Source organism: Rhea pennata, chromosome 2 (genome assembly GCF_028389875.1).
Source record: "Rhea pennata isolate bPtePen1 chromosome 2, bPtePen1.pri, whole genome shotgun sequence".
NCBI lineage: Eukaryota > Metazoa > Chordata > Aves > Rheiformes > Rheidae > Rhea > Rhea pennata.
The window spans coordinates 78,696,483-78,768,571 of NC_084664.1; positions in this window are offsets into that span (position 1 = coordinate 78,696,483).

The following is a 72,089-nucleotide window of genomic DNA, read 5'->3' on the forward strand; positions in this document are numbered from 1 at the left end:
CCTTTCCCTTCCTACCTAGTTTAAAGCCCTCTTTACAAGGCTGGCCAACCTGTTGACAAAGGCAAATGTGCCCTGCTTGGTGAGGTGAATCCCATCTCTCCCCACCAGTTGTTGGCCTTCAAACCATGTTCCATGGTCATAGAATCCAAAACCCTGTGGCCAACACCAGCGGCGTAGCCAGTTGTTGATTTGGAAAATCTTCCTACTGCTCCTCCCATGCCTCCCCCTAATGGGCAGGACCTATAAGAAGACCACCTGGGCTCCCGGACCCTTGACCACCATGCCCAAGGCCTTGAAGTCTTCTTTGATTGTTTCTAGTTTGTTCTGTATCACTAGCACCCACAAGAAAGAGCAGCAGAGGGTAGTAGTCTGATGAGCGGACAAGCCTTGGCAGCCTTTCAGACGCACCTCGTATCCTTGCCCCCGGCAGGCAGCAAACCTCTCTAGAGGAGGGGTCAGGTCAGCAGATAGGCACCGCTGACCCCCTCAGCATGGAATCACCCACTACAACCACTCATTGCCTCTTCCAAGTGGTCACTCAAGGCACAGGCTCAGACAGCCCAGTTGCTTCCCTTGAGGTCAGGTCTGGGTTCTCCTCATCCTGGCGTGCACTAAACCTGTTCTTCAACCTGTAACTCCAGGTCTACAGGAGGATTAGGGACCTTTCTTCTTTTTGTTCGAGAAGCAACTAGCTTCCAGCCTTCTTCAACAGTGCTGTGTTGTACTATTTCACTCTTCACAGAGCCTTCCAGCAACTCCGCTGCTGCAAGGGACTGGGACTTCGGGAGCAGTACGGTCTCTGAGAATGCCCTGTCTATATCCTGCTCACAAAAATTTTCTCGCATGTTTCGCAGTCTACTGACTTCATCCTGCAACTCTTTGACTTGATGACACAAACCATAAACAACAGCGCACCTCTTGCAGGACAGCAGACCATCAGTCCAAGCCTTCTGGAGAGGCTCCAAGCACTCCCTGCAGCCTGAGACCTGTAGGGCAGCATCTGCTGCAAGAGGCTCTGTCTGAGTTGAAGCTTCTGACACAGCTGATGCAGCAATTCCCACAGCCACTGGCAAATATGCTTTACGGCGAGTTACAACCATGTTAGCAAGAGTGGGCACTGCTAGCACTGGAAGAAGAAAGATGTCCTCTTGCACCTAACTGCGCTCTTCCTGCGCAAACTGCTGCATCTGTTCGCTGCCTCTGTTTGCTGCGCTCCAGAATATTTAAGTATAGTACATTAGTGATAACACACATATATATGTTTATGTATATATATCAGCATAGAAATGCAAATTATTTAAATGTTTTTTTCATTTCAAATGTGTTGAAAGAACTTAGTGCTCAGTTGCACTTTGTCTTCTGAATTCAGTGAAGTCATAGGGTAGATGCAGAGCAATTTTCTTCTTGAAGTTATCTTTGCAGGGTGTATTAAAAGGTGGGAGAATCTTCTCTTCATTAAAAGTAAATGTTTACTTATGCACTGTGTGCATTTTCCTTTTACATCAACCATAGAAATGGAGATGGACATCAGCAAAAAGCTATTTTGATTAAAAATAAATAAATAAATGAATGAACTAGTAGCCATAAGTCCAAAACAGGGTCAGAAGCATGTGATTTCAAGGCTGGAACAATGTTAAAAATGGGATAATTCTGAGTTTTCCTTTTCCAATACTCGTACCCATAGCATTACAAAATTACATTCTTGATCATAGATAATGACAGACTGCAGATGCAGACTGCATGAACATCTGTATAAAAGTCCTACATTTGCTGCAGCAAATGGACTTGATACCTGTGTCAGAATTGCAAATATTCAAATTCAACAAATTGTAAGTGTCTTTGCAAGATTGAATTTTTTTTCATTTCTGTATGTGTGCACATTATCCATTTGAATCATATGACTTGATCTGTGCTTTAAAAGTCACATGAGAGGAAAAGAAAAAGCACCCAGCCTATGGGATATGTTTAAAACTCCAGCAATGGAAATCATCATTCTTCTTATGTGAAAAGGATAGGACTTTGTGCAAAAATGCCAAAGCTGAAGATCAGTTATTCACGAGAACACAGTTGGAAAAAAATCAGAGGAAGAAAATTCAGTCTCTACTAGCCTCCTAGATGTAGGTATGATGAGAAAAATTGGAATAACCAAGCTGCAGCAGATAAAGATATTTACTGGCTAACTCAAGCATCTTGCTGTTATGGTGATTACTAAACCCTGTAATACTGCATCTGCTGAGTGTTTATCCACTCCTTCAAACAACCTTAAAACCTGAGAACAGCATAGAAGTAATTTTCAGCTGCTATCTTTAGTGTTAAAACTTTAAATCAGAAAACTGCCACATGCATGTAGAGATGCTTAAATTTTTATTGTCAAGTAGCTGAATGCTGAACTGAATTACTGAACTACATGAGGCAACCACAGCAACTTAATTTGTTGCTTATTGATTTTTAACTCCTACATTTTCTTAGTTCTGGTATTGCTGATGCATAAAAAAACAATTAAGTACAGTAGATGAATGACTGCAACAAGAACTTTAGTAACAGAAAGATAGATTACTATTGAAAGGAAAATGTGTACATCACAACCTTGGCATGTAATAGAATTTTATGTAGCAGACATACAAATGTCTAGCTACACTACGAGAAACTTGCTTTATTGCCACATTTAAAACTTGGAGGAAGAGAAATCCTGAGTTGCTATTTCACTTATACTATGTAATAAATATGTTTCTAGTAAGACATAAAAGGCTAAAATGAAGCTAAAGTTTTAAAGCAAAACTGATTATCAAGTGATGCACTCTGCACCTGAAAGAAAACTAATAGAAAAGTCACTGCAATTAAGGGGAAAGACAAAAAAGAAGAAATCAGGAGCTTTGTCCTCAGAGTTTAAACCATTGTAAAGGAATATAAGAGTACAGTTCATCAGTTTAATGAGAATCTGCCAGTTCCTATCCAATAAGTATCTGATACATAAAAATAAGTGCCAACTTATCAGAGGAAAAAAGAAAAATGCTTGTCTGTTTCTGAGGCTTACTTTTACAAGAAAGGCAATGCTGATACTGAGCTCTATTTGAAGTGCAAGTGAAGCAGTTTAATCAGCTCCTTTCAAAGAAAGTGAATAGATAAAAATTACTAATCCTTTGGAGCTGCCTGCTTTGTGCAGTATGTTTCCTGAACGCAACAACTTTAGCGTGCCTTCTTGTTTGAAGGACAGCAGTAAGAGTAAAGACACTGAGCAACTGGGTCAGGCTTCAATAACCAGGTTTTAGAGGGCACTATACTAGCCATTTTTTTATAAGATACAGTGCCTCTTTTCTTAGTGGTTACAACAGAGCAGAATACATAATTTTATTGAATCACAAATAAGGGTTGCTGAGAATAAAAGCTTGGCCAGATCAACACTGTCTAGTATATGCTGTCTATATGCCCTCCTGAAAGCACAATACTTGTGACAGAATAGCAAAAGGAAGCAGAAGCATTATCTACTACCCTTATTGTTTTTTTTTCTTTTTTTCCTTTGTTCCTTTTTTTAAATAGAGAGCTACTAGTTTTACTTTTGTTCTTCTGTGTCCCAGTAAAAGTCCAGCCGCATGAAACCATCTGACACTAAGTTCTCTTACTGTTTGATAAATGAAAACTTTCCTTCTAATCTGATAAAAACATACCATTAAATCTGTTAATTTTTAGTGACAATGATATTCTTTTTTAAAAAAAATCTCAGTAGAGAGATTTCAAACCTGTGTTTTTTGTAGACCTGAAGTCAATAAATCCTTGTCGCATGTGTAGGGATTACCTTCAGATAGCTGAGAAACATTTTCCAATGAGAGAAGAGTATATTGCCATTTTATTAAATAGCATTACTCTTTTTCCCAAATGAGTAGGAAAAATAGTAGAAGCCATGACATTCCATACATTTGGAAATATCAGAGAACCTGAAATGATGATAAAAATATTGTATGAGCAATTTGTAATCAATGCCATGACTTTTTAAGATGATATAAAAGATAATTTTAAGATAATTATATAAAATCAAGTTTCAACATTCCTGCATTTGACCAAAAGCAAATCTATAGAGTAATTTCAACTGATACTTAGAAAGCTTTGTTTTGACACCATCACACTCTCCTAGTTAATTAAGGTTCAGCATGTTGGCTGTCAGCTTTACACTTATGTAGCCAATTTTGAAGAGAAAATGTCTTCTCAGGATACTTAGAATAGCATATTTTTCCTTAGTCAGCAAACGAGGATATGAATCTGATACTTTTAATCTGCCTGGTCTTTGCAAAGAGTATTGCCACTTGTCTTGATAATTCCACTTTCAGACACAGTAGCCCTTAAACTCTCATGTACCTAAAGGGTAATACATTTAGCTTCAGAAACTGACTGCTTTTTTTTTTTTTTTTTTTTTTTTTTTTTTTTTTTTTTGGCAATAGGTAAACCTAATGCTTTAATGAGGCAAGCAAATAATTTAAGATGTATACAAATAATAAAGCACTATTTGTAATACTACAATGACGAACTAAATAAATTAATCCTTGCAGGAAAATGAATATCTATTTTCATATTAAAATGCACTTCAGCTGGCAAGTTTAAACCCACTACAAGATCTCAAAAAAAGATTTTCTTCTGTTGTCCTTTAACAATAAATTGCCAAGAACCTAATTAGATTTTTCCAAAATATTATTCTAGTTATTACGAAAGGTGATCATACTTGCTCCTGTTTTCTTTATAGGGTCAGTATACTGCTCTTTATTAAAAGACTGAAGAAGCTTTCGTGGACTCTTCAACCTAAAAGATATATTTCATAGTGCTGATTGATAGTTTGCAATTTGACTCCTATTTTTCATTCCAGAGTGTATATATATATATATATATATATATATACATATATATATATATATATATATATATATATCCTCTGTCACAATCTCAGCTTGACTATTTTCACCCTTTAAAAAATAAGTCATTTCTTCCTTTGACTGTTTATCCTATAGAGTGGCATTGAGGGATTTGTAAAATCTTTTCTCAGTGCATCAGCTGTGACATAAAATATGTATATAATTCTCATGCTTATGAGTGTGTTCTCAATTTCAATGCAGTAGTTTAAAAACTTTCTCTACCATGAGATACAACTATAAAAGGAATATTCAAAATGCTTGAAATTGGAATGTGGTCTTGTTATTAAATAGTCTATTAGAAAGTAAGCAGGTTAAAATTGAGCGCTTTTTAAGTCTTTTTTTCTGTCTTTTTATGTGAAAGCTGTCATTGCTTTCTAAAGTAGTGCATGTAATGAAGGCAAGTAATGCAGAAAGAACACTAAATGACACTGTGAAACCAGAGTCTAACATCTCCGGATATAATCCATGTCTCATAACAATATTTCTTACTGTAAGACAGAAAGATTTTCAACCAGATTTTTCAAGGCAATCTAGGATTTTACTGTAGGAATAACTGGGTAAACATGAACCATTAGCAAAAATATATTATTTTCTAGAAGCAACAATTTTCATAACTCTGATTATAACGTAAAACTATTATTTTCTTGATCACTATGAGAACCACTTTTATGAGAGGTGTGGAGTACAAGTATATTAAATCAGGAATGCAGAATTTGCATGGGTGTATATCAGAAGTTAAGTATATAAGCACATTTATAAGACAACATTATCACCATCCAGATGAAGAAAAGGGAAACATTTTTCTCTGTTTGGAAACAGGAGTCAAAGTTAACAGAAGAGAATAATAAGGGAATTTCATACTGAGGGGACAGCTGTGTTTCAGAAAAATGCAGAAATGGTAATGGCATGATCTTAAAGGCCCCAGTTTCACAGGATAGTTTGCTGTCGAAACAGATGAGAATAAGCTATTTTAGGTTTAAAGGCACCTCAAGTGTGTACAGCCTGCACTGGCATCAGAGCAGTAAAGCTACATATCCATGATGAGTGAGAACCCCTAGGGCCCATCGGTCAGCTCCTTCTGAATCCTTCCTTGTAACATGTATCAATCAATTGGCTTAAAAAGAAACACTTTGTTTTTCTTAAATTTTGCAAGTACAGAAAAATATGTCCTGAATCATTCTGTCTGCTGAGATTTACTTTGGAATCTTTTTATTTCCTAACCTCCTAAAAAAGTGTGATCACAGGAGGGCAGTGTTTTTTTCAAGGAAACTACTCCAGGCAACTTCCCTGAAATTTCTCTGAATTGCTATTTATAATTCACATTGTATAGCAATTTAGCTTTCAAACTAATAAATCTGTTTAAGAGCAAGCTGCTCTTTTACTAATCAACAATGAAAAGAGGAAGAAAATTCTTATTCTGTGTAATTATACTCTGAAAAAATAAGAATAAAAAATAGGAAGCCTATGAAATGAGCTTAATCCTGCAACCAGAGTGCCTCTACAGTGTGAATAAGAAGATAATAGTTTTAGTATCAACAGAATGCTTAAATGCTTACTTGGAATTAGGAAACCTTTTGATATGAAATTATGTATTTTGCGATGAGACGAGTTAGAGTCAGGGGAGCTGAAAAGCAAACTCTTTCTGTTGCTCTTTAACCTATGTGGGAAAAAAACCACAAATTTATGATTATTGGTGATGAACATTATAAAAGTTGAAATTTATATTTGCTTTATATAGGATTACAGCCATTCAGATAAAATATCCTTGTCTATAGAGACTGAAGGAACTTTTGAGATATTTTATTTCCATCTGTTTCTATGTATACTGCAGCAGCATCTGCAACAGTACTAAAACTGATTCTTGTATTTTAAAAAATGCTATCAAAAGCAAGAGATTGAGAAAGGCTACATTGGTAACAAAAATGAGCCTAACCCTGTCTTCATTTAAAATCCTAAAATATCTTCCTTCTTTTAAGGAATATCTTATAAGCAAAATAAATTTGTGAACATCTATTCACTACAGGATGAGTAGTCCTGACTACAGGATGATTTTTGGTCAAAATATGTTTCATTTTGAATTTTACTATGTTTTTCTTACTACAGACTGTCTCTTTATGAAATGATTTGTGCTACTGCATTATATTTAAGCCAAAATATTTTACTTCTTTAAACTGTGTTATGTGAACAAATGAAAACTATGATCTCATTCCAAATTGGTAGAGTTGGAAATGTTGTGATGTGCTTTTCAAAGGCATCTGGCATTTAAAATGTTAAGTACTCTTTTAAATTCAGTTTCTCCTCAAAGCACTCAAGGTGCACAAAAATGTCTGAAAAGTGTTTAGGAGATGCATCCTTGCCCTAGGCCTGTTATTCTGCAGGATTTACTGATGAAGAGAAATATAGCTTACCTAATTGTCACAGATGCACAAAGATTTAAATGGCAGAGAGCTTTGCTATACTACTACTAAAACTCAATTAGCTTTACAAAATGATACTAGAGCCAGTGTTAGAACAAGGATTCAGGAGACATTTTGTCTGGTTTGTCAGTGTGAACTAAGAAGTTTCTGCTACAGCTTCGATTACCCCATCTGTTCTAGTTAGATTCCCGGGGGCCAAACATCCGGTTTGGCCAGCCAGCACAAACTCACACGCACACGCACAAACATTCTTCAGTAGCAAGCAGTTTATTAGTAGATACTTACAAACAGACCGACCCGATGGTAATCTCGAGAAGAACCACCTCTATGCTTGTCCCGATCGTCTGCATGGCGAGAGGGAGAGTCGGCAGGCACAACCTTTTCGGGCATCCCCGAGGAGGCAACATGATCCTCTGTTGTGTAGCAGCCTCTCCCCCCTTTGGAAAACTCCGGCATTTATGATTTCTTGCGGTAGGCGGGAGTACCGGCACCTGGGGCCAGCAAGTGCCGGGAGTCTAGCCCAACTCCGCCCCGGTTGCATAACCGGGCTGTGATACTGCGCACACGTGCAGACCTATTTCGGGGGCCACATTTGACTTTGGGGGTCGCTATTTCACTACTCTTCAGCTTCTGACCTTCATGTTGACTGCTTCTCATGGTGATTCTGTGGCTTCCAGCCACAGAATCTATATGTGACCAACCGCTGCTCTTTCTCACAGATTTCCATGACCTTGTTAGTTACTTGTTTGTATCCCGCTTAACACAGCGGTATTGTTCTAGGCACTAAAAAGTTACAGAACTAGACTATTCTCACCAAGTAGCAGGTGGTACAGATACAAAAGTTGCAACACGGACCATTCCCATCAAGTATCACGTAGCACGGATACACCATCAGAAAAAGCCGGATAACTTAATAGTGCATGGAAACAAATGAATTGATAAAAAGTTTCACCAGAAATACAGTATTAATTCATTTGTGGCTAAGCAGTGTCAACAGATTCTTTCAAACCTGAGTCAGTACAGCTATGAATGAAATCTGATTCACCTATGTAAACCAATTTCACTACTTTCTGAACATGCCAGCATGGAATGAACCAAATGATTAACACATTTAGCACTTTACAGAATCATGGAGATTCCTAAGAGGATCTCTTAGTGCCTTTGTCCAATTGCTAGTACCTTCTTTACAAAATCAGGATACTAACATGATTATACCAGAAACACAGCTTCCTTAGTCCCCTCAGGGAATTAATTAACCTGTTCTATCTGGGATCCCGTAATAATCCTCTTAAATAATGAATTGCTGTATTTAATGTTGCTATGGAGGTCCAACAAGTATAATGAAAAATCATGTTTTGGAAAACCCAGTAACAACACATTTATTTCCTATCTGAATGAAAGGACAGACTGCAGGAGATGAAAAAAGAGAAAAAAGACTTTTCTCTCCCTTCAGACGGTGAGGCGTATGAATGCACAGTTTCCTTCCCGCAGGTTATCAAGCGTTCCACAGAATTGTATTACTTAACTCCAACGTTTCTATCATCACCTCCATAAATCAGTGATCGGAATTCATGAAAACATCCCTGATTTAGCTATGGCTTAAAAGCTCCAGAGTGCAGTTGGAAAGCTAATCATTTTGCAACATCAATTTTGTACTGTCCCTACAATATTTGCCCTCACCGAGGGCATAACGAAGGTAGGAAACAATGTACAAACAAGCCCATCCCTGCACGACTGTACTCTGGCTGGTACAGTGCAGTGTGACACCCCTCTCCTCTTCTGGACCACATGAACTATGATAGGGTTGTCCCTTATTCCATAAAATAAGGGTAAGCTTCTCAGAGCATAAGGGTCCTCTGAGGAAGGGTCTGTTCACAGCTCAGTAACTAAGCTTCAGCCAAAAGCTTATTGCACCAGAGAGGTCTATTGAGCTGTTGTCACTTGATGGTGATGGGAGTACTATTAAATCCGTTGGTAGGTATACATTTCCAGCAGCTTTTGCTGATTTTATCAGTAACAGGTCTGTGCTGCAGAGAGCTCTTACTTTCTTCTTTATATCAGTTTTATGAAATAACTAATTAAATCAGTTTATTTTTGATGCTTTCCAAGCAATTTATGGTGGGTCACTTCTAAAGAAATATAAAGAAGCAATAGGACATAATTTTCCTATGAGTAAATTCAAAGACAACTGAAAATTCAAACTCTTGGCTGAAGATTAGGGCATCTGCTATATCACATTTACGAGCACTTAATGTTCACACATCAAAAAGTTCATCTTTTGTTCCAGATGCACTTGTGTGGCATCATAGGGATATGACTGTAAAACAAGTTGTGTGATACTTCATCTGACAGTTTGGAAATGCTCTTAGTAATTTGTATCAATTAAAGCAAGTGTCATGTAAAATGCTGCCATGCAAAGGCTTTCTTTTTGGAATCACATGGCCCAAGTAAGTTATTAAATGAATACAAGAAACAAAATACTCTAAGAACCACTTCTATGCTACTGCTACAGCTCAGTGGTTCTTCTATCTGTTAGCTAGAAAAATAATACAGACTGATCTGTATTATTATCAAACTGCATTCAAATCCTGCTGGAACTTATATGAATTAAAAAGGCTTCTGAGTTTATTTATATCTGAAGTCGGTATCCACAAAGTTCAGACCTCTTTAATTCTTCTTGAGATTATCCAAACAGACTCAAACTGCTTAGTTAATCTACTTTAATTTTGTACAGAGATATTTTGAATTAGGAATCTTTATGCCTTTCAACTTTACATGCATTTTTTTCTTTCATAAATTAAAAAAAATAATCTTATGAACCTACACTAAATAAAAGTTTTTCATAAGCACAAGACTTGTAAGAGAGCCATTTTCCTGATGATACTCAAACCTAGTTCAAATTACCCAAAAGTATTTTTCTAGAAGATTAGTTAATCTGCACTAGATTCTCTTCTGTAGAAACACTTTTTCATAATTTGAGTGGTCTCACTCAAGTTTAACCTAACTTACAAATTTTATGTAAACTGAGACCTTTTTAATTCTGAACGAGTAAAAATACTACTCAGTCATTAAAAGAAGTTTAACAATCTACTTTAAAATTTTATTCATATTTATTTATCTGAATTAACAGGTCTTATATTATAGAAAAAAAAATTAAACTAACATGCTCTTCTGAACAGTTAATTTACCAAAACAAATATTAAGATTCTGAAATAGCAATATGTAATCCTTTCCAAAATTTTTGAGATGTTATCTGATTCATTAATTTGGGTTTATTGATATGAAAGTTAAATATATATATAATATTAATATCTAATTCCCACTAAATTGTCATTCTTCCTGTTGTAAAAAAAAAGTCCTCCAAAACTTGAAGAAAATACTATTCCTTCATTAAAAGTAAATGGTAAATTCCACACTAATATTTTATATGAGCAAAGGTCAGGGACTTACAGAATTGATCAAAATTGCTTTCAATGGGTTGAGTTCATCCTTAAGAATATATTCAGGATTCTGGATATCTGAAAGAAATTAAAAAATCAGTGCCATTTCCAGAGCTAGTGAGTTTCAGTGCTGCAAGCCCCAAAGCTGAATTCCAATCCATAGGTTTGTCTGGCTACTGTAAATGATTTTTCACAAAGAGCAGAACCCAGCTGTGAGTGTGGCAGAAAGAGCAATCTAAAGGGAAAGAAATGGGCCAAAAACAGTGCTTGACATAAAAGCTCTGTTAGTTGCAAACTTTCTGTGCAGTCTCCATTGAAGAGTATACAAAACTAGTAAAGAAAACTCTGTGACTCAAAGCTCAAATGCTACTGGCTTTATATAGTAGCCTGAGGCAGCATTTGCTTAGCTGCAATCATTTTCTGAAAATAAAAATAAGTGCGATAACTGTCCTAGCAATAAGAAGAGTGATGACCTCTTCCAGGGTAAAAGAAGAAGGAAAGACGGTAAAAATGGCAGCAATTATTTTGTATTGTTGCAAAATGTAAAATTGTCGTCCTTGTAATGGTCAAGAACATAGCAATTGGCAACAGCAATCATAATTCTTATCTAAATGGCATTTTATCGACTTAATGAGATATTGCTTTAACAATCAAATCCAAAAGAAGAATATTTAATGCACATACATTTTAGTCACTCTTAAGAATATTATTTTCTTAATATTTGATATTTTAATTTTTAATTCTAAAAGTATCACTTTCCATAGAAACCTTAGGGCAAAATTGGTAAAACTGAGCTTTGAGTAGCACATTTCCAAGTAATGCAGAATAAGGAACCTCGCCTATATACTTTCCCTAGCAAGTTTTCTGCCTCAGTAACTCGTTCACGCCGTTTCACATTGATGTTTTCATCTTCTGCAACTCTTTTGGGAGACAGGTTAGCATGCAAGTGCAAGGAGAAACAGAGCATTTTTCCCTTTTAAATTGTTTTGTCCTTAGCACGAAAAAAATATACCTCTATGGTCAATTTAGATTCATATAATTAAAATAATATGAATTCTAATTAATGCCTCCAGTAAACCTTTGGGACTTTTGGCAGGTTGTGTGAAGCAGCAAGTGATGTGCTGGTTTAAAGTCTGTACTGATTCCAGGATATCAGTCATAACTTCTCAAGACTTTCATGCAAATAGTTCCTGGGCACGCAAAAGGTAACCTAGTTAAAATGATTCACCAATCTCCACCACAAACAACAACTAAATCTCCCCAAAATGGAGTAAGTGCTATTCCAGTGGAAATGAATTCTTTGCAAGGACAATGGTTGAGCACAGCAAGGAGTTGCCAGGAGAGGCTGTGAAATCTCTACCAGGGAAGATTTTTCAAAGCTCAAGCAGATGATGTGCTGTATGACCCTATCTAGCTTTGAAGCTAGCCCTGGTTTGAGCAGGAGGTTGGTAGAGGTGACCTACCGAGATCCCATTCAACTTAATTTTTTCTATGATTTCTATGGTGTATTTTTCTAGCTAAAAGACTAAATAGGTTTTAAAATAAAAGAAAGTAAATTGAAGAACAAATGTGTATGTGCAGAGAAGTAGGTATGTGTACAAAGCAATTCTTTTTTTTTCCCCAACAAGAATGACAAGGAAGATTTTAATAGCAAAAAAGTTGATAATGGCTGTTTCTGAGTGAAGAAGATAAAATGGCTGTAACTAGAAAAAAATTGCATATACTGCTCCAAAAGTTGGAGTGGTGATCATAAAAGACTGTACTTCAGAAATGGTCTTCTGAAAACCATTCCTGTTCATTTTAAGAAGAAAGAAAATTTCTATAGCTTACTAAATCCTTCTGTATTGAGTGAATGGAGGAATGTACATATTACAAACTGCTTGATAGAACTGGTCTTCTAAACTGAAAACATGGGAACTGAGTGAATGCATGCAATAAAAATATAATCCTAACAGAATTAAAGGTCAAAGTTCAGTTGTTAAAACTGAAGTGGGTGAATAACTGAAAGAACGCCATGCACTATATCCAGCTGGAAGAACTGCAAAGTTTAAATAGACTATGGAAGAAAACTGCAGAATTACATAGGAAAAAATATTGCTCATAAATTCCCCTTTCTCTGCTTACCAAATTTTCCTCTTCACAAAGAACATTTAGAAGACCATGTGTATGTGGATACTATTTAAATACAGAGAAAGAAAGAATAATAGTACAAAAACAAATTCTACCATATATTTGTTGGGATAATGGTTTTCCTATTTGTATTGATGACAAAATTCGCCCTTTTCTATATTGCACCTTCAAGAATCTTTAATTAAAAAAAAAAAAAAAAGCCTAGAAAATTAGCAGGAAACCAAAGAGTTTTTGCAATCTGCTTGCTTACTATGACTATTGAGATTTCTCCCTTTCTGCTGGAAGAACAGTTCCAAACTCTTCCTCATTTGCTCACTCAGCAGGATCTGAGACAAGTGACAGTCCAGTATCTGAGTACTGCACAGGAGTGCAATGGGATGGTGCTAGTATTTTCTAGCCAAAAGAGGCCTGTTTAAATAAATGCTACTCAAAAGGAGAAGTTTACCAGAGTCCTCACAGTTTGTTCAGAAAATAAGCAGAATAAAAGAAGCCAGTATCAAAGTCAGTCGATGGCGGTGTGGAGGAATCCCTGTCCGCAAAGCCCAGAAGTGGATTAATTAAGCCAACTCTGACTACAGATTAAGACGTTTCTCTTTCTCTCAGGGTACGTAGTGGTCACCTTTGTTTGAAGTATACATGTGATGCAGTATGACTCCCTCAGTAGCCATCAGTGCTTCCCCCCTTGCACACTTCTCCCCCAGGCTATCCAAGGGTAGCTGAAGAGTGATGCTGAAAAGATTATTAGGCTGACCTGGTTTATGTGGCCCATGTTATTTAATTTGTCTGAATGGTGCTCGAGGCAATGGCTGTGTTTCAAGTATCTTGATATGTGCATAATCTAATAAATTTTTATCTCTACCAAACCTTGAACTACTGTTACGGAAAAGAACTTACTCTGTATGTGAAAGAGAAATCTTACCATGTGCATCCAGATCCTAAATGTACATAGACTCGTTAAGGCTTTATTACTAGCTACAAAGTATTGTCAATAATCTTGTACTTTCACTGGATGTTCATTGATTAAACTGTTTTAAGACATCAGTTAATTGCTACCAATTAGCAAGTTTGCAAAGGCTATGAACTACAAAACTGTGAACTGGAGTATTAAGCCATTTGATGAGGTTTATAATTAGAGAGGTGTAGTAGGCCTCCCACTAAATGGCTTAGTGTCAGAATTTATTTCAATTTGTATGCTAGCAGTAAGATTATCAAGTACTGCTTTTACTCACACAGTGAGTAAAACATTGAGAAAATAATTAGGTGGACAGTTTTGCTGTTTTGCAGGACTGTCCTCATTTATAATAACTCCTAAATTTTACACAGAATATAACTAGGGTGGGATTTTTTATTTCACTCTCATCATACCTGGAATACTTCACATATGTTGGGGGGGGACTTTCTTTATTTTATTTTTTTTTTATTTTTAGCCTTCAGAGTACAAGTAAGCAAATGTCACAATCATTTTACACCCAGGGAACAAAGCACAAATATGTTAGGCTAGCGTTTGTAGAACAGGTATTCTCCATTACTGATTCTCAGGATGAATAGCTAGAGCTTGATATTTTGTTGGATCTCTTTCTTCACTTTTAATATATCTTATGCTCACCTGCTGCTTCCATCGCAGTTTTAGGCATTCTGCTTCAGCCAATATAGCTGCATCCTCTTCACATAGTAAATCTGATTCAAACAGCATCATTACTTGAAGTAGGTAAAGAACACATCATGTTCTCCTGGACAGTGTGTGGCATGGGGAATGACATGCGTGCCCTTTTTTTCTCTGAAATCCCTTGCTTTACATGATATGTACAATTTTGGAAAAGAAAGAATGCAGGAGACTTCCACGTTATACAGGCTGATTTAATTTATCTACTATAAAGGAAGCAGACGCATAACAGAAAAACATGACATCTAATGGTCTAATTAATATAATCACTTCCTAATAACATGCAGTAAACGCTGCAGGTTCAGCGTTTACTTTCATCATCATTTGTGCAAATAAATTTGATGGATCAAATGTTGACAAGAACCCACAGCAATGGTGACCTAATCAAAACCTTTTTATCAAGTCATGAATTTCCTGCTTGAAGTCTAATATTGGAGGAAAAAATCTGCATTTATTGTCTCTTTCTGGACATGAGCTGGAAATAAAATGATTCACATTCTGAAAGAGAGAAAGAAACAACAGTTGAAAGTGATGACTACAGTTTCATGTTTCATGCAACATAAATGAAACTGTAGTCATTACTTTCAACTTTTTTTTTTTTTTTTTTTTTAATACTTGCTGCCCTATATTGAGTGAAAAACTACGGAATAGCCTCTCACAGAGCAGAGGGATCCTATTGTAAGTATTTTTTATTAATCTTCAATAAAAAGAGCTGCACTAGAATTACAATAGTGTGATGCTGCAGGCAGCCTTTCAAAGACTGCATGGCAATACATAGGTCATCAGCACACCAACAAGTACCTGCGAGATCAAGCTTGGATCCCTATGCACCTTCTGAAAGCTAACTGCACTAGGTTTGCAACTGTCCAGACTTAACCAGGAAATTATTGTGCAATATAAATGCATTTCAGTAACTGAGGCAATTCTGGTGAGAATATGTACTTCCTTATGCATGTGTCTGGCTGTCAAAGCTCATCAGTTTTGCTCAACAGAGTATTTCAAGCAATAACTGTTGTGAATTTATACTATAACCAAACTAGTATTTAGTTTTTGAATCCAAACAAGGAAAGATATTTATCCCAGCTACCATGGCTCTTACCAATTTCACATTCAAAAGAGTTTGGCCACATGCCTTAGAAAATTATAACACTTGCATAACAAGATTTGCATTTAGCGAGAGCTACTGTTATATGAACTATTTTTATAGTGAGTTCAAAATTACCTTGCAATACACAGTGCCAAAGAGGGTAGACTGGTCAGTCCATGTTCAGTGAATTCTGCTTCTTATTCTGAAAATCTGCTACCTCCATTTTTCACTTTTACCTTCTCCCAGGACCAAGAACAAATATAAAAAGGCATGCATTTGCTAACAGCTTCTTAAAATACTTGTCAGTAAGAGCAAATTAAGAGGGAGAGGATAGAAGATAACAGGACTTTTTGCAGTACAATCTATTTCTATGAAACATATCTTGGAGCTTGTTGGAGGTTACAGCTCTGCCTGCACAACCACTTAGAGCACATATATTTCACTGAGTGCCAGCAGGAGGTCAGAAAAGAAGATTGTTGGAACCCTTAAACTTAACTGCCGTCCTCAGAATCAGATGCACAGTGCTGTAGTCCAAAAATCTGTGAAGGTAATTCCTCGCCTACAAGTGTATTTCTCTAATTTTGGTGCTTAGCTGCTCACTCTTGTTCTGAAGTTTATATTGCACTGATATTCCTTAAGAGCCCTTCATATTTTTGGTCTCACTGAATTACATACACACAAAAAAAATAGCTACCTAGCAGGTCCGAAGAACCACAGTTTACTTTGGAAATGGAGACTTGAATTGAAATAGAAGAAAAAAACACTCTGAATTTTTAACTAAAGTTTAAGGTAAAATTTAGATTTAGATAGAATGACCATAAAACAAAGTCTTAAACCTGACCAAGCTTTGATTTGGTTGATTTAATTCCAGAAGATTTTACTCAATATCTGTACTCAATGTACACTCATGGCCAGGAAGGCCAGTGGTCTCCTGGGATGCATTAGGCAGAGCATTACCAGCAGCTGGAGGTAGGTGATGCTTCCTCTCTACTTAGCCCTAGTGTAGACAGTCCTGGAGCGTTGTGTCCAGTTCTGGGCTCCTCAGTACAAGAGAGATATGGAGCTACTGGAGCGAGTCTAGCAAAGGGCTACTAAGATAATTAAGGGACTAGAAGATCTCTCATATGAGGAAAGGCTGAAAGAGCTGGGACTGTTCACACTGGAGAAGAGAAGGCTCGGGGGAATCTTAGCAATGTGTATAAATATCCAAAGGGAGGGTGTCAAGAGGATGGGGCCTGACTTTTCAGTGGTGCCCTGTGATATGACAGGAGACAATGGGCACAAACTGAAACACAGGAAGTTCTGCCTGAACTTAATGAAAAACTTCCTTACTGTGAGGGTGACTGAGCACTGGAAGAGGTTGCCCAGAGAGGCTGTGGAGTCTCCATCCTTGGAGATATTCAAAAGCCAAGTGGACATGGTCCTGGACAGCCTGCTCTGGGTGACCCTGCTTGAGCAGGTTGGTTGGACTAGATGAACTAGATCTCTAAATGTCCCTTTGAACCTCAACTGCTCTGTAATTCTGTGATTCTTTGGTGTCAATATTAATGTTGTCCCTTGACTAGGGACTCAGTCAACCTAGAAAACTCCTGAGGCGCTAGTTTCCACTCTCTTCTATTGTCCATCTAGACAGCACAAATGGTCCAGAGTGGTCCAGACAATCTGTTCACTCATATTACTTGCAGTTCTGTGACCTTTTCATAACAACTACTTAGGCTGTTATGCTCAAACATTTTGACATCATTGGACTACATCCTTAGTTTCTCTTCAGAATTCAAATTGTACCTAATGATTTTCATGGCTTCAGAGCAATTTTTCAATACAACTGAAATCAACTATCAAGTAGTTAATTTAATTCAGCCTTTACAGCCTGACTAACCACTGTATTTTTTCTGGATTTTAATTCATAGCAGAAACCTCAATACCACTTAAGCTTTCTAAGTGTTACCTCTGATCATTAAAAATAGGATATGAGTATTGTCTGTAAATATATCTAGAATGGAAGCTGTTTAGTCAAAGGACAAAATAAACCAGCCAATAGCGGGTTTAGCTTAGAAACTGGAATACCGGTGATCATTAGAGCAGTCAGGTTCTGTAACAGACCTCTGGTGAGAATAGCAATAGCCAAAATGCTTATAAGAAGGATATTGATGACTTTACATAAAGGAATATATAGAACATGAGGCCTACAAAATGAGAACTGGACTTAATGGCCCCGGTATAATTTTCCAAGGTATTGAAGAAAAGTCTGAAACGCATAGCTCTATGAGAGAGTAATTGTGAATTATCCTTCACTTTGATAGCATCAAAGAGACAGATGGTGACTGTCTTTCAAGGGAGACAGTGTCTCTAGATAAATAAAAATTTCAGGCCAGTTTCCTAACCCACCTAATACATAACAACATTCCTCCAACTCACTGATTGCTCAGATGAGATATCAAATGACTATACATCCTGAACTATTTCCATAAATATATAGTTTTATAAATCTTGTATAACTATCTTGTTTCCATTTAGATATATGCCCATGATTTATAGTCACTTACTTTTATCTTTGGTTTTTAGTTCCTCCACTGAACTTTCTGTCTGTTTTCCAAAAATAGATGGTGGAATTTAAAAAATAGCACTCCTAAGCAGTGTAGTATTTTCCCTCTTAAGAAATAGATGTAGCTATGCAGGTTCCATGTAGTTATTAAACTTCTAAACCCATTAGTGTTTGCCTACAGATGGCAACAATTTTAAATACTAGTAGTGTTAGGAATGCATAAAATAGACTTCAGAGTTCTAATCTGAAGTTCTCTACACCACCTACTGAGTTAAGACCAGAAACTAAAACCATACAGAAGGTCCTTTGCTACTCTGTTATTGGAAGGCAAAACAATTAAAAACTAGTTATTAAAAAAAAATCAAAGAAGCCAGTTTGAGAGAAAAAATAAAATTATGCAGTTTTAAGTTAAGTGGAGTCCTTGTTCAAATTCTAGACATTCTTGTCAACCTCTTCTGAAGAGGCATTTCATTTTCCAGGTAAGTTCACCACTGCTCAGCAAGGATGAGGCTTGTGGGAACAATAGGCTGCTGGAAGTTCATTATGTTATCCATGGTGAAATGCTAACATCAGACAGCCATATGTTGCAATAAAAAGTTTGAGAGACAACAAGCACTGAACAAAACAGTGGGGACGCAGAGCTGTATCACAGCATGAGCATCACCAGATTCTGAGACATCTTGCACCTGCAATCCCCCAAAACAGGGTAGGATGGAGTAATTGCAACATTGGGCAAATCACATTATGCCAGATGGCCATAAAGGAACCCCACACTCTCTTTCGCAGTCCTCTCCTCCCTACTCTTCTCTTTCTCTTGGGAAAATTTAACATTATCTTTTGCATAAAACTCCAAGTGGTTTATGCAATATACAATATGCAGCACCAAAACAAACTTCTCCTCTTGTCAGAATACATGGGCTTCAGTCAGTACTCAGCAAAGAGAAGATGAAATCTCCTTTGCTATCTAAAGTCTCTGCATTTACTGGAGCAGAACCAGCCACAGAGCAAAGTTTATAACCTACCCTCAGAAAAAAAAAAAAAAAAAAAAAAAAAAAAAAAAAAAAAAAAAGCTGCATCTGTAGCAAGTCCAGCTGCTCTCTAGTCGGGGATATTATCTCTACCCAGCCCTGATTTAATCACAGGAGTTCACACAAGTTGCTCTTAAAAACAGATCATTAATATTTGACACAAACTATGTGGCATAGTGTGTATTTTTTTTCAGCACATTTCCCAAAAGATACCAGGCAAAGCCCCATTCATAATCTTCCTTTTAAATTATAGTGCTACATCAGCCCATTCAGTAAGCAATTAGGTCTAACATTTGATCAAAGTAAAAGGAAACACAGTCTTGCCTCCTTTGGCTTAATTACTATTGAAAAAAAAAACATTTTGGAAAACAAACATGCATTTTAACTACTTATAGAACAAGAAGGGAGGGACAAAAACCTCTGGAATGTGATGTTTATTACAAGTCAGTGTTCTTACGCATAAAATTACTGCTTTCCAGAAAGTAGCCTACATCTTTGTCAAAGTGAGTAGGTTAGAATAATTGATGAGACTTTTTCAGAAAACAAACATCTAATGTCTGATGCCATCTTTAGCAAGTCTTTTTGTAATTAAGAAAAAGATCATTTTTATGTGTTTCTACAGAGGTTTTAGAAAGTTCTTTTCTTAACTGTATGTAGAAGTCATTGATTTCTGACTTGGGATAAAATCATGTTTCACTTAGGTAATCTGCACAGTAATGAAGACCTAGACAACTGCCGGCAAGGTTTGCTGTAATGATATTCCCAGAATCATCATCTGTAACAACAGGACTTTGGGAAAGTCTGGGAGTCCACTTCCCTATCTGATCCCTACATTTTAAATGCCAAAACTGCTTTTTACCTGTATTAGGACCTCTACTTATTAACCAGGAGCTTAGCCACACATAGTAAAACTGTACAAATATATGACATGATTAGTTCTCTGACACCACAGACAAATAAATTAGCATAGATGCTACAAAATGAACCCTGGGACAGCAGCAGACAGAAAGATGTCCTGTGATCTAATATCAGCAGCACATACATGTGAGCTTATATTGGTGTGTGGCAGAAAAGTTCATTACAATCTCTAAGCTTCTGTTTCATGTATCTCCCTATAATCACTTGAAATATTGATTGGAGTTCCTTTCCACTACAGATTTCAAATGGTGGCCATCAGGTAATTTCATTTGCTGTGAAGTGTTACACTGGAGTCTATTTTTCTTGACTAGAAAAGAGTGGGATAAAGTGACTTTTTTATAACTTCTAGCCACAAAATATGGTATATTAAAATTCACATTTTTTTATACAGTCACTCTGTAGTTGCACATTTTTTCTTACGGGATATTACCATATAGCATCATAAGCTTGAATTTCCTATGCTGCAAACTGAGATTTGACAGGAAAAGAGATACAGGCAAGATACAACAGTAAGTGCTACTAATAGGATATGTTTCCATAAAAAAAAAAAAAAAAAAAAAAAAAAAAAAAAAAAAAAAGCTACATATTGATGTAGCTGAGTAAGAAAATATGTTTTTTAGATTGAATGAAGTAGAATTGCTACCAGTATTCTGCTTAGTATTCTCATTTGGCTTCATAAGATGTAATTTTTCAACAGTTTCACTGTTTAGGAAAATTCTACATGTATCAGCCTAGAGCACTGCAGAGATTAAATTAATGACGTCTCAAGACATTGATACCAAAACATTAAGAAAAAAAACCATATAATTTGTGGATTCATCAGAGGTAATTTATGCTGAAAATTAATGTACATAACAGCTTTCCAGCTGCTATTGAAACTACCCTGTGCTTACACAGGTGCTGAAAGTTGTCATGTGAAGGGTTCTGACGAGAGCTCCATAACACCACCCACCAGCTGCACGGAGAGCTGCTGGCTGGAGTGGGGTCTTGCCCCTCTGCTTTCCCAGGCCAAGGCTCCAGTCAGGAATTCACTCCACTTCCACGTTTGCGTAGGTACCGTGCTGACTGCATGGCAAGCCTTTTCCAGAAACTAAATGGCAAAGAACTAACCCAGCAAAAAATAAATCCATTTCCTTGGTTTAGCTATTTGCACTGGTTCACCGTAGACCCAGATGAACACTGGTGTTGACACAGGAGTAGCCAGCACACACAGTTCGCAAAGAGGCTTCAAAGTTGGGTGGAAGCAGGACCATCCCTGTGAATAAAAGCTAGCTATTAGATCATGTTCATTATATTATGCACTTGCAGCAGAAGAAAAGTTTAGAAAAGTATCTTATATGGTGCTGTAAACAATCCAATCTCTATCAAAACCTACAGTACTGCTACATCACATAATTTCCTGTGAGAAAATTCAAGCCTCACTTCTTGAGAAAATTATATATTCTACAATCGGCCTTCATAACTACTGGAAAGAGTGAGCAAGGTGACCAAATGTAGATTTTCAGACAGGTGACAGAGACTAAAGCTGACATCCATTGCTCTGATTGATGCAGGGGTTCAAGATTTAGGGCAAAATATCAGTAATTTACCTAGAAGACAAATAATAAGCTCCCAGTAAACTATTTGCCTTTAAGGAATAAGTAAGCCAAGCATAAATATTTTTATAGCTATGGGAAAGAGCTGGCACAAAGAACGTCAGAAACAAAGTTTAATACAGCTAGCTGTTTTTATTAGAATATGATTGAAGAGTTTACTGAAAAAATGTGGAATTACAATGAGGAACATTTTGGTGCATAACCTTTCCCTGACATTCTGTTTGCTCTTAATCACCTGTAAGTTCACTTAATATATGAACTATGTTTTTTTAAATATCATCCTGCATTATTGTGAAAAAGAAGGCAGGTATATTCTTAAACAAACTCAAATAGAAACAGTGGCATTTGCAGAGAATGTCAGATGTTTGGAGAAATCAAACACTGCGTTTCATCTCTAGCTGTCAGCCTTGCAAGGTCCTGCTGTTGTCACTGCAAAGACATTTGTAGGAAGAAGATAATTTAAAAAGAAGGGAAAGCATGAAATACAGCCTTAAAATAAGAGAAGATTGTGTAATAATTAGATATTGTTTAAGCTATGTGGTCTTGCCTATTACTTTGACATGGCTTACAAAAAGCATAGTGCATGCAGTGACTCCAGCAGGCACCGTTTCACTGGTTCAGCTTGTCGGACAGGAATGAAATCGGCCTTTGCTCAGCTCACCTCTATGCATGACAGGGGCCGGGTGCAGAGTCTTTTGGCAGAGGATGCTTATCCTGATGTTTGCTGTGCTGGAGCATTAGTCAGATCATTAAAGTGACTGGCTGCATTTAAGCTGCAGCCGTCGGGGAGGTTTATGTTCATCCACCGAGACAGAACTGTAAATGAGCAAAGGAAGAGAAACAACAAGCCGCCTTGCCCAGACTACAGCAGCACAGGTAGCTGTCACACGCTGGATGATTTGCCTTATTAAGTATTCATTAAAGTGTACAGAGGGACTTCATGGAAGGGAACTCAGCTTGACAGACAGACGTTCTCTACCTAGTACCTGGGAAAAAAACAGTGCCAGAGCCTAAACCCAATTCTCACGTAAAGTTGAAAACTTGCAATCAAAAATTCTCCCTTCTGTGCAATTTCCTGTGTTAGTGATCTCCATGCCAAACAGATCTCAGCCATTTATATATTTACAAAATAAAAAATATAGTATTTGTTCATGCCATAAACAATTGTGCATAATTTTAAAGCACTAGAATATAATAGGAAAATTTAAAGGAAAACAGTATTTTTTTCTTCTTTTCATCCTTATGTATGAGAGCAGATACAATAATTATCTCACCTGTTTGAAGCAGTCGGTTAAACTGTTCTGCATTTCAGCAGTTAAGGTTTTCTTTTTTTTTTAACTTTAAAAATGTTTTTCTTTCCTATTCTGCAACCTAATCTTTTGTTGTTCTAATAACAGAGGTGTTACGGAAGCAATTTACTGACTGGCTACCAATGCATTTGCATTACAGTAGAGTATTCATTATTATTAACTTTCTTCCTCTTCTCCTAATACTTTTATGATTCAGTTTTCAAAACTATACATAAGGAACAATGGGAAAAATAGGAGAGAAAGTATTGTATTGGTCTGCATTGAGAAAAAATATCTACTATATCTGGGACTAAGAAAGGTATGGCTTATACCAGGAAGATACCACAAAGCAAAAATAGTTTGGGAAATGCTGTCCTGTGGGCTTATTCAGAAATCACTACAAAATTATTTTACATAGAAGTGAATCCAAGAGATATTATTTAAGTCCAAATAGCACTATTTGAGCTGATAGCTTCAACTTAATTTTATTACTTGGACATGTATATTTTTATATTTTCAATTTATTTATTTAATTAAAAATTCAGTTTAAGTAAAAGATTAAGGAGTCAGAATTCACCAGGAGACATTAATGTTATTTGAGGTCCAGTGAATAACACAAGTGAGATTAACCCCTTTAGTGAGATTAAGTAGTTACTTGTTTTCCAAAAAATCTCAGAGGGTTATCTTCTTTCAGTAAGTTGAGAGTCTAATATTGAACTTCAAAAATGGCTACAGAAGAAAGGTTTTAAAGTCAACATTTATGGATGTATTAATACAAGTTAATACAACTTCGTAACTGCTACTAACACAGATGACCAAAGGAAAGAAAGAGTATTTTTCTCTGTTCATCCAATATTGAGATGTAGCTATCCGACAGTGAAACCTGACTACCTTTTGCATACAACAGTTGCTCTTTCTTTAAGCCCTAAGCAGCTTTGCCTAAGAGCTCCAGCTGACACTTCAGCTCTAGCTTTGCATCCTCAGCTTTGCATCAGAGAAAGACGGCTGAGCTGGGCTGGGCTGAAAAAGAACACCTCAGCAATGCAGCTCCCTTTCTCTCATAGCGCCCTACAGCTATTATTCTCTGTGGCTGCTTACTGCAGAGTTTGAGATGTTTTTTCTTTTGACCTAGTCAGACATGCATCCACAAAAATAGTTGCTGAAGGTATTGTGGGTGCCTTGCCTAATTTTTGCATTAATGTTTGTTGTTCTGTTCTGTAAATAACTACTCTGGGCTTTTTTTCTTGAAAAGGTCACCAGATTCAAAAATGTTGCATTTCCAGAATAAACCTAAAGGATTCACGCCAAAAAAAAAGTTGTTTTCCAAATATAGTTGTGATTGTAAAACTGATGTACTCCAAAGTTCACAGAACTGTAAACTAAGAACCAACTACTGCTACGTAAGCATTCAACTAAATGGGGACAACTCTGTTCTCTACAAAAAAGCTGTCTTTAGCTATCTACACAAGATGTTCATTACCAGTAATATGACTACAGGCCTTAGAAGACTTGCAGAGTTCGATATCCTGCCATAAGAATATTTGTCTCTTCAAAACATTTAAAATACCATTTTTCTGATAGAAAAGTGCTTTCTTTATTTCCTCTATTTTTGCCCAACTTTCATGCTGGAAGAGAGGGGGTTGGAATGGCTTTTTTGATTAATTTTATACCAGTAAGATTTAAACCAGTATGATTTATATCCCCTGATATATTGAGATCCTAACTTTTATGATTTTAGCTTTGCTCTTGCAAATAATTCAGACACTTTCCACTGGTAGAATAGTAACCTTTAGTTTTTACAGAGTAATGCTGTACAGAACCAAAGTGAAGGCAGCAGTCAAACACTGGTTGACATTTAGGGAGTAGATGACGCCGTTGGGAAGCAAAGGGCTTCACAGCATGAATAACGATGCTGAAGTATCTCTGCAAAGTTACCTTCTAGATATTTTAAACTAAATGGCTAATCCTGCCGAAAGGCATTGTTACGCAGACTCTCTGGTTACAGCAGATCTGAGTTAAATGGTTATCACCCTACCTATTTTCACAGTTCACTGGAGGTTGCCGCACCATCATATCCTACCTGCTTTACCATTCACCTGACATAAGGCTTATTTCACAGAAGTGAGACTGAGGACAGACAAACAATTAAACTAGAAAAAAACAAAACAGGAGATTATCTCTAGCATACTGCAGAGAAAGATAGGGAAGAAGATGCAAAAGGAAAGAAACAGGAATGCTTTTGAACACATTTTAGCCAGAATAATTTATATGAGCTAGGAACTGACTAAGATTCTCTTTTATCCATGTGTGGTAACTCATAAGTAATGTAAATGACAGCTGTGCTAAATGGCAAAGCCATACGCCTTTAAAATAAAATGATCCTTAAGATAAATTCATTCTAATGCTTACAGATTAGCAAGAAAGGTGAAATTCTGACTTTCTCGGAAATTGGAAGCAAAGGCATTTCCACATGGAGATTTGTCTCCCATTTCAACATTTAGGATCAAAGGATCCCATGCTAGGGAAAATACTCACAGAAGGAAGCTGTTTTACTACTCCTCACATTGGAGGGAAACTGCTGGATAATACATTCTCCCTTTCACTTCCTTAGGAAATTCCTCACAAACTCAGTGTTTTCAGAGTACACTGAGATGTAAATACTGCAATGTTATTGACAGCGGTTCATCTCTCTAGGTGGTTGAAAAACTGTAGCATGGTTACTGAACAGTGATTTCCATGAAAATGCACCCTTACACTGCCAGTAGATCCACTACATATGCCGTTGCTCTGTTAAATCCTAGTCACCTTAAAATTACAAAAGAACAGCTCTCCATTTCACCAACTGTAACTTATATGCCAATAGCTTTTGCAGGAGTAAGAGAGAAGTCATTCAAGGCCCTCCTGGATGAAACCCTGTCACACATGCTCTAGGTGACCTTGCTGAGCAGGGAGGTTGGACTAGATGATCTCCAGAGGTCCCTTCCAACCTTACTGATTCTATGATTCTATGATTAGTGGCAGATTCAAAATTAAATGTTACCTCTTAAACTAACAGTATAAAAATCACCACAGCATTGCACAAAAGCCCAAAAAAGAAAAGAAAATACTCAAGTCAAAATATGTGAAAAAGTCATCTACACAGGCTGCTGGTACCTCAGTGCTACCTCTAGTATTCCATTGCTTTGTACTTTTAAGATGCCTTGCCCAAATTTATATTAAAGAAAGTCCTCCAGTTCAGCCTAAGCAGACAGGCAAAGGTTTTCACATGCAAGCCTCCTTAGGAATTATCAGGAAAAAAAAATCCCAAGAATATTAGTTGTCTACCATTTAGTCCTGATGTTTTAAAGAATTCTGCCAAAACACGTGTTTAATCAAAAGCTCAATAGCTATGAAGCAGTCTGGAAACATAAACATCTCACTGCAAGGTTGTCAGTCAATGAAATGTGGAACAAATTGTTAAAAATAGTTCTGGTAGCAGCAGTAATGATAGTTTGCATACTAGTGGAGGAACAGAAATTCGAGAATGGCTAAGCATCTTTAAGAAACATCTTTCCATTACCTGCTATTTTCTGCCATAGGTACATGTGAAGCAAACCTAAGAGATTTGCAATAATATTTGCATATTACTTGTCTAGATTTTTTTTTTCTTAAAGAGACTTTGGTGATAGGTTTCAGAGGAGCAGCTACTTAATAAGGAATGTCATCTAATAAGCACGAGTATGTGACTTTACCTCAAAGAGTGCAGAATTTAACAGAAACTTATCCCTGTCAAAAAGTCTGTTTGACATCAGGTACACCAAATGGAGCCACCTTCAGCCAGATTCAAGTGCAAAGCTTTCTAGTTTTATGAATGACTAGAACTGTTCTAAATAAGCCAAAACTTTTCCTAAGAAAAGGGAAAAGGAAAAAATGTTTTGCAAGAGAGTTCATGCATATGTGTCATATGTTAGTTATGTACTTATGAAATGCTTGAGGAACGAAGCATATCTTGAATGGGGCAGGTATCCTTTTATTATGTACATATCAGGCAGTCCTTCCACACACCTTTGGCAGGCTGCTCAAATGCTTACTTAGAGCTTTCACACAAAAAAGTAACAAGTCTCTCCCTACACAAACATATAAAATCGCTTTCCCAAAAGTCACAGAAGGAAGTCACTAGCTGCATCCAACTCATGAGGCAAAATTTTCAGCTATCATGTAAAAAACACTCTAAAATGCATTAGGGTACAGCTAAAAAGTTAGCTTCCAATATCCTAAAACAACAAGGTATCACAAATGGTCGGTTTTCTGGCACCTGGTATATAAGCTCAACAACAGCTTCTTGATGCAATCCCCAGCTGCATAACCAGCCATGGAAGTAGCGTATCTCTTCTCTTCTACAGTTATTCAATAACTGCCTGTGGCATCATCCATTTCTCCTAACTTTTCCATCCACTGCCTCATCAATACTTCATAGAGTGAGCACAGGTTTCTCCTTTTGGACTAAGAAGGTCTTAGTATTATTTACTTCTTTTCCTACTGCCTTGCCTTGAATCTTTCCTGCTTTGTAAAAGAAGTCTGAAGTGGGAGCATCATTCACGTGACAGCAAGTTGAAGTTTTTATTCACTGCTTCACAATGAGACAAATGCAGACAGTAACCAAAATTAAAGTCACATGCATGAATATTATCATGCATAGCATACTGTGCCCTATAAAGGACACGATTTCTCAAGGACAATGAGTGTCTAAGCCTCATTGTTAAAAAGATTCTATATTATTTCCAATCTTTCATCTCCCCCCAAATCCAATTGTCCTGCCAAGATTTTTTGATGCATTGTGTATAAGGAAAAGCAAAAGAGTGCTACTGCACAACATATGGCATCTATGTTTGTGCCATGAAAGCGACTTCAAAATAACCCCTTAACAATGAGATTCAGCCTTCCCTAATTGTTGATAGATTAATAAGCAATATTTCACTTCAGAAAGGTTAATTTCAGTAACCTTTCCATATTTAGAATGAAAGATGAAGAAGCCTACACTTATTGCTCTTGCAGGCAACTGACAATACCAAGAAGCTCATTTTACGAAACTTTAGCGATTTCTTTAATATGCGGTACTGTCAATAAGGACATGAAATTCAGGATACTTGCTGCAGTCTCAAGAATGAAGTGACAGCAGCTGTAAAGAGAATATCTGTTTCTGTACCTTATTAAGGTCCAAATATGCAGTTGACATACTGCAGTAACACTCCTGACAAGAAATGAAATTGCAAGCCTGCATCAGCCAAGGAGCCAGACCCGCTTGCTTCATTTTTCCAAGGACTACTGCCATCATGAACAGATCTCTTTGTTCTCCTATCAAACTGTGTGGTGGCAGGATGCTTCATTCCACTTGTGGGAGATCTGCAGACTCAGCATACCAGCAAATTGAGCTAAGAAGATACTACCTGGTAGAGAGATGGAAAATAAGTCTGGGAAAAAACCATATTTAAAATGCTTTTTTTGCATCACTTTTACAGTTTTAATAGCTGCTGCATATCAGCAATTAAGGTAACAATTCCTGGTTATTGCTACATTGCACTGTGTAAGAAGACACACTCATTACTTAAATATACATTTGGAAGTAAACGAAATAGAACCTGAACAGATGATGTGTTCTGCTCATTCATTAAAAATAAAATAATAAACAAGCAGCCTTTCCTCCTCTGCCTCTGTGCATCACAGTGATGAAAGAATATTAACAGCCATTAAGTATAGGATGCAGAACCATCAATAAAGCAAGGAAAAACTTAACACTGGAAAACAGTTTAACTAACACATGCAATAGCTACAGCTGTAAACACACATACATACACACCCCTGCACACACAGATACAGATACAGATATACACACACATAAGCACATTATGCAACTTTAATGTAAAAAATTGTATCATCCATTACAGTCCAAGAACTATTATGAATGAGAGTTTCAATATCACTAGTAAATCAACAAGTTATGCACCTTAAATGAGAGAGGTCTTGCCCGGTACAAACTTTAGCTGTGATTGTTGCTAACCTACAAAAGTCCTTTCATTCCCCCAGTTTAGGATTAAAAGCTGTGAGTAAGGTTCTCTAAGATAATCATGTCTGTAAATGCAAAGTACAACCTCTCTGCAATAGAAACTTAGAAGTCATGAGAAAAGAGAAGGAGACATCTCCTACTACCCAGAAAAAGAATATTAAAATGAGGAGGAGAACAATGAGAACAATACATCAACAACACAAAAAGGTGACTTTTATGAACATACCCACACTGAACTTGTTAGTGAACATAGGTCTCTAAACATTCATTTTCCACTGTGATCAAAAAAAACCTGTTTTATACATTGTCCTATGTAGCTCTCCAGAAGATCTGAGAGGACCAATGCCAAAGCTCAGTTTTCAAGATACTTCCCCTAGTCCAAGCATTTTCCATTTTTATTTTTTTTGATTTGTCATTGCCAGTATCACAAACATTAATGTCACTGTGCAAGACTTTTAAAAGAAAATAGTTAACTATGACCCCTTTTTTTTTGTTTCTCAGAAAGAAAGCTTCCAGACACCAAAAGCTGACCTTTCCTGCTTCCCTCTCAAGTTAACATGGATCTGCCATTTAGCTGCTTATTTTGATAGAACCTGAAATGGTGAAAAGTGATGCATATTTTGGCTATGGAAATATATAGAAAAAGGCAAAACAATACTTGGCATTTCCTCTCCCTCCTTGGTTGCATTTTGTTGATCAAATGACCATTTCAGAGGAATGACTAGAACCAAGCATAAAAATATTCCACTAGCCAGTCAAACTTCCTATCATTACTGACTTGCTTAATTAGCTCATTTTAAGCATAGGTGAAAACACAAATCATTTCATTAACACTATATATAGCTCAGAAACATGCTTGTTTACATGTTCTTTATAAATGTTCTTGTATTGCAAGGAGTGCAACCAGTGCAGTGAGGCATTGGGGGAAACATCAAAACACGGCAAAAAAAGCCAAAAATACCCTTTCTGCATCATTTGGAAAGAAAAAAATGAAGGAGAAAGGCAGAGTCTTCAAAGAGATGATATAAGGAATATCTGTCATACTAACAACATGAGAGCTACAATTAAACTCAGTTCTAATATATTCTGATATGTGTATCGAGCGTAACCTGTATCTCTGGGGTACCCCCTCAAATAGTGTGACCTGTAATTAATCTTTGCTGTAGATGTCTTAGGTTGCTTGGCTCTGTTCTTGCACATCCCCCTATATAGTCACTCATATGACATATGTGGCAATTCCATAATAGCCCTATAACTAACTACACGGATAGATAGTAAATACACCACTTTTCTCATATTGTTCAAGTCCTTTGATCACTTCTACCATTGCAATCCTGATCATTCTGCAAAGGCATAGCTTTCCTTTCGGTGTATCTAGTAGTTTCAAGAAGACAAGAGGTATATTAAGACAGAAAGACAGAAAGAAGTAGCTTTGAGAGATTCCATCTTTTCTTATAAGATATATTCCATGATGCTATATTGTTTTTGTTTTAAATAGAAGTATTTAATATGAAAAAGGTATGCTTATATGAACACATGTGGAAAGCATTCTCCCATTTCCTCACTGAGCAAGCATATTCAATAACATCACACACACAATTCCTACAGAATATGTATTGATATGTGAGAAAGCTGTCTGAGAACAAGCTTAGTCATTACTCAATTAATTTGACTCAGACTTAAAATATAATGCCAAAAGGACTGCTTGTGGCTTTTCCACTTCAGTTTTTCTAAGTGCTGTGATGAAGCTTTAAGCATTTAGAGATACTCAGGCATTTGAACATATATTAGCCACTGACTCTTCTGGTATATCTCAAAGCATGTATGTGTGTATATGTATGTATATGTATATATGTATGTATGAATGTGTGTGTGTGTGTATATATATATATATATATGTATGTATGTATGTATGCGTATATATGCATGTATTTATCTTTCCAGGCAATTAATATAATACAATGCACTGTTCTGAAGAGATTGATTTCAGCAGTATGCAAAGAAATTCTATAGCAAATGTAATTCTGCCTGGAGGCATCTAAGCCTGGGGTGGGGACTAGGATGCTTCTTTGCAAGGGTCATCAGCGCTAGAAATCTTTCCCAGAACTTTCACCTCTTTCTGCATGCTATTTTGTGGAGCTGGGATAGTTGAAGAAGTGCTGCTGTCCTTCTAGTTTTTCATTCATCTGTTCTGACAATAATGTGTTATCAGCAAATCCTCAACCAGATCAACCAAAGTAATACTAAATAAATTTGCTTGCTATGTTAAAATTTAGCACAAGCACACTTTTTAATATAGATTATTCCCAAAGAAGCAAAGGTTTGTTCTGGACAGAAATCTTTTAAATACAAAATAGCCTAGATGAACTTGCTGCTGACCTATGACTCAAAGATGAGTATTTTAAAAGTTCCTTGGTTAAGCTGAGACTACATGCTGGCATGTACTCCTCCAAAAAGAAAATAACCTGCAAAGGCCTTGATATTTGGTACTTCTGTTTCATGAAAGCAATGTTACATATTCTTTTCCTACAGAAGTGAAAGTGATCTGCCTGAAGAACAAAATGATACATAAATGATAATAATCACAGTTTGCACAAGCCTTCTTCACAAAATCACAGGAAAAACAACACCTTTCAGTCGGTTTCAGTCAGCTACCAGCATGTTTGGCACTTATAGTTCCAGTTTAACAAAATATAAAATGGTATCTCAGAGATAAAGAATGAGCAAGCGTCATCCTTTATCTTTTAGTTTATTAAAGTATAAATCAGCTCTCTGCTTAGATCACATGCATAAGGTACGCACTGTATTTTATTTATGGAGTGAACAATACATTATGGCCCTGACTTCATCCTAGATATCTAGTATTGGATCCATCTGTACTGCACTGTTTGTATCAACTATTCGTTGGTATCTACAACATCCTTTCTGTGGGAAGTTAGACTTATTTTTACTTTGCTGTTTCACAGTAATAACATCTCCTCGAAAGGATTATAGATTACATAGAATGAAGGAAGTCCCAAGAAAAAATAATAATACATTTTAAGGTTTTCATGGAATATGGGTCTGTTTCAGTCTATCAGATGACTATACCTTAGCCACTCGGAAGGATGAATTTGAGGAAAAACTAGTTTTTAATATGTCTCTTTTTTGGTATAAATTTTTTTCCCGTAGGGCAGTACTTCCAAGATATTCAAGCTTAGCATTTATGTCTGCTACCAGAAAAGTAAGCCCTTATCCTGTTCATATAAGTAAGGAAAAATCCACTGGCTTCTTCCTCAGTCCAGTTTATTTACTGTATAGTAAATGCAGAGGATGGGCTCAGCCAGGTGAAACCCTGTTCCGTATTAGCTACAACATCAATCTCAACCAGTTCAACCCCAAATCCAAACATTTTGTTTGTCTTCAAATTTTGGCAGGTACAGGTATCACACAAATATTTTTATTTTATTTTAATGAAGCATGACTTGTTTAGCTCATATGCATTTATCATGATTTTAGCAGGTTTGCCCATATACATTTAGCCTTTTATTGTCACAGAATTCACAGATGAGGATAAAAAAACCAAACATATGTATACACACACACACTCCTATTATTGCGACCCAACTCTCCTTTGTAATTCATGCCTGAATATGGAGAAAGTTAGCTTATTAAAGCTGTAGTTGTTGAAACTATGTATTTTTTCTAGTAGTGACAATGTGAAGTTCAGGAAATAGTAATTTAATTTAGACTTTGGCATGTTATGGCATTTAAACACTCCAGTCTTTGTTCAGGCATAGAGGTGTGTGTCATCACATACCTCAGGTCAGTAAATTATCATGAATATAGATTTGTTTTAACATTGTTTCTTAATTCAGTAATAAAAAAGGATCCTCTTTTTTCTATTTGCATCTGTAATAAAGCTTTTGAAATACTGACACACACGTATCTCTGTGGATTATCTTCCTCACAATTTATGACAACACACAGACTTAACAGCACTTACCTATTTTCCTTAATTAAATTAGGTTCCAGCTCTTTAGCATAATCCTACACGTACTTTAAAAAATCCAGAATAAGGACTAATATCATGCCTTGTTTGTTTAGTAGCATCATTATAACGTTTAGTTTTATTTCCTAATGAAACATCAAGCAAAAATGTTGTCTGTCTGACATGCTGCATTCAGTTATTTCTCCCTTTTTATCATTGTTTTCAAAAAGCTATTACTCGGTCTATTTTAACGATAGCTTCTGATCCTACTAATTTTAATGGGAACATGTCGTTCATCAGCAGTCTGCTAATTCATTCTCCCCTTTCTTGCAAAAGGTTCGTATCACCCCTGAATACACACATAGTGATCCTGTTTATGAAAACCAAGACCTTATTTGTTACTGTTGTTTTGCTACCAGAGTTCATCCTTTCTTTAGCAGCTTGGTTCTACAACTAGAAAGTTGCTGCTTTTGGTAAGTGGGCTATTTGCTGTCATTTTTAAATAAGAGTACATCCTTATTCCTCTCATATCAAAGCTTCTCCTAGGAGATCGGTGGTTTCTTCAGCCTTTATAATACAGCTCATTCAATTCCTCTTTTTCTTGATGGCAAGACAAATTCTCCACTCTGCCTGTGGAGCACTCTGTTTAAGTGCCCCCTACCAACACAAGGTATAAGACCAATTCATCCAGGCCTTTAACATCATCCAGGACTTTAATAATTATCTTTCTTTTCTGTTGACAGGAAGAAAAACATATTAAATGCTTTCAATCCTTCAAGCTAACTTTTTAAATAGAACCTTAATAATAAAGTACTGCAAGCTCTGACTAGTCCCAAAGCACTGCTGGGTGGTAAGGTCCTCTTGCTACTTGCAAACAGGCCTTTAAGCAAAATTGCCTGTCCATTCTGTGTTCCTTTCTCAGTTCATTTTCAGGTGCTGCTTGGGTGGCACAACCCTACATGGTGCCTTTACAGCTCTCTAGGAGCTCCAGCTTTCCCAGGACTCCCTCCCCCTTTTAAGCTGTCCCAGCCTTCACTTTGGTTGCTCACACCCTGCTTGACACTTCCCTGCCTCGGGCACTCCCCCACCATATTTCAGGAGCTTTTGCAAGCTGCAAATCATTAAAAGCCGTTGGGGAAGAGCCAATGAGGTTAGGCAGCTGCTTTGGGGCAGATGCAGAATTTTTCCCTGCCTGGGGTACACAATACCAAAGTGCTTAGCTGCAACAGGCATTTCAAAGTTTTAACAGTTTTGTCACAGAGTGGGTCTGCAGAATATATTTGATTCAACACTCCATTTATTTCTGTTTTCTGCCTTTCTTTCTGATGTACATCTATCTTTCTGTCAGAGATAACTATACCCGCTAGACTCCCAGACCTGGGAGTGTTTCTGCTGTCCTAGCCCAGCAGAGGCGAGATTGCCTCTGTTCTGCGCCTCCAGCACATACTCCCAGCAGGGGCAAACACACATGCAACCCAGGGAATATGCACACAGCTGGTCACACAGACCCAAGACAGGCAGAGAGCAGTGCCTCCACCTGCACCAATCTACATGCAAGCAGTGCTCACGTACATGGAAACAGCATGCCAGACTCGACCTCTTGCCTTACTTGTTGGCTAGTTCACCTAGGTATTTGCTAGCATTGACGCACACACACAAAGACAGAGAGTACACCCTCACACAAGATCATCAGAAACAGGATTTAGTAAGAGTATATGACAAACTTCAGATCAAGCACACGGGATCAGTCAGCAAGTACACTAATCAGCCAGCTGTTCACACATAACCAGATCCCCTTATCCCCTCTTCCTTTTGTTTTCCCAAGCAGTTCCTCCCAGTCTGCTTAGATCCCTCTATTTCTCTTCCTTTGCTCTTTCCCCTATGCATCCCATAATATATTTCACATATCCCCACAATCCTCTTAAAATGTTCCATAATAAAAGTTTTTACTTGATCCCGAAATTCTCTTTGCACTCTTGCAAAATGCTCTTTCCCTCTCTCTCCCTCCATAAAAATTTCTGTACTCCTTCTGGTACACCAGCCCCTGCTGGTTTACCTGGCATTCCTGTGGGTCACCCCTCAGTCCTCCACACCAGTGGCAGAGGTCTTCCGGAGAACATCAAAAATAAAACCATGCAATGGGACTACTAACATAGGGTTCTTATCCCTGATAACTCTACCTGGCCCATCATCACATTTCAGCTGCCAGTCTGGAGCGGGGTTATGGAGGCTGTCGTACTGGCTGCAGCATTTCAGAATCATGAAATTAAGTCTATTAAATTTAAGGAGCTTTTTCAAGCCTAAACTTCAGCATCTGTGCAGCCATGGTTATTTAATTAAGATTAGAAATAAAATTTTCTCAAGACAAGCTAATCCTAGCATTCCTATTTTTAATTTTGTCTTGTTGGGTGTAAAAGCAACATCGAACAACTAAAGTTCCAGCACTTCCAATTCCCTATCATACCCAAAGTCTTCCTTTTCCACTCTGTCTTTTATTTCTATTTTGCTTTATTGATCAGGATAATTACTGGGCTGCTGAGGAGTCTGACTCTTTGACAGAATATATATCACCAAAGATACACATGTCATATAGTTTATGACCAAATAAGGGACTTTTATTTAACTTACTTCAAGGTTAACAAAGACGTTGTTATAAGGTCTTTTAAATTTATTTTCATGAACACAGCCTGGAATAAATTGCTGCTATATCTGTGTAATGCAGACAGGGATTCTGACTTGAAAACAGGTCTTCAGAATGAATCTGCAAGAGCAAATTAAATAGTTATTTTATATGTTTTTATTTCATAATAAATTTATAAAATACTGTTATAAAACTCAGATTAAGTACTATAAGTTAGGGTTTCGGTATTTACAGCCTCCACACCTCCCCCCAAATTAAGTAATGATATTTAAATGAACATATGACATATATAATTCATTCAAGTGAAAATTTATGTCTAACTCAGCCTGCACAGCATTGTGTAGACAGTTTTCAGAGCAAAAAATGAAGTTCTTGCAAAGACCATTATAATTACCCTTTGTCAGATTCAATGTAGTATGATATCCACACATCTCCAAAAAACCTTGGATTAGTGATGACAGCAGTAATTTTTATTAAAGAAATAATACAGAAATTAAGAAAATATTAAGAAAACAATTTTAAAAAAATAAAGCTTTTACTGATTATTTGTGCTGAAAAAAAAAGAAACAGAAAACTAGAAACATACTAATATCAGGATCTAGTTTCATATTTTGATTTGCAACATAAATACACGTATTTCAAAAACTCCTTGTTCCAAATATGCCAGCCACTGCTTTTTTTTCACATGCTGCTGTAAGGGACCAACAACATAAGTGGTCATGCTCATCAAGTCTGTATTGGAAAAATACTTGAAGAGCTAGTACATATAGCTACACTTTTCTAAAACAGTTGTTCTAAAACAGTTGTTTCAACTCATATGCAATCAAAAATTACAATTTCATCTTTGATTGTGCTTGTTTCATTCGTTGCATTTCAGAGACCCTTTCCCTTGAACATTTGTACTAATTTTCCTCACAAAAAAGCAACAAGTACCTTCCCCCCTTTCTCCATCCTAATGTTAGTGAAAACATTCACAAAGCTCTCCAGAATCCTATTCTTCCGTATAAAACAGAAGCAATATTATAATTAAAAAGTGAATGTTTAAAACAAACACTTCATGCAGTTTTGAAATAACCAACAGCTGAAGGGTGTCTGTGTTGCACCTATTTCAATATTTTAACACCCAGCTACAAAAAACCACAAACTTCTGACTGTGACTTGGAAAACAATCAGTTAAATGATTCTCATTGCACAGACTTTGACCAACACCTTTGTATTCAGATGGTCACAGAACTCAGTCCCCTACTTGTGTAACTTTCCTCTCTCACAGGTATGAGGCAGAAAATACTGGTAATATTAAAATGTTCATGCAGTCAGGTTGTCTAACAACGGCTCATGCCTCAAGACTCAAGCACACCTACACAGTTTCACCTAGAGTATGCCAATTATTTTGTAATGATAAAATCAAATCCACTAGGAGTTACAGACACCCACCAGGAGAGCAGTAGTTATGGCAGTCAGTTGTGAAAATGCTTACTTTGGGGAAAGCAGTTGCAGTTTTCTGCCAAGATTAAAGATGTCCAGGAAAGGCATATAGAAAAGAATTCCAATAAGGCAGTTTTACTGTGAAAGGAAGGCTATAGTCATAAGATGACATTTCTGAACAAGCTGTCAGTGCTATCAAAAATTCTCTGTATTCAGTTGGTAACTGCAGTAATGATTTCATACATGTTAAGATTCCAATATAGCAAGATAAATTTAAGCTTTTTATGGCCAGCTAGCAGCTGTTGCAGTTGCGAGGTCTCAGCCATTTCTCAGTTATACAAACATACGTGCAAGTATAACATACAAAATTTTGCCCAGTGTAGCCCTCTGTGAAGAATTCAAAAATGAATTAGCTAACAGAACAAAAATAATACATAAAAGACATGGACTTCCTGTAGGCCAGTTTAAGGTGAAGTCGCTGATAGCACTGAAGCTGGTCAGGTCAAGAAGGCGAGTACAAGTTGCTTCTAAAATTCCTCTGAGCAACCATTAGTACCTCCCCAGAGGCATAATTTTAAAGCGCTATTGTTCTTGCTATCAGTTATGGGCAGGAGGTCATTTTATACACCGTGTTACCACTTTGGTGAATGAAATAGCCTTCAGGCAAGTTCTCCCGTAGAAATCATTCAAAATTCATGAAAGCACTAAATGTGGAATCAGACCAGCGCTAACTGAATCCAGAGAAGCATTCATTCAGGTCTTTGTTACCTCCCTATAAATATCTCTTCTTTTTTGTGCATGTGTGTGTTTTGTTCTGTTTTGCTTCTCTCAGGGCATCTGTAACACCATAATAAAATCTGCAGAGATTAATAAATAAAAGGAACAGTCAAATTTTCCAGCTTTCCTTATAGGTTTTACTATAAAGATCCACTGGGAAAATCACCTAATAGCTCTGTGCCTCAGTTTTCACATCAGTATATTAATGTTTCTAATCTTCCCTAGAACTCACAAATAATACCTCACTGCACACCTATGAGTTCTCACTCTTTGAACCACAGGTTCATTCAAACAGCCCCTTCTCATGCTCCCCCACCATCAAAAAGTCCATCACAATGTGCACACTTTTTAAAATCCTGCACAAATCGCACAGCTAAAAAACATGGTAACAACCCACAAAAACCCCTAGTTTTGCATGGCTAGGGTTTGATAGAAACAAATACAACCCAAAGACAATCCAAAACTCATTGAAATACTGAACACGCTCTCCCAAAGAGCTATTACTATATGAGACTCTTGCACCAGACCTGTGCGTTCTGAGTAGTCCAAAAAATGGACACCACAGTATCCTGATCTCAAGTGGAAAGACATATGAATAACAGTTACAAGACTATATTATTTACAATAATTATAACTTTAGTGTCATCACTACCAGAGGTAAGGTACAATATAGCGCTTCTGAAAAAACTTCCATCTAGTAAATGCACTTTCTTTTTTCCATTCTTCCTAGCAGGTTGCTTTCTTAACATCGCATTATCTAAGCTGGTACTTCACATTCTCTGCAGATACGTGAGGGCTTAAGCTCATTTATTAGAACATATTTCTGAGTCAAATTTCATCCAATAATACTGTTACCCACCTAAGATCCTTGGATCTAAGAGTTATCTATAATTCATGAAATCCTCACTACTCCACTGCTGCTACAGAAAAAAAGTGGACTACTGCACACACACCAAAAAAATACAAAAAAAAAAAAAAAAAAAAAAAAAGGGAAGAAAAGAAGAGAAAGCCTACAACAGTTAAGTAATAAAAGGCCGGCAGAAGAAGAAAAGCAGAATGAATCCTTCACTGTCTTTTATTGTGAACCTGCCAAATTATTAATATCCAGATAGAAACTGTTTCTTCCATTGTTGAGAGTGGGTAGAAGCTAAACACATGCATCGTAGTAAAATGCATGCACTGCTACTTAGCAGTTATTACTTTCTCTCTGCATTACACTCAGAATCCTGTTTATAGGTAAAGAGGAAGCACCCTTTATTTTTAAGTAAGCAATCCTATATATGTCAAGAATTTACTGTTAGTATAATTGAAATCTTAATTATCTAATCATTATTAGTCCAGATTTAATTTTTGAAAAGAAAGAATAATCATGAAGCTAAAGCTATTATATACTCAATTCTTAGTTTTCGTCTCTTTTCCTAATGTTATGGTCACACTTACACTGCGCCTCTAGGTCCTAAGATTGGTGGTTTCACTCTGGTGTGTGCATGTTGTGCAGTGTTATGGCAAATCATCAGCATTTGGAGTCCTTCCACCCAGAGGAAAGTGATGTTCATCTTACTGGTTACTTCCTTCTCCCTCTAGAATCCACTTAGGGTCATTTTTATATATTTATTGAAACACTTTTACACCTTTCTCTGTCTTCATTGGTCTGCATATTCACATTATATCTGAATTGACATCTGAATGCAGCACCCTTTACATATGTTAGATACTGTTCTTTGCTCTCTTCATTAATCCTAAAATCAGCTTTGTCCAGCTCCAGCTCTGCATTTACTTTAAGTGACCCTTAGTGAGCTGTTCATAGCTGAGGGTCTCCAGTGCCAAGCTGGTGCCTCGTGCCCCATCCTTTATTATCACATGTCTGTGCCACACTCTGTGTCTCCACCTGCCAAGGCCTCTGCCATCATACCAGGCCTATACTTCCCTAAACTGCATCACTGTGTTAGTCATAAATATCTCATTCTTGCAGATAAAAGCTGCTTGTTACTGCTGTCTATATAAAACCGACGTTGCAAAGACGAACCAAAATAGGCATAGACATCTGGTTAGCTAGACAAATTGCTGTTACAGCTAAACCAAATAAAATAAAGACGCAGGAAGGCCAAGAAAAGTTCAGACAAAGCAAGCAGAAGCAGGACAGGTCTCAGTTCTAAGGCCTTGCAAACTCCCTACAAAGCTGTGGCTCACTGCTAGCAATGGCAATATTGTATTACCAGGCTATAAGGTTTCTCTTGTTAACTTGTTAGTCTACTGTGTCTTACTTCGTCTTATTGAAGCCTCAGAATGTTTCTTCCCTTTTTGAACACCTGACTCAAAGTGTTCATCAAAGTAATATTACACACTCCTCAGATGTGATCAGGTAAAATTAAGACCACTACCACACAGGATGTAGATGATATTATGGGTAATAAAAGCTGTTGAAAAGAGAATTTCTTTATGTATATATGTAAATATAAATATATGTAAAATGTTGATTTTGGAAGGAAAAAAGTGAATCTTGAATTGAGGCAATACACAACGCCATAAAGAGAAATGTTGTGTTAGTCAAACAGAAAATGGTATTTCCTCTTCAGTCTTGGCCTTTTCTTGGTCTTTCCTTCTTTCAGTCTTTCCTTGGTGAAGGAAGACACCTGTCTGTGATTCAGCATTAAGCAACCAGCTACCAAATCTGGTGAGGGAAGACTGAAACGAGGTTTGCAGCGATGGTGACCAAAGCCTAGAGACAATGGGAAGCACAAGGATGCTGAGGGGAAGCACCTAAGAGGCAGAAAGATGGAGGAGTCTCACACACTTCTGAAAAAGCAGAATGATAAGGTATCTCCAGTGCTTATGAAGGAGCACATGCAGCGTCAGATAGAAACAGAAAGAACCCAGAAGCCTAAGCTCATTCACAGAGCTACAGCTCATTGAGATTGCAGATAGGTGACAGGAAACCTTACTCCAGGAACGCTGGATCACAGGGTAGAACACATTAGGCACTTTAGGAAGGACAGCAAAGGAGAAGAGGTTGTTCTCTATACAAAAGAAGAGCTAAATTGCTTTGCTACAGCTAGGGTAACAAACTGTTCAACAACTAATGCCTAATAATCAGGGAAGAGATCAATGAAGGTAATGCCACACTAGGCATCTGCTGAATATGCTCATATCAAGAAGGCAAGAAGGAGTATATTAATCTTTATTTAGAAATTTGGGAGACCCCTCAGGTGCTGGCTTTTTTTTCCTTTTTTTTTTTTTTTTTTTTTTTTTTTTTTTTTTTAAGAATTAAAAGAACTAGCATATACTAGAAGGACTCCATATTAAAGCACAGATAATCCAGCAAATCATGACCAAGGTCAATGAAACTTCTCTTCTGGAGTAATGAGGCAACAGCCTACAGGGCTTGTGACCAACATAGCCAAGGAAGAATGCATGCAGTTCCTCACAAGACCTGGAGGGAAGGTGTACAGCAAAAGGAAAGTGCTGTTACAGCGGAAGAAATTAAACTGAGAATCAGTCATAGATTTGAAGAAAAAAAAAGGCAGGGAAAAGGTTCAAAGAAGTATGTAGAAGAATTGTCATTTTCTTTAACTGCTCAGGGACAAAGAGGCACACTAACCCCAGAGCAACGAGGTAGAGGGCACCTTGTTGTGGCAGCCCTGACCATACGAAGGATGCTACATGGCTCTGCAGACAAGGACAAGTGCATGGTGGCCCCAGTGGTGTCTCTTTAATCATGCTGGTGCATGGGGGAAAAGGCTTGAGAAGGAATGAATGGGGCCTGAAGGTCAATACCAGGCTGCACAGTTGTTGTTGATGGCAAGGATTTGGATTTTATAACCATGGGGTATTTTGGGGGAATCAAGGACTGCTGGAGACAGACAGGTTTTCCCTGACAATGTGGGACTGGTGAAGAGATCAATGTGAGGACAGCTTTAAACCAGGCAAGACAGGGAAGGGAAATCGTGACACACAGTCAAGTGAGGTGCAGTGGACAGGGCTCAAAAGCAAAGGGTGCAGGTAATAGGAACAAGAGAAGGACCAGGAATGATAAAAATAGGTGAAAGAGCAAATACCTCAAATGTACGCACAGAAAGGCATACATTACAGCCTTGGAAACAAGGATGAGAAATTAAGAGTTCTACATGTGGCCACAGAACTGCAACTACATCAAAGTAACTAAGATGTGGCAGGACAGCTTGCATTGTGAGGGCACTATGATGTACAGATACAAGCTTGTCAAGAAAGACAGACAATGAAGAGGAGGAGGTAGGTTATCTTTTATGCACAGGAAGTCCATAGCTCTTCTGTGGAATGTACAATAGTCAAGGTGAGAGCTCATGGGTCCAGACTCAAAGAGAGGACAGTGAAGGTGAGAGCATGGTGGCAGTGTTACTGACCATAAGGTCAGGGTGAGGAAATGGATGAAGCTTTCCTTAGACAACTTGAGAAAGTCTTTTAGGATTACAGATCCTGTGCTACTGGGAGACTTGAACCTCCTGGTCACCTACTAAAAGGGCCACATGGCAGGACACAAGCAGGCCCAGAGATTTACGAAGGATGTCAGGGATAAATTCTTGATATAGTCCATGGTTGATCCAGTCAAGGCTGTCACAGAGTTGGATCTGCTGTTCACTACCAAAGAGGGAAAGGTTGAGGACATGGTAATCCACAGCAGCCTTGGCTTTAGTAACCATGAAAGAGTGGGGTTGAAGATCCTGAGAGCAGTGAGGAAGCAGAGTTGCAGAGCACGTGTTGGAGCAATGCTGTGAGAAAAACCTTGAAAATAGTTAACAAAACTCAAGGACAAGGGAGAGAGAAAAACAGTATTGCAAAGGATAACCATCTCCAGCTAAATAACCTTGATGAATCCACAGCACTTTGAAGAATGTGAGAGGTAGGTAACACAAAAACAGCAGAATAACCCAGAAGTGACCTTAGGTTCATTAAGGCTTATTAACATATTAAACTACACACCCCTAAATGAATAATGAGATGGAAATGACATGATAATGATGTTACCACCTCTTCTTCGCTTCCTATGCTAATTAACAGGAATGGGAAAGCGCAAGCACAGAGTGATTACCTGATGTAATAAAACTGTAACCAATAGAAAGATTTGTATAAAGTACTCCTTGAAAAGTGTGTATAAATAAAGAATGAGAGGGGGAGAAGGGGTGCTAGTTCTGTGGATTTACCACCTAGCACCCATCTCTGTGCAGAAATGAAATAAACGAATATCTCGACCCTGTGTGTCTATTGGTTGCTTGTACACCAGGTAACAGAACCCAGATTTTGGACAACACACAGACCCTGAACATCAGGCAAGCAGACTGTGGCTTTTCAGGAAATAGGTGGAATTGCATGGGAGCAGCTTTGAAGGGCAAAGGAGATGAGGAAAGGTGGCAGGTCTGTATGGACCACACCCCCCAAATGCAAGACCAGTCCAACCCAACACTCAATACCACAAGCAGATGTATCAGGAGACCAGTCTGGCTAAGCAGGAAACTCACGGCAGAGCTCCAGTGCATAAAGACAGCATGCAGGAGGTGGAAGCAGGGACAAGCTACAAAGAAGCACTTAACAATATTGCCTCTGCATGCATGAATGGTGTTAGGTACACCAAAGCTCAGATGGAGCTGAAAGTGGCAAGGGATGTCAAGGGCCACAAGATCTTCTATCATGACCTGAATAGTAAAAGGCTGAAAAAGGAAAAATGAATGGAGTGCTGAGTGGATCAAGCGATTTAACAGCAATGAAGGCAGACAAAGCTGAGGTCCCAGATGCCTTTTTTGCCCCAGTTTCCACTGGCAAGGTCTCTTAGGCCTCTGTGCTTTGTGAAGAGGTGTAATGGAAAATTGGACTTGCTGGCCACCACAACAAGGCCCAACCCTGGGTTCCCACTGAGACAGGAGTTCAAAGCCAAATCAGAGCAATAAGATTTAATGGCATGCATGCAATAATGACAGCTTGTGCTGAGTGCCTCTGAAGAGGGATCCCAAACAAAAGAAATCCCTGAGCAATTATACCCTTACAATCTAAATTTCCCTTCTCTTCCTTCAGGTGATAGTTTGGAACCAATCTCCAGACCGGCTGTTTCATTTCTTATCTTTGCAGCTGCAGCTTCTGTTGTCCATGTAAACCCCTTATCTTCCCAGCTTGAACCGGTTCTGAGCCAGCTGAGCCAATGACCTTGCAAGGCTTCCCTCTACCATCTTCAGGGAAATCACAGGAGGTCACTGATATGACTGACGACAGGTTAGTATTGCACCAATCTTCAAAGCAACCCAGAAGGTTAACCCAGGGAACTACAGGCTGGTCAGCCTCACTTTGGTATCTGGGAAAATCACAGGGCAAGTCCTCTTGCACATTTTTGGGCACTTGCAACAGAAGAAGGTGATTGGGAACAGTCAGTATGGATTTACCAATAGTAAATCATGTCTGACCCACCTGTTTGCCTTCTCTGCTTGTATGACTGCTCTTGTGGGCAATGGAAGAGAACAGATGTTCATTTTGACTTAAGCAAGGCTTTCAACGTAGTTAGGACATGGCCGTCTGGATGGATGGACAACTTGGTTTCCCCAGCAAATGCACTCCTAACCCTAGTGGTGCTCCCACACAACTTTTTTCCTTTGTTGACATGCTGGAGTGCTCACCTGCCTAAACCATCTCTTACACTCCCATGAACCCCCAAGACAGTCTGTACCCACTGCATAAAGGTCCTCATCCAGGGCAAAGTTAACTACACCATCACAGGCACAGTCTCCTCTATGAGGATGCTAAGCACAGTAACATCCTGACTGCAGAAAGAAATGCTCCGACCCTGGCGTACTGCAAGGCTTTCACCTCTTCTTCCTCTCAGTGCTTCCTTTGCATTAGCCCTGGGAGGTTAGGCTGCCTCCAAATCCAAAAAGCCCTTTTCCTGGGCTTGGCTTCAGCTTTTGCCTGGACTTCAGAGATCTGTCTTCCTCCTCTTGTTTTTCCAGGCATTTCTATCCTTACTCTGGTATCTGATTTTCCTCCAATGACTGAGAAAAACCTGCTTCTTCACTTTGTACCTTCCTCTGGAGGTGAATTACAAACAGCACCAGATACTCCCATGGCTGTTTCTCCCCTAGAAGTGAGGGATCCCAGGCCCTCCTGAGAGCATGTCACAGTAACAACCCATTCCTCTGGTCACTGGGGTCCAGGCATGTGGCGCCCCCAACGCCAACCGTGGAAAACATGCTGCCAATCAAACTCGCCCTCAGAGCCTTTCTTCTGTTTTGTCCCATGCAGAAATCTATCTGCATTTTTCCTGGCTCCTGGGAGCTCTGGGCTCAACCTCTTGGCCTGAGCAAGTGCTAGCCATAGTTGGTCAGCACAGCCAAGCTGGTGGGAAATTGCAGCTCTTAAAGCCAAGGTCTCAGTTAAAAAACAAGTGATATCATGCCCAGGGGCATGTCTTCCCTAAGCAATCCTTGGTGCCACCATCGACAGCTCTTCCTACCAGCTTCAGGAGGACAGGGTAAGAAGGAGAATCCATTCAAGTTCAGGCCTCACCTCAATCCATGGTAAGATGATAGAGCAAGTAATTCTGTTTTTAACGGCAAGAAGGAAGATCCAGGGAACTACAGGCTAGTTAGCCTCACCTTGATTCTTAGGAAAGTGATAGAACAACTAATACTGGACACTTATTCCAGAGACGTGATGGGCGGAAAGGTGATAGGGAGTAAGATGGATTTACAACGGTGAAATAATGTTTAAAAAACCTGATCTCTTTTTATGATGAAATAAATAACCTGATCAACAAGCAAAGGGGAGTGGATGCTTTTTATGTCAACTTTAGTAGGGCTTTTGACACTATCTCCCATAACATTCTCATACACAAGCTTATGAAGTATGACCCGGATACGTGGTCAGGGAGATGGACTGGTTGAACTGCCAGGTTCAGATTGTTGGGAGCAGAAGCACAGTGTGCAGACGTGGGCCTGAACAGGCCAATAGGAGCCTCCCTAACTGCACAAGTACAAGGCAAAGGCCAAAGCCTGTGATAGGTTCAGCATCACTCCATGCAGCAGGAGAGGCTGGGTAGCCACATCCAGGGCATCAGCTTCACAGAAAAGAACCGGGGATAGCGAGTTCAACAAGAGTCAGAGGTGAGTCCTTATGGCAAAGGCCATCAAGCTCTAGGCCATCAAACACACATCAGCTCTATTCAATCTGCAGAGCAACCCAGAAAAATAAAACTTCTCTTCATGGGACAAAGGCAACAAGCAAGGCTCACACCTCTAGCTTCCTGCAGAGGTCAGAGAGGCACTTTTTCTCCCGAATTCCTCGCCTCAACACTAGACAAGTAGAAGTTTTCCTCAGCCCAGGACCATGCCTCCAACAGCCAGGCAAGAAGACCGTCACCCACACTGGTGGCTAGGCACCAGGTAACATGGGATCATTCCTCTAAGGCTGTTCAAGACCTCTGAAGGCCCACGGGGTCAGAGGCAGTACTCTTTTTCACTGTTTGCTCCTGCTCACTGACTTTTAGATCAAAAAGGACATTTTCTACATGGCCCTCTAAAGCACAGACCACTAGCTGACTTCCACAGTACCTTGGACAATTTTCTTCAAGTCACCTCCTGGGCAGGAAAGAGCATCATACCAGCTCTTAAAGCCAAGGTCTCATAGGTACTCCCTATCCCATAAATTGTCTACAACCCATGAGCATACCTACTCACTAGGTCTCCTTTCAAAACCTTTACACAACGCAGCTTAAATACCTGCCAAATGCCGTTGCACCTCCTTGCCCCCTGTGCCCTGGCTGCCCGCAGAGCACAGTTGCCCATCGTTCCGCACTGTGCTGCTCTCCCCACCCACTGGCCTTTGCCTTTCCTCGTGCCCTGCCTGGGTGCCCAGCGAACATTGCTGCTGCCCTCCCACGGAGTCCAGGCCCATCTCCAACTCCACAGAGCTCCTTCTGGTGCTGGACCTCAGTGAGACATTTTCTGTTGAAGCGCAGGGGCCTTCTCCCGCTCCCGCTGGCCATGCTGGGCACGGCAATGGCCCATCACTGCTCTCCGAGGAGCCTGTCTGTGCAGAGGAAGCCGCTGCACTGTCCCCAATGATGGTTTCCCATGGGATGCCGACCACCACAGCCTGCAGCAAGCGGACACATGCTCTCCTCGAGGTTTGTGATCCTGGTTTTTGCCCTGCTCCCTCCCTCCTCGCAGGAGCCTCAACTCCACCATCTCCCGGACAGAGTCTCCCGGCTTGTCACCAGGCACCTTGTGGCAGAGCCTCTCAGGAGCCTTGCTACAGTCAAGGGATGCACGTCTCTCACATCTCTCATGCACGTCTCTCCCCACTCATCTCCTCAGCAAGCTCTTTCCTCCTCGAGGGCTGCCGTGGGGATCGAGCACCGTCTCCTCTTGGTAAAGCTCTCTTGGCTCCACCCAGGCACCTTCTCGTCCTTGCCCTTCTGGCAGGGAGCTCTCCTGAGCTCCTCTGCCTTACTCTTCCCCACAACTGAAGGTAGGCTGCAGTGACTCTGCCAGCTCCTGCGGCTTCCACTCGGGCCTCTTTGCAGACAGCTGCAAGAGCTGCCCTCTCCCAGGCAGCAGCACTTCCCCGCATCTCCGTGAGCTTTCCAAGATGGCAGCCAGTGCTTCTGCAAGCACGCCAGCCTGCTCTCCCAGCACCCTTGCATGCACGCCTCCAGCTCCCACGGGCTTGTGTAGGTCTCCTTTGTACATACAGTCCCCAGCTCCACCCTCTTCTACCCTCAGTGCTCTGCTCTTGCCTTTGTCACTGCTCCTTGGGGTAGAGACTTGGGCCTGAGCTTAGCCCGGAAGACCAAGCACAGGAAGCCACTGACTTCCTCGGACCCTTTTCTGTCACCTGCCACTATGAACTTGACGGTCCCACCGGCCAGCACACCTCCCTTTTCCTTGGCCTTCTGCTTCCTACTACCCTCCCTGTGCAAGCCTCTCCAGGGCTTCGTGGCCTCTCTTGCAGCTCACAACACCAGCACAGATCCTGCCTTCCCAAACACACACCTCTGCACCCCCATCTCTTCCCCTTTGCAACGCTCTCCCCTTTGCCCTCTCTCACATGCTTCTGCCCTGCGTTACAGCTCTCTCCAAAGCTCACCGTCCATCCCAGCTGCTTTCCTGAGCTGCCTCCGCCTCTTCCTGAGGAGGCCAAAGGGCTGCCAAGGCAGTGCTTGCAGCAGCGTCTCTCGGGAAACCTCCCCGCACTCCTCAGCACCCTTGCCACAGTTCACCATCTTCCAGGCTGCCTGTCCTCTCTCAGCCTTGCCCTTGGCCGGCCTGCTCGGGAGACCCCGGCCTCAGCCCTTGCCCCTGCAGCAGCGCTGCTGGCTTCCTGTCGCTTTCCTGTTCACCTCCCTGCTGCACCACAGGCTGCTCAGCTTCTCCTACAGCTCCTTACCCTCATGCCTCGGGAAGCCATCCGGGCACACGGTGGCCTGTGCTCAGCCCAGGCAGGAGCACATGGCTCTCCCTGCAGCCCCACACCTCAGCAACCACGTGCTCCCTCAGCAGCTCTGTCCGGATCAACGCCTCTGCCAGACGAGCAACACACATTCCTATGGGCTGCAACAAGAGACTGCATCCTCTCTTGGATGCCCACCATAGCACCACCGCTTTTCCTACCACGACACAAGCACCAACAGCCATCGGGAGCCCCATGGTGGTCCTGGGCCCTGTACACAAGCCCTGCCACGGGAACAACCCCCCGACAGCTGTGGCCCTGCAGCAGCCCTTGCCTGCACTTGCACTTGCTGCCTGCCCCAGGCACCAGCCGCATAGAAAAGGGGAGCAGAGCACAGGAGTCTCCAGCTCTGGCCCACCTTTCCTCAGCTACAGCTGCCTCATTCTGCATTGCAGCTCTCTCCAAGGCTCTCCGTTCATACCATCTGCTTTCCTGCAGTGCTTGTGCCTCTTCCTGAGGAGGCCAAAGGGCTGCCAAGGCAGCAGCCCTTATTTCTCATCCACCCCCTCTTCTATCTCTCCGTGTTATCTCTTGTCTCTCCTGGTCCTCCTGGCTCTTCCCTTTGCCCTGGCCTTTTTCAAGTCCACCTCGTCTTCCTAACAGAGCTGATCAATTGTCTAGTAGATGAGTGGTCAGATAGAGAAACTGAAAACTGCCTGACCAGTTCAAACCTTTGTGATCAGCTGCACACTGTTCAGGTGTGGGCCCGAGTGGGGCCATACTAGCCTCCCCAACTGCCCAGTACATAGGAAATACCAAGACCTGCGCTGAGTTCAACATCACCCTATCCTGCAGGAGAGGCATTGGGTCCACAGCCAGGGCATCAGCTTCACAGAAAAAGACCTGGGTCACCTAAGAGATAGTCCACTTCAACATTAGTTAGCTGCATGCCCTTGTGGCAAAAGCTGCCACCTACAGGCTGTGCACGTTTAGCAGAACTGGAGTATGCACAGGAAAGGACATTGTTTTTTCCCTTTTCCCAGAACCCATTAGACCCTAATGGAAGGCCCCAGTCCTCCCCACAACAAAGACGAAGTCAAGCTGCAGTAAGTGCTCAGGAAGGCTCTCCAGGAGCAGGTGAATGGAGCCCAGTACCTACAAGGAGGGACTGCCAAATCTGCTTGGATCACTCTGGAGAAGAAAAGCCAAGGAGCTGCATCCTGCGCCCTTCAGCTACCTTCCAGGAGGCCTTAGAGAGGATGCAGGCAGGCTCTTCTCACAGCTCCGCATTGAAAGGAGCCAGACTGCAGCTGATTGCAAGAGGCAACCTGGCCAAGTTACACCAAGCATTTCTCTAATAGGCTGATTGAAATGTGGGAATAGGGAGCCCAGGGAGGCTCTGCCATCCCTGTACTTGGAGAGATTCCCATAGCAGGTTTGTATTGCATGCCAAACATAGGTTTGGACTGCATGCCTTCCAGAACTCCCTTTCTACCTCCAGTGCTATAGCATGCTAGAAAATAAGCATGACTCCAGTATGGACAGTGGGAGATACAGAGAGAAATTAGGGATCATGAACCAGCAAACTGATACAGAACAACACACTAGCTTTTCTTCTACTCAACCTGCAGAGCAACCCAGAAAAAAAGAACCCTCTCTCCATGAGCCAAAGGCAACAAGCAAGGCTCACATCTCTAGCTGCCTGCAGAGGCCAGGGTGAGGCTATTTTCTCCCCACTTCTCCACGAAGGACCAGATCAGAAAAGGACCAGACAAGGAGCAGCTCTCCCCCAGCCCAGCTCCATGCTCCCCTCAGCCATATAGGAAGCCCTTCATCTCCGCTGGAGGCCAGGTGCCAGGCAACACGAGACCATTCCTCTGAGACTGTTCAAGCCCTCCAGAGATCCAGATGAGTTGCTCTTCTATCTTTTTTGGTGCCGATCACCACCTTTGAGATCAAGAAGGAAATTTTCCCACATTGCCCTCTGCAGCACAGAACTGTGAGCTGCCGTCCACTGTCCCTTGGATCACCTTCTTCAAGCCACTTCCTGGGCAGGAAGGTGCCTCATACCAGGGTCCTATCTGTCCGCCCCTCCACCTCCACTTATGCTCTGCCCAGCACACCATTCTGTGAGCACTTACTAGAAAATAAACACATCTGGCAGCAACCTCAGGTAAACTTTTTCTTTGATTCTATGTTGGTAACCTTGAAATGGTCCCTTGAAGTTTAGTAGAGGATAACACCACAGATTCTAGAAAGTTTATATGCTTGTGGTTCTCCACAAGCATTCCTCTGCACACTTTCTCTTCTCATCATTTTCTCAGGAGAGAGAACTCTATTCCACACATTTCTGGAAACATCCATCATGTCAGAAGAGATGTAAATGAAACACAATTCAAAAAATACAGAAATCAGAATTTAGAATTCACTCTAAACCACTGAGTCCAGAAACTAACTTCTTTAATTTGAAAAAATAGACACAAAGTAGTCAAGCAAAACCATATTTCATAAGCTAACTTTTGGAATTGATACCCAGTGTTTTTCTATGCCTCATTCAGCTATGGGCTGACAAGAGACCTTTTAAGTTTCTTAGACCTGAGGCCTGATCCATCAGATAATATATATTCCTCAGGTATTGTCTTCTAGATTGACACCTCTAAGTTGAAAGGAAGATTTCCTCTGTGGAATTTTGCTTAATGTAATTATATCCCTAAGCATTTCCTATAATCCAGAGTCCTCAATAAATATGATCCAAATATTAACTTATGAATCTCCTGGTAATGTAAGACCACCCGACAAATTGTTAGTGATATGCAGACTTATTTTTGAAATGCCAACTGCCTGGGTAACCAGTCATTGTTATCACTTAGCTTGCCAAGATATTGTTCCTGTAGTGCAAATGTGTTCCTTCTGGACAAACCAGTAGGAAGAAACATTAATCACCTCTGAGTTTATGACTCTCAGTACATACACTTTTTATATTATAAAACTCCAGAAGTAGTTATACAAACACATCAGTGATATGAAATTCAGCTAATTATTAGTTTTATAGAGAAACTAAATATAATGGTATGCAAATAATTTATTATATAAGATGACTGAGTCATGGAAGCAGCTGCTCAGGACTCTTCAGCTCCTTAAAGAGCAGGTTGAAGAGAACCTATCCAGAAGTTAGGGACTAGATCTCTGAGCAGTTTGCTTCACAATGAAACAGAGATCTTGATGGGGCTCTCCTGTCCCCCAACAGAACCAGGGAGTAACATTCCTTGAAATCGGAAAAACAGGCAGGCTGGCCAGTTTCCCATCAGTGCCAAGGCAGAAAAGAATACCTTCCTGTTGAAACACTTCCTCAGAATCAAAAAGTGTTTCTCTCATGGTAGATTTACAGTGGTCCTTCCTACAAAGCCAGACTATGAATGACTTTTTCAACTGTGCCCTTGGTGCTTAACAAAAGCAAATCCCAAAAAGTGTTTTATTTTAGCTATTTCCTTCTCTTCTTCTGTTTTTACCCTTCCTTCTTGAATCTTGAACATGAAAGAATACCGCTTTGAGTAAAATAGTGCATAAATATTAATTAGAGGTAATACACAGGGAAGGAGAGTACAGTTAATGATTGCTTAGAGAAGTTTCTATTTTATGGGAAAATCAAATAATTTTATTACATTGTTACTATAGGTTGTTAAAATTATAATTAATTTTCATAAGAATATTGTGGCAATAGTAAACTATTGTCAAAATGTGTTGGCTTTGCAGTTTTTAAATATAGAAGAAGAATTAGAGACTGCAAAAAAATGCTCTCTCCAATATCTATATGTGTTTTTTTGCTAAGAGAACCAAGATTTTTATGTAGACTCCTGAAAAAAATGCAATGATATCCAATAATTAGGACAATCTTGAAAATGTATTTTTTTTTTTTTGTTGATGGAAACAGAGACCTGTAACTAACAACATAACAGCAAGTAACTGCCCAGTTTGCTGCATGATGGTTATCTAAATGGATCCCCAAGGCCAGTTAATCTTTCTTTCAGCACTAGAAATGCTGCAGATAGGGGCATAGAGTCTCTCCATGATCTATATCAATCCTCCAAATGTAACCATATTTTTACTATTATACCAATAATTAAGACCCTTGGAAGCTTGTTCCATATAATATATAAATAAGCTCCTAACACTGGTAGCCAAGTTGAACACCTAAGGTAAAATGATCAATACGTTCCTTTTTCTCCAATTTCAAATATGGGAATAGAGAGAAATTAAGAGATTGGCCAAAAGTGTCATGCTAAGGATTCAGGGAGCAAGACAAGAATATTCAGTTTGAAGTTGTATTATCAGTATCAAGTGCAGGAACCACTGCAGGAACCTACTACCAGGAGAAGAGTTAAATATTAGATTACACTCCCTTTTACACAGTGAACAAGAAGAAAATCCTTATTGTCGTTCTGGAAAGGCAAAACCGTATCAAAAACATTATTGAGCAAAGCAGCAGAAGAAATGCAACATCCTATCTCAATTCACATGTTAAGAGTGCTCTTTTGGAAACTGAACAGTAGAGGGAAAGAGCTGAACAGCAAAGAACTTTTTTTACCCAGTCTACCACAATTCTCACTCCTGTTCCCAGCCATGAAGTGAGTCATACAGATGAAGTGAGCAACCACACGCTCTCTCCATCTCGCCACTGCAACCTTAGAGGAACAAAGCTGTTTTTGTTGCTGTACAGTTAAATAAAAACTGTTTGCTTCTATCCCTTCCTTCCTTGAGTCCATGAGACTCTGAGTACATTGCCACACACAATAACTCTGTTGCTATTGGGACATTTATCTGCAGAGAATACCTACCACAGTGCACAGCTAGGGAAGCAAGAGCTTAACACTTCAAATAACTGATCAACCTGAAAGAGGTTTATTTCTAAGACTCTCTCCTCTCAGCAGGGAATGAAGATAAATTTGGGAAATCTTCTGTTTATAGATAGCATAGTATTCATTCCTGGACCTGAAAGTAAGAAGTACTTCCAGCAGCAATATCCACTCAAATTTCATAAATTCATTGTTTGCTGACAGAAAATCTTGAAAGGAGGAGAAAGAAGAGGATAAAATATTAAGAAACATTTAAAGTTTTAATGATTGACAGAAAGAAGAAAAGAAGAAGGCAGAGGCAAAGAGAAGGAAAGAAACACATGGGTGAGTGTTAGGAAAAATAATTGGCAGCTTTTTATGCTACCGTAAACAGATAACACTCAAGCATCTTGGCTCAAAATCACATTGTGCTGACACAGCACATGCTGCCTATGCTCATATTTTTATTTCCACAAAGACCAGACTCCATTTTTTCTTTACGACACTTAATTTCTGAAGTCTAAATGTAATTCATATACCATACACAATTTTCTTAAAGCAAAGGGGAAATACAAATGGAAAGGGCTATGCTTGCATGCTTTTTCCCGATTTCCTAACTGAGAATTATCTTCCAGTAATTTCAATACTGTAAAATCATCTTGCAGATCCTCTAGTATCTATCAGTTAAAATCTGATACACAATTAGACATACGATGGGAGTACAAACTCAGTCAGTTCAAATCAGGTTAACCCAGCTCAAATCAAAGCTGATTCAAGTTCACAAGCTGTACACCTGACCTGAGAACAGGATATCAGAACTAGGAAGACCTGAAAATACAATAACTTATGGTTACCTGGTTACAGAGATAGGTACTGTATTTGAAAAGACACCAGCTTAGATACAATCGACAAGGACTGTTTTCATTCTGCACACAGCTCCCATTACTGCTCTGAGAAGGAATTGGCTTTAAGCAGACGAATCTTGTAATAATTAGTCTAAGAGTTCTCTAATATAGATGTGCTCACTTCAACATTAGACAGACTCTTTTTACTAGTAGCTCAACTTTTATGTCCCCAAATGCAGCAAAGATTTTTTTAGTAACATTTAACTAAATTCAGATTGATTCCCAAAACTACCCCCACCAGATGCAGGTCAAAATCTCTCTGTTCCGAGACAGTGACAACCTTCCCATTGGCTGTCAAAATGTACATTGGGGGAGAAGATACTTAGAGCTTGAAATGTTTTTTATCAATCATATTCCCACAGGATATAGTAGGAAGCAATTTTCCTTATACCAAAATAAAATACTTGGGAAAATAAAGGACAGATGTTCACAGTTACAGAGGATTTTTTATTATTATTTTTCTTAAGGAATCACAGGATTTTTTTAAAAAAACATATTTACAGAAGAAATGAGCTCAACAAGAATAGTCCCACCATGATTTTGGTCTTAGCTTCAGCTCTTCTCTTAACCAATAGCAGGCTGGAGCTCTATATACCTACCATCTTTGAGTCTTGGTATTATAACATTTTATTTCGTTATCTCAACAATCATCTTTCATTCAAATAAAGTGATACAAGACAAAAATAACTATCACTATTCACTTTTACTCTATTGACACTGCAGGAAGGCAATGGCTTACTGTAGAGAAATGGCAATCGACTGTCTCTGATGTGAGTCAGCTCCATTTTGACCTTGTAGAACTTTTTTTTTAAACAAAGTCCAAATACCCTGAGGAACACAAAGGCATAGGCTTCTATAAGCAGGTATGCACAGAAGTAGGCAAGAAGAGCTATTCCACCTTTTGCTTTCAAGATTCAGATCTTTTCAAGGAAAAGCACTTTATGCAGCCACTTTAACACATAAAGTCATTTCAGTTCAATGAATCATATTGGAAGCATTACTTGCCAGTTTCTTAGAGTGATAACAGAACTGCATCATCCAGAGTAGAATAACAGTAAGATTATCCACACAAATGCTCTTCACTGTCTTCTAACTACGAACATTTCCAAAATCCTAATGGTTCACTTAACTATTTCCTTGCAAAATCTGCAAGCGTAATAGCATGCTCTTTGACCCAGCCAGATTAACTCTATTCTCCCTTGCCGACAATACTGTACTTCTTCAAACCAAGAGCTTCTGATGCAGTTTTCATACAGAATGAAGCAATAGGAAAAAGGGGTCCCTGCAACAGAGCGCTGTTGAAGTACATTGATGTTGTCTTGAACAGTAAGCCAACATTCAATGTCCCTCTGAAGCAAGACTTTTAATACCTGAACATATGTGTCGCCTTTCCACAGAATATTCTACAACATTAAGAAGTGCTAACACCTTTTGATATTTTTGAAAGACATTTAAGATCTTTGTAACTAACTAGCAAAGAAATAGAGCCAGCTTTTGCCCCTTTTGTGCATAGTTAGATGAACTGAAACAGTATTTGCTGTAAAGCTACACCCTAAGAAACGCTTACTCATGAAATCAGATTGAAATAAAGATATCTGATGCTGAAGCAACCAAAAATAATTGCAAACACAGTAACAATAGCTATCAAAACACCAAAAAGGCCAGATGGATCAGCCCACTCATCAAGTTTATAGTTCTTATTACAAACTGTGCAATTACACAAATTCTGCAAGAAGAGAAAGGTGTGAGTGAATGGCTGTAAGCCCTTCAATGACAGGTTAGCATCTGCTCATGCTTGTGGTGCTGAAAATGCACTGAAGCTTTTCTGCCCTTGATTTGAAAGGTAAATTGCCTTTCAGTTACTACAGGGCAAAATCATTTGCAAGGGCCCTGTTTAATTACAGAACATAGAGCTCATACCTTAGCTTGTTTCTAATATTTTATAAAAGTTCACGAACAACTTTGTCCGTTGTCTTTTTCATATATGTTTTCCCTGAAAATAGTACATTCCTCGCCAGATTTACACCCTATAATTCATTTCCTTACCCACAGAAGAATGTTCTGTAAAAATTAAGAATTAATATATTCTGTTTCTTAATCAAAACCAAGTAATTCTCTCAATCCTTATTAAAAGTCTTAAAAAATCATATGCAAACTTAGTTTAACATATAACAGAGTGCAAGTCCAAGCATGCTAAAGTGTTTCTTGTTTTTGCCAATATACTTTCAATTCTGTGATTCCCTGCTTATCTACTCTCATGGTGATAAAGCACATCTCGATATTCAATTCGTTATATCCTGGTAAAATAACAAGATGATTCACATTATATTAGATTATTCAGCTTAGTGTGATGACCCTGTCATTTCAAGGACACCAACAAATTTCTGTGAAGATTAACTAGGTTTGCATGGATTCCTTAAAGAGGCGCTTTTGAACTCTGAAAGTGTCTCAGATTCTGGTGACTTGGTAGAATAAATATGACCTGGCTCCGTAGGTAGAACATCTAACAGCAATAAATGTGAAATGGAAAGCTGGATTATAACTGGTAAAAATATGACAAATGTAGATCAGTTTAGAGTTATATCTGAAATGCATGTATATGATTTTTCATTTTGACATCCACAAACAAAATCTAGAGCCTCAAAGTCCTGATGAATTCTGGCTAGGATAATACTCAGATCACAGGGGAATATATTCTGGAGTGACAGCATGCTCCACTCTTTTGAAGCTGATCTGAACAAAGAGCCATCAGATATCATTGGTCCAGAGAGAAAGGATGTAGTCTACAGACGAGGTCTGTATGGGAGGCAGGATAGTAGGGGTTCCACACAATGTTCTGCTGAAGAGTCCCATACTGTATATTAGATAATCATTTTTGAGACAAATACCTACCTTTTTTGTTTTTATTTAAAGAAATACAAAAGCATCTCATCTGAAATAATTTTCAGAAGGAACATAGTAGCCCTGCTGTATCCCTATGGCTGGTATGTGTTAAATATATTTGAGGCTTGATAGTAAGACTATGCTAAGCACCAGATATATTTTATTTATTGCACTTGGCTTATTACTGAAAAATGCAAATAGCATTTATGCAAAAAAGGTAAATTATGTCTTTCAAAAGTAGAATAACAGTGGCTACCTTATAATAGATTTTGGACTAAAAAGATAACACACTATTTATAGACCATCTAATCTCCATGATGAAGTTTTTGCATACTTTCCTTAAAATCTGCCAAAGCAGTTGATCCTTATTTTAACGTAGGGTTTTAAACCTAGGAAAGACGGAAGTTATAATGAAGGGTACTAACTTTCTACTAGATCACAAATAGTCAAGACATGAGAGTTATTGGTAGCACAGCACTCCCTTCTCAGGAACATCACACTGAATTGTCATATTGGATTCAGGCCAGATTCAGTGTAAGTAAAAAGCAAGTGAGGCCTCTATTTAACGGGTAACATAAAGTTTTCACATATGCAAGTCATTGTATAAGACCATTAGTGTTCAAAAATACTTGCTATAGCAAGTTTTTGTCTCAATAGGTTTATTTTAAAATCTAGAATAAGTCATAAATAATGCAGTCCAACTGATAACAGCATTCTTTCTGCAATAAATCTCTCCAGAACTAGATATTTAAAAATAATATTTTGATTTAGCTCAAAAACATGTTGGTCAATAATAAATAACTCTAGCCTCTTCAAAGGCAGTCAAAGACTTTAAGAAGAAGGGATTCACTGATAAATACGGTACATTCACTGATATTAATAACACAAGAGAGCATACTGCATATAAGGGAAGTCCTGAGACCACTTCCAGACAATTGTATTTCCATGCTGCAGAAAAGAGGACACTGAGATTGACAGCTGTCCACTATGGACAAAATGGGTGCATGTTGGCAGGCAGTAAGGTGCACTCAAGTGTTCATAAATTTGAACTGCTCAGAAAGTGAATTTTATTTATACTAATATTCCCAGAAGGCATTTCCCCTCTTCTTTTTTTCTGCAAACTCCACTCCACCAGTCTGTTAAGTAAGATAAATGAAGCACTCACAGGAAAACTTACACAGTGATTGAAAATAGAGTGGCAAATATATACCTACAAATTGAAGAAAGCTCTGCTCAGCTTCAAGGTGTTAGTAACAACAGTCTTTTACAGGACAGGACTCAAAAAAAAAAAAAATGTCCCAGCAGTCACAAGTTTTATTTACATAAATTAACTATATTACGGCCATTTTGCAAATAATAGGGGAAAATAAATGCAATGCAAGAATGTAGTTTAAAAGAACATTGCTTTCAATAAAGTATAATAAATTTATTCACATACTACATCATTTGATTTTGAGGGGTATTGTAGGGAGACATTACTGAGTAGCTCTGAATACAATTTTTCAAAAAAAGAAATATGAATGTAAGACTGGAATTTAGGATTTCAACTTTGAATGGTCCAGATATTTGGGAGAGTGGTCACGTTTTCAGAAAATTAACCATCTTATCTGGACATACAGACAACAGCACAGCGCATAGCTGTAGCAAGTTACATAGGCTAAGTACTGAATAACTGCGCCATATCAACTACTTGGTTTGTGATTTTCTTTCCCATCATCAACTTAGATTAAGGAGATACAAATATGGTGTCCCTTCAAAGGTTTTATAGTTCAGAAGTCACCTGACTTAGAGCACGAGGTTCTTCATAATCACCACAGAGCCCACTTTATAGCTTAGATATGAGCTTTACTTATCCACAGCTTCTCCGCAGCACAACTGTTCCTTTCAGCTCCTTTGTGAGCCTCTTCCCCCATTCAAATGCAGCAGTTCAATATTCACATAGTATTTTGGTTTTCTAGATATTTCCAAAACTGATATCTACAGAACTCTTTTGTGGACTCAGTCAGTTTCTCAAATATCTTAATGATATTAGCACAACGTATAGTAAGATATGCATGTACAATAGTACTCCAAAGTCAATGGTTTGGGCACAACACAGTTATACTAAACATATAGGTCACATTCTGAGATCACTGCATCAAAGAAATCTCTGAATTGATTCTTTGTCTGTCATGGCAGAAATTATAATAAAACTTCAGCTTTATTGTGTTCTAGCCATTAATCTCATAACAATTATTCTATGTATGCTTTCCTTATGACCCTGAAATTTATAAATGTATTTGTTGCATGCTGAATGTAATTCAGCCTATGAATTCTACATAATTGAAATGCTCTATAACCTACGGAATAAAATTCTGAAAGGACAGCCAGACAATAGTATATCATCTTCTATGTAGCCCTTGCAAAATTTTCCCCCATTGACACACCTTGGCTATCAAATAATCTATAAGCAGGATATACTTCTTCCTGCAGGAGATATTGAATTTTCATAAATATTTGCAATGATTTTATAAGGCAAAAACATTCCTTATCCATAAAATATAAAAAGATAATAGAAATCCCATCTCTTTGAAAGTTTCTTATTCTCTGAAAAGAAATATTTTTTTTCTGTTTGCATTGTTAAGCAGGCATAGCATTTGCTCTCAGCAGAATATGGGTGTGGGTGTCCACTGTGCTGGATTTACACTCTGAATTAAAAAGAAAAATGATTCTACCTAATCCATCGTCTCTTTTAGTCTTTTTCTGTGCTCTGCTGAAAGATTCCCTGTTTCCTACAAGACATCTTAAATAGGTCCCTGACCCGCAAGACATGCAGTCTCTGAAGAGATCTATGGCATGACCTGTTTGAAATGCAAGGAAAATGCTTTTTTGTCTTTGTGCTGCTACTAGTTACCAGAGTACCTACTTAGTCTTTTCCAAATTCAGCCATATAGCTATCCAAGTTTTCTGGGAAACCTGCAGGCATGACCGCCTCTATAATCCTGGGAACCCTGCAGGCATGATCACCTCTTTAAAATGCATGTATACCAATGCACGCAACATGGGGAACAAACAGGAGGAACTGGAGATCTGTGTGCGATCACAGGGCCATGACCTCATTGCAATCCCAGAGACACGGTGCGATACTCCCATGACTGGAATGCTGTCATGGATAGATATGTGCTTTTTAGGAAAGACAGGCCAGGAAGGCGAGGTGGTGGAGTTGCTCTTTATGTGAGAGAGCAACTGGAATGCAGCAAGCTCTGCCTAGGGGTGGAGGAGGAGGAGGCAGTTGAGAGCTTATGGGTAAAGATCAAAGGGCAGGCTAGCATGGGGGACACTGTTGTGGATGTCTACTACAGGCCACCTGACCAGGATGAGAAAGTTGATGAGGCCTTCTATAGACAGCTGGAGGTAGCCTCACGATCACAGGCCCTGGTTCTCATGGGGGACTTCAATCACCCTGACATCTGCTGGAAGGACTACACAGAAAGGCACAAACAGTCCAGGAGGCTCCTGCAATGCATCCGTGGTAACTTCTTGTCACAAATGGTGGAGGAGCCTACGAAGAAGGGTGTCCTGCTGGATCTTGTCCTTACCAACACAGAGGGATTGGTTAGAGATGTGAAGATTGGGTGCAGCCTTGGCTGCAGTGACTACGAGATGGTGGAGTTCAGGATGCTGCAGGAAAGAATTAAGGCAACAAGCAGGATTGCAACCCTGGACTTAAGGAGAGCGGACTTTGGGCTCTTCAGAGACCTAATTGGAAGAATCCCATGGGTTAAGGCCCTAGAAGGAAGGGGGGTCCAGGAGAGCTGGCTAATATTCAAACATCGCTTCCTCCAAGCTCAAGAGCAGTGCATCCTTGTGAGTAAGAAGTGCAGGAAAAGGGGCAGGAGACCTGCATAGGTGCGCAAGGAGCTCCTGGCCAAATTCAGACAGAATAAGAAAATACACAGAATGTGGAAGAGGGGACAGGCTACTTGGGAGAATTCTAGGAATGCAGTCAGAGTATGCAGAGATGCTGCAAGGAAGGCTAAGGCCCAGTTGGAGTTGAGTCTGGCAAGGGATGTCAAGGACAACAGGAAGGGCTTCTTCAAACACATCAGCAGCAAGAGGAGGACTAGGTAAAATGTGGACCCCCTATTGAATGGGGCAGAAGCCCTGGTGACAAGGGATACAGAGAAGGCAGAATTACTGAATGCCTTCTTTGCTTCAGTCTTCACTGCTAAGGGCAGCCTTCCCGAATCCTGCAGCCTGGATGTGAGGGAGAAGGTCTGGAGAAGGGAAGACTTTCCTTTGATTGAGGAGGAAAGGATTAGAGACCCTCTGGGCAGGCTAGACATCCACAAATCCATGGGCCCTGATGGGATGCACCCACAGGTACTGAGGGAGCTGGCGAATGTTATTGCCAAGTTGCTCTCCATCATCTTTGAAAGGTCCTGGAGAACTGGAAAGGTGCCTGAGGACTGGAAGAAAGCTAATGTCACTCCAGTCTTCAAGAAGGGCAAGAAGGAGGACCCAGGCAACTATAGGTCAGCCAGCTTCACCTCCATCAGTGGCAAGGTGATGGAACAGCTCATTCTGGATGTCATCTCAAGACATAAGGAGGAAAAGAAGGTGATCAGGAGTAGTCAGCATGGAATCACCAAGGGGAAATCCTGCTTGACCAATGTGATAGCCTTCTCTGATGGAATGACTGGCTGGGTAGGTGAGGGGCGAGCAGTCAACGTTGTGTACCTTGACTTCAGCAAGGCTTTTGACACTGTCTCCCATAACATCCTCCTACGTAAGCTCAGGAAGTGTGGGTTAGATGAGAGGACAGTGAGGTAGACTGAGAACTGGCTGAAAGGCAGAGCTCAGAGGGTTGTCATCAGTGGTGTGGAGTCTAGTTGGAGGCCTGTGGCTAGTGGCACACCCCTGGGCTTGGTACTGTGTCCCATCCTGTTCAACTTCTTCATCAATGACCTGGATGAGGGGACAGAGTGCCTCCTCAGCAAGTTTGCTGATGATACCAAGCTGGCAGGAGTGGCTGAAACACCTGAGGGCTGTGCTGCCATTCAGAGAGACCTGGACAGGCTGGAGAGACGCACAGAGAGGAACCTCCTGAGGTTCAACAGGGGCAAGTGCCGAGTCCTGCACCTAGGGAAAAATAACCCCATGCACCAGTACATGCTGGGGGCTGACCTTCTGGAGAGCAGCTCTGCAGAGAAGGACCTGGGAGTGCTGGTGGATGACAGGTTGACCATGAGCCAGCAATGTGCCCTTGTGGCCAAGAAAGCCAATGGTGTCCTGGGGTGCATTAGGAAGAGTGTTGCCAGCAGGTGGAGGGAGGTGATCCTGCCCCTCTACTCAGCCCTGCTGAGGCCTCATCTCAAGTACTGTGTTCAGTTCTGGGTTCCCCAGTACAAGAGAGACATGGAGCTACAGGAGCGAGTCCAGCATAGGGCTACAAAGATGATGAGAGTCCTGGAGCATCTGCCTATGAGGAACAGCTGTGAGAGCTGGGCCTGTTTATCCTGGGGAAGAGAAGGCTGAAGGGGGGATCTTATCAATGTGTGTAAGTACCTGAAGAGAGGGTGTCAAGAGGATGGGGACGAACTCTTTTCAGTTGTCCTGTGTGACAGGACAAGAGGCAATGGGCAGAAGTTGAAGCACAGGAAGTTCCGCCTGCACGTTAGGGGGAATTTCTTCGCTGTGAGAGTGACAGAGCACCAGACCAGGTTGCCCAGAGAGGTTGCGGAGTCTCCTTCTCTGGAGATCTTCAAGGCCCGCCTGGATGCCACCCTGTCTGACATGCTCTAGGTGACCCTGCTTGATCAGGATGGTTGGACTAGATGTTCTCCCAGACAAAAAGAAACTTAATCAAACATGACAAGCGGCACATATAGCTCCACGTGCTACTTGTTGTAAAACTCTGAACTCCTGAATCATTTTGCTTTAGTTCCCTAATTTTGTACGATTTTATGGCAATATTTTGGATTCCCTTTATTAATGGTAGAACCAAAGCATGATCAGCTATCAGCAGTTTCATGTAGTGTGACACTGATCCAATATCCTCAGAATTTTATATCAGAAGCTAACCATGACTCCAACTCCAATTGGAATCCAGACTCTCAAAAATCCCCAATCCTCAATCTTCTAATATGTATGACAATATATTTTTAATTCATTTTAAAAAATGGAATTTGCATTACATTTTTCAATGCCCATAGTAATTCCCTTTACTTCAGTGATAGTTTCATTGCTGAGCTACCTGCAGAAGTAGATACTCCTGCAAGGTAGGTAGTATCTTATGTCCCTATTATCTTTGAGGTGTTTGGATTGTGACTATTTGTTCCAGTAATTTTCTAGAAACTAAAGTTAAGCTGACTAGTCTGTGATAACATGGGCTCTTCCACCTTCAGAAACAGTCCTTGTGTTTGTCCTTTTCCAATCTTCTGATAACTGTTAAAGGTAGCAAGATTTCATCAGCTATTTCTCTAAGTAGGTTCTGTAAGCAACAAAGCAACAGCTGTGAGGAGATAGTTCTGGCCAAATATAGAACAAAGCAGTAACTAGTCAAATGTTTCAAAACCTTCCTGTTGTTACTAGGCCTTTTGCCCATCTTCCTTTTTCTGGTACCTGTTGGTTGCAGATACAGAATATTTAAACCTGCTCCAGTTCTGATTCACATTTTAAGTGAACTGCATTTCCAATGGGACTTTCAAGAGTTATATGCTTCTGCTTGAGCTATTTACTTCATTTATTTTATTACTGATATTATATTTTGTTGAAAAATCATTCAATGAGGTGTGATGCATCTACCTCACTACTTGAGTTTTTACTGTTCATTTTAAGCCTCTGCACAGCAGAATGGCTTCCAGATAGCTCCTATCTGCACTACTTATAGATGCAAGGCCCAATAGGTCATGCTAAAAAAAAAACAAATATGTTACAAAGTAAGAGGTAATGATGATAGGTCTTTATTTTTTTAGTTCATAGTAGAGGAAAGAGGGAAAAGTTTTGTGTTTCACTGGTTATAAGGAAATAATGTGGTGTAGGCTACTGCTGCTGTGGAGAAATTATTAAAAATATTCTTTATGCATGCCATATACAGTGCAGGTGGTACAGAAGAGCCCATTTTGCAGCACTGGATCTGGAGGACTGCATTGACTCACAAATGGTGCAGACAAGCAGCTATACAAGTTGTCTCCAAGGAGAATAAATACAGATTTTATATCATGCCACTATCTGCTTACTTTATGAAGCACATTTTACAGATACAATTTTGAAAATGGTATTACTAGGTAATTTAAAAGAAAATTATTTGATACACTTGTCTGCAGATTGGATTTTCTTAGTATCTGAAAATCTAACTTTGTGAACCTGAAGAGAAAAATAAGATATTAGTACATTAAAGAAGGCCCTAAATACTAATCAGAATAGTCTTTCTGTATATAGTGATGCCACCATTTCAAGATTTTTAATTTGCTATACACAATCAAAATTTGAAAGGGGTATTTTGAACTATTATTGTCATAATAGTTCAAATTCTGTCAAAAGGGACAGTTCACTAGTCTCCTCATTAATGAAGCATGATTCAATAGTCTCTTTTCTGCTTTATGCTGCAGAATAATTTGGAAGAATAGTCAGCATTTGGAAGAGAAAAAAAAAAAAAAAAAAAAAAAAAAAAAGTTTCTCCTGAAATAGCTTTTTGTGGGGAAGTATCCTCTTTAAACCTGAAGGACATACCCAGCTGTTCCCTAGCTGGGACTGATCCATGGGTGGAGCACAGGAAGGTAGCCAAAAGAATCAAAACATGTATATCAAATACTTCTGAGGGCTGTCATGTGTCTATCAAAATTACTTACACATACTCTGAGACAGAGTGGATGACCTGCTTTTTGTAAACATTATTTTGGAAGGCAATTATAACATTTAGTAGATATATATTCCTATTTCTCTATTTTACTCTGTTCCCAAGTGCCACAACATGAAATTTAGACAGCTTTGGAAACAAGGCTGTTGTAAACATACACAGACTGAGAATGTAGTTTCCCTGGCAACCACAAGATCTGAGAACAACTCACTCCTTCAGGTTGCAATTCAGTTTATGTGCTTCCACATCTGCTTGCATAGGAATGAGACACCTGGGATTACATTTCTAGAGTGATGAGTGAGAAATTAGAGAACAATAGACATTGCATCGCTAACTTTGTGATGTGATGAAAATGAGTCCTCTGACGTTCATTGTCACAGACCACCCAGCATATCTGAGGCTCAGAGCAACACTAGGAGTCTCTCTCCTACTTATCTTGACGGGAGCCTAGAGTTGTCGGAAAACCCGAGGATGCCTTCTGGTTTATACTAACAAGAGTTAATGGACTATTTTGTTAAACAGAGTGTGAGCATTCCTTTCCATTAAGGAAGAGTATAAATCAGAGGAAGGAGAAAAGCTTGCAAGTTGGATGGTGTTAGAAAAGAGCAGGTACTGCTGTGCGCTATTTCCAAGAACGACAGGTGCAGAAAAGTCATTTGCTGCCTAATTTTATTTAACTCTCAACATGTGCAAAGTTACTTCTACTTTGTTGGCTACTCAGTGGCAGGGTATTTTTATTTCCTAATGTCTTTTCTCTAAATACTTGGTGTCTGCATTATACTTTACTGTATGCAAATGACTTTGTATAGATGCCATCACTCCAGCTGGCTTAATTCATTCATCTTGTTACCTACAGGCAAAAGGCTAGGCTGCAATTAATATGTCTGAGTTGTGAGTGAGCTTTCCAGACTTGCTCTCAACACCTTTTACGCAACACTCAGATGGCCCTACACTAGCTCAACTGAATTTATTACAATTATTATTACTACTAAAAAGTGGAATGTCATGAATGCTGTGGACAAGTCACGTTTTCTGGAGGGCTTCCCCCCATCTCATTCTATCATGAGGTAAAGTGAATGCCATAATTTATGCAATACTACACTTTCTCCTTCTAAATATGTTTTGCATCTGTCTGCACATCTTTTTGTTGTAGATTTCTAATGATCAAAAATGCTCTGTAAGTAAGTCATTCATTATATACATAGCTAGAATTACCCAAAGAAACTCTCTTGTGAAGACATTTCCTTAAAAATCACCATAGCTTTCTATTTTATCACCATGGCTTGCTCTTTTCTTCTTCTTTTAAATGCAATATACTACGTTTTTTTCTAAGACTGCTTTAAAAGCGAGGAAGCTTTAAAATCTTAGGAAACATTTTTTAATATCTCTCATGGAACACAAGGCAAGTACACAGCCTTTGATGCACTCTGCTAAAATTAAAACCAAAAAGACATTCTAAGAGTTTTACAATCTGATATAAAGTTATTTTGAATTTGATTCAAGTAATAGTATTTCATCAGTTAGAGCTTTTCACCTATTGTGGACTCAGAGCTCACAAAAATTTCAGACTTTTCAAAGTGCTGCCTTCAACATTTAGCTATCAATATCTCAATATTTTTTAAAATGAAGTTCCACTCTTAACTTCTAACATGAGCTCTTCGTCTTTAACCCCTCTGACCCCTCTTCTTGATTGCATTTATAGAAGCTGAATATTAAGCCTCATTTCATGCAGTGAATCCAGGTGTAATAATCCACACAAAACCTCAGAGATCATCCATTTGAAGATGAGTACAGAGTGATCTTTCTTTTCATGCTCATTGACACAAATTAAATTTTGCAGTTAAAAGAGTAGCTCCCTACTGTATAGACCATGCATCAGACCGAACAAAAAAGGTATTTCTTCCACAACAGACCATATATTTTGAAAATTCCACTACCTCACATCAAAACTTCTCTGTATCTTTTCAGGATTTGAAATCTCTACGATCTCTTTCACAGCACAATGCGACTCACGACAACATGCAGGGAAATCTGCTAAATCAAAAAGTCTGCATTTAAACTTCTTCTTGACAAATTTCAAGACAAGCAACAATGTCATGTTGAAAGAAACCATTCATTTTGGTGTGGTTTCATAGATCTGTTACTTTCCTATTTTCATGTTCCAGCAACTTCAAGTGCTTCTGGAAGCTCTGTCCTTTCAGCATTTTAGAAGCAGGTCCTTGCTTCCCTGCATCACTACTTCCTATGAGAAAAAACCTCCATCAGAAATCCTTTACTATCTTAGGCACACACAAGCACACACACGCACAAACAGACACACACCTTAAACTACATTTCTCTATACTATGAAAAAATACGTTATGTACCTAAGTTGTGAACCTTGCCAGATTTTTTGCAGCAAAATGAGGTTTAAGTTAGAACCCCCACTTGCCTTCTCCTGGCCTTTCATCGTCGGTAGCATCCTGCCATTTTCATATTACTACCTTGTTAGCGATGCCGTGGGTCAGGGTGGACCATCTGCACATACATCACTCTCCTTTTGTAATATGCAGCATCCAGAAATTGCTCATGTTGTTTTCTCATTATTGGGGCCACAGTTCAGTGTTAACCACCTGCATGCAGGCCCTAACACACACACACAGCTCTAGTTAGTTCCTGAGCTGTAGAAGCCAATAAAGCTATGGATTTCAATCCAAGGCTTGTGTTTTTGTATGCATCCCCTGAAAATCAGGACTTAAAGGCCATCAGAGGAGAAATTGTTTGTAAAAAACGTGTATTTTGAACCTCATTAATAGCCTTATCCAGGTGACATGCACAGATTTATTACCTTGGTGTAGCCATTCTGACTGCTTTTTATTCTCCAGCACATGGAGCTTTTTTGTCCTTAAATAAAAACTCTTCCCATTTTCCTGCTTAAATACAGCTTCCCTTAGTTACACCCAATATAAAGATCCATCCAACACAAAGATCCATCCACATCCTTTTTGCTAGGGAACATGCCAAGCATTTTTGTTTAGCAGCCTTTGGATCTAAATTAGGTAGAGGCTGCCAATTGATTCTGGTGACTACCAAATTCTTTAACTGTTAGCTAACTGCCTTAAATTTTTCTTCATCACATTTGGTTCAGCCATTGATAACCTTTTTTATCATAAACTGAGAAAATGTTAGTCTATGGAGGGCAGGGTTTAAATATAGTTTTGACTTTTATATACTCTCCTTGATCACTGATTATGCTACTCAATTATCCCCTCTCTTCCCCACCACATGGGTACTGAAGTTAGAATCAACAACTTCAAACCCAATAACAAACAGAGATAGATACTATCAGTGAATCCTTTTTAGGTTTCTAAAAGACTCGCATTGTCCTCAGCTAACATCAAAATGAAAGCTACTTGGCAAGCCCATCTCAACACCTGCTTAGATCTCTTTTGTCTGCCAATATTCATTACCCTTTGTGCAAATAATATAAAATAAGAGCTCCATAGAGCATAAATATTACTTCAGTGTCCTAAAAATACAAACAAATGCATTTTAGTCAGAAATTACGAGAAATACTAAATTGCTTCCTACCATTTTATTGAGTCTCTCCATAACAAATATTGTGTAACATGTTAAATGGTGGGTTATAGAGTTTGCCTTTTTATGTCTCCTGAAGTAATGTGTTCCATTTGGTTAGGAAGTGAAAATTATTACAACCTCCGAGTAGATCAATAAAAAGCATACATAAATAGGAAGTGTACATAAGTAACTCCAAATCATGATTCCCATTATTTTATTTATTTATTTATTTAACTGTGGTTAATTACAGATAGGATTCTAATAGTCAGTCATGAGAAACACAGAAAAAAAAATGTCCAGATAGAGACACCATAGCTGCCATAATTTATGCAAGTTGTCAGAATATGGCAAAATGCAGCATGAAGGAGTATGCTGACCAGCATATGATATCGTTGCAGTAACATTTTATGTTTGAGTGGATGACACTGTCCTTTGAAAACATATCTTGGGCTCTTTCAATACATATTTTCCTTATATTTGAAGATCTGTGACATGGCATGACATTAGGACCTCAACTTCGGCACATCTTTCCAGTCGTTGTTACTAGGAAAGATGAAGCAAATGAACTCCACAAAATAAATAGCCAGAAAAATACCATCATCCTCAGCCTCACATAAGTCACTCTCAAAGGGGCAATACTTGACACAAGATCTTAGTCTCCAAAAATGCCTAGTCTCAGACATTCTCATTACTGCATATAGTTTTACGGAACATACAGAGGGCAAGAAAGGGAAAAAATCTGCATACTAGCTACTAACAAATTAATAGACTTTTGTGTTGGATATTATTCTGTTTAGTTTAATTGGATACTTTCCCTCTATCCTGTCTTTTTACCCTCCGCCAGACATCGCTTGACTATCACCAGACTATATCTACTTGACTTAGGAAAGACTTTTTTTCTTTGATTGACATGAAATTCCCTGATTTCACTAATGGGTTATATAAACATTTGCTTGCTTAGTATATTTTCTATAACTGCTTGTTATCTGTTGTTAAAAGGTAGAGATTTGGCAGCAGGAGGGAAGCGGCCTGCTAGCTTTGTTCTAACAGCTGCACCCTGGTTTGGTTAAAATCTCTGGAAGAGAAGATTGCAACTTTCTTGAGCACAGGTGAGCAGAGGTGTCTCCAAGAAGTTTTGAGATAACAGCCTGGAGAAGCAGGAAGAGAGAAGAAAGGACAGGCAGCCTCAGAGAGACCAAGAAAGGAGTCTGTGCCGCACTAGCACAGGCTTATTTTCTTTATATAGACTTGCTCATTTAGTTGCTGTAACCTTCTCTCCAGTACAGCTCATACACACTTTTAGCTTAATATACAAGGAGCAAGCTACTCATTTCCTTCCAATTCCCACAGATAGTGTTCCCAAAGATGCTATAGTAACTGAATCACCAGCTACTACCTGACTCCGTTTTCAAACACCTTGTCATTCTCAAGTTATAAAATTTTTGAGCTAGCAGCAAGCCCAGTCCTTGAGCTAAGGTTAGATTGATTTTGGAAGCTTGTATCGAAGCTGATGAGTATTTATGCACAGTCATAAAAACAAGTCTACAGCATCATTCTGTGCACTCAGACTATCTTCCCTAGTGTCTGTGGAGTGGTGTCCTGTATCTACATTGAATTCTTTTCTCCTTGGGCTCTGCATGTATCAGTTTCTGTAAATTTTCATTCTGGGAGCTTCCTCGTTCTGCTTGGAAGCTTGCATTATCACTTCAAAAAAAGACATGGAGAATGCCTGGTAACTACTAGCTTCTTCTCTATATATTTCTGAGTACTTCTAGTTGAAATACATTGCTCATTGCTCTTGATTCAATCCACAGCTACTGAAAAAAAAAACAACAAAAAAAACCCAAAAAACTCATTATCTCATGCACAGAAAACCAACCACTGACATTACATACAGTTAAATACTTTACTTGAAATCTAAAGGACTAATAATATTTTCATTCTTTTATATATATATTCCTATCTTCCACCATAAAAAGTGTCATATTTAATTACCCACTGTGTTCATCAGCATTTCCTGAGTCTTATATAACCAAACATTTTGCATTTTAGATTATGAAATTTTTTTTAAACAGAAATCACACACTTCTGTACTTCCATAGTATGGCATTATGTGTCAGTTTATTAGAACATAGATGGTAAATTTAACAGTTGCTCCATTATTACTAGTTTTAACTACTCAGCCAAATGGTCCCTGTCACAGCTATTAATCAAGGTAGGAAGAACTGCATTGTACATTACACATGGGTCAGTACAGGTGAAATTTTTGCTTTATTACTACTTTTGCTTCAAATCCTGCAAATGGCACCACACAGCATTTATCACTGTCTAATTAAGTGATTTCATGGTGGAGAGCATCTCCACCCTAGGGAAGGGAATTAGATGACCTACTGATTTATTTTGTTGTTCATCACTATGCAGGATGCTCACTCATCCTTATTAAAAAATGCAAAATCCAACTGTAATGTAACAGTATTTTTTTGAATTGAAACAGAAGGAGGAGACATTTCACGGGGCCATGGGCTGTAAGTGCCATCTGATGAGGCAGGGAAAGGACTGTTTAAAATGGAGGGATTGTTTAGTAGGGACTAAGCATTTGTCTGCCCTGAGGAAAGAAAAGAACTGTATTAGAAAGGCAAGATTATGGGTTTTTTTTCCCCCATTTTGATAAAACTCCATGTTTAGAAAAGTTTTTTTTTAAAAAGACACAGCTACAGTGACTGCAGAGAGGGTTTCTAACCAGACAATGCTGTACACATTTGCAGGAAAAAAAAACATAAAATAACACCTGGAGTCCTAAATCTCAGTCAGATACCTAGTCAGTGGCAGCCCAAAGGAGGCCTACTCCCCAAAAGCAAGAGTAATAAAAAGAGAAGGAAAAAAAACCAAAAAGATGTAGTAGAGAATCATGACAAAAATGCAGCTATATTTTGCTACTTCTGTAGTAAAAACTGTAAATTCCTGCATACACATGGACCAAAACATACTGCAGCAGTAAAAAACAGCTACAAAGAACTTGTTAGCTGAGTACAGCTACTGGGTAGCCAACAGACACAGCAGTTTGCACAACAGGGTGCACTGCTCATACCAGGATACATGTCCTCTCAGATATCCTAGGTGATGTACCATGGGGCATGGTTCCCAACAGGGTTTGTCCCTGCCAGATTATTTGGCCCGGATGGAGCTTCGGAGGTGGGACACGGGAGCACCTGGGGCCTTTCACTGGAGCTGGTGGTCTCTCTGCCTGCAGGAGGGGTACAGTCGTTGAGGAGCTATGCTGCTAAGTTAAGCAGTTGCAGGAAGAGGTCACTATTCTGTGATTATGTGACCAACACAGATGTTGATGAACCAAAAGCAGAAAGTTAATGAAGTAATTCAAGGCACCTAATCTACATAGTTCTCTGGGGTTTATTTAAGAACAAGTTATCTGGTCCCTTGTTGATACTGCCGTGATACTACTTAAAGTTAGAAGTCACAAAGCGATTCTTCCTCCATTATTTCTCTTGTAAAAAACAAATCGTGTTTATTTACTGATTCCAATATAAATTTGTTTGTTGTTGTTGTTGCTCCTAGCTCCTAGTTACTCATAGCGTAGACATAGATTCATTTAAAAAAAGTTTCATAAGTGAAACGTAAATGATATTCCAAACAGACTGGGGGATTTATTTGTATAGCCATTCAAAGCCCTACAGTGGCTCAACTATTCTTTTGCTGTTAAAGAGGGTAATGGTTTTACTTTTTTCTTATGTACAGAACAGATTTATTTATTAGAAACTCATTTCATTCAGAATTATTTCAATA